Source organism: Eutrigla gurnardus (assembly GCF_963514095.1).
Source record: "Eutrigla gurnardus genome assembly, chromosome: 9".
NCBI lineage: Eukaryota > Metazoa > Chordata > Actinopteri > Perciformes > Triglidae > Eutrigla > Eutrigla gurnardus.
This window is the reverse complement of record NC_139923.1, coordinates 10,266,195-10,338,283: the sequence shown is the minus strand read 5'-3', so window position 1 is coordinate 10,338,283 and position 72,089 is coordinate 10,266,195. Positions and strand designations below refer to the sequence as shown.

The 72,089-nt window shown below is 40.7% G+C and overlaps 4 protein-coding genes across 4 annotated transcripts; 1 reads left to right on the top strand and 3 right to left on the bottom strand.

Moving 5' to 3' along the window:
* Window positions 1-31,086: 31,086 nt before the first annotated feature.
* On the bottom strand, window positions 31,087-32,547 carry cUnh15orf61 (chromosome Un C15orf61 homolog). Its single transcript, XM_084016858.1, has 2 exons — window positions 31,835-32,547; window positions 31,087-31,739 (listed from the first exon to the last, which is right to left on the bottom strand). The coding sequence occupies exons 1-2, from the start codon at window positions 32,175-32,177 to the stop codon at window positions 31,612-31,614; spliced, it is 471 nt and encodes a 156-aa protein (XP_083872984.1). The 5' UTR covers window positions 32,178-32,547; the 3' UTR covers window positions 31,087-31,611.
* Window positions 32,548-33,764: 1,217 nt separating this feature from the next.
* On the bottom strand, window positions 33,765-53,971 carry iqch (IQ motif containing H). Its single transcript, XM_084018113.1, is given in 22 exon segments — window positions 33,765-34,217; window positions 34,219-34,287; window positions 34,472-34,580; window positions 35,043-35,104; window positions 35,558-35,680; window positions 36,927-37,085; window positions 40,202-40,488; window positions 40,725-40,845; window positions 45,048-45,236; window positions 45,380-45,652; window positions 46,570-46,721; window positions 46,833-46,916; window positions 47,796-47,862; window positions 49,407-49,949; window positions 50,076-50,272; window positions 50,528-50,608; window positions 50,922-51,018; window positions 52,709-52,828; window positions 52,940-53,015; window positions 53,177-53,271; window positions 53,409-53,531; window positions 53,800-53,971. Coding segments are annotated over 22 exon segments (3,093 nt in total). The 5' UTR covers window positions 53,851-53,971; the 3' UTR covers window positions 33,765-34,202.
* A 473-nt stretch (window positions 53,972-54,444) lies between these two features.
* On the top strand, window positions 54,445-57,187 carry aagab (alpha and gamma adaptin binding protein). Its single transcript, XM_084018116.1, has 10 exons — window positions 54,445-54,631; window positions 54,916-55,106; window positions 55,201-55,297; window positions 55,386-55,475; window positions 55,588-55,671; window positions 55,770-55,849; window positions 55,973-56,069; window positions 56,214-56,318; window positions 56,460-56,509; window positions 56,668-57,187. Exons 1-10 carry the CDS (start codon window positions 54,538-54,540, stop codon window positions 56,743-56,745), a joined length of 966 nt encoding a protein of 321 aa, XP_083874242.1. The 5' UTR covers window positions 54,445-54,537; the 3' UTR covers window positions 56,746-57,187.
* Window positions 57,188-57,470: 283 nt separating this feature from the next.
* smad3b (SMAD family member 3b) lies at window positions 57,471-68,216 on the bottom strand. Its single transcript, XM_084018115.1, has 9 exons — window positions 67,820-68,216; window positions 64,046-64,239; window positions 63,825-63,959; window positions 63,449-63,523; window positions 63,301-63,351; window positions 61,277-61,489; window positions 61,017-61,154; window positions 60,725-60,869; window positions 57,471-59,263 (listed from the first exon to the last, which is right to left on the bottom strand). Exons 1-9 carry the CDS (start codon window positions 68,020-68,022, stop codon window positions 59,140-59,142), a joined length of 1,278 nt encoding a protein of 425 aa, XP_083874241.1. The 5' UTR covers window positions 68,023-68,216; the 3' UTR covers window positions 57,471-59,139.
* Between the last annotated feature and the right edge of the window lie 3,873 nt (window positions 68,217-72,089).

Below are 72,089 nucleotides of genomic sequence, written 5' to 3'. Positions count from 1 at the left end.
AACAGACGGTGGCTCACTTCAAATTCAAATCTCCTCCATCTGCTCATCTATCGATTATTGAACGGATATGGCTTGTTAAACCGCGATTGCCATCAACACAAACATCTCAAGTAAAAGCTATCACATTGATTCAAAACTGTATTGACAGTATGAACAACTGTAATGAAATAACCCAAAAGTGCAACTAAAGAGACTAAACAGACCCTTAAAATATTAACGCTATGCCTACAGATTTATATGGAATCCATATTTTCAAACTTAAGGTCAAATTCCCTGACTCATTCACTGGGGAAGAGGTGTAATACAAGTATGCAGGACATGAGCAAGTAACCCCAAAAGTCAGTAAGGTCATTATCAGGCTCCTGTTTATTCTACCTTTTTGTGCAAGAGAGAACAGCTCATTTAAAAGTGTGTCTGCATTAATCACAGTACTGCATCAAAGTATGATAATCACCTGAACACTCTATTAAAATAAAAGTCCCAGCCCAGGGGAAATCTTACCTTACTCTTTAATTGTTTTGAGGCCTTGATAGGCTTTTTAATCTAAGATTAATTTATGCATTCTTAAGTAACTCTACATATGATTAATAAGCTTGAAAATTAAAATGAGACTGAAGCAATTATAACAAGTGGTTGGTCATCACCTCATTAGATGGTATTGGAAAGATGCAGTTTGTGAGTGTGTGTGTGTGTGTGTGTGTGTGTATGTGTGTGTGTGTTTGTGTGTGTGTGTGTGTGTGTGTGTGTGTGTGTGTGTGTGTGTGTGTGTGTGTGTGTGTGTGTGTGTGTGTGTGTTTGTGTGTGTGTTTGTGTGTGTGTTTGTGTGAGTGTGTGTGTGTTTGTGTGTGTGTTTGCCTGATTGGGTAACACAAAAATAAACAGTGGAAAGGTAAAAGCAGAGAGAATTGTGGAGGGACTGTTTGATGACAGACACAGGGAAGAGTGCTGCTGGCTAATTATTCAGGATCTTTCTAACATGCTGGACAATTATTTAATAGAACCTTGATATGATACACAAGTTATTGTAATTGAGTTATTGTCTTTATTACAGCGCAGATCCTAAACAGGATCATCTCAGACTGTTCAAATCAAGACGGCAGTGTTGATCCTGACTGGATTCTGAGCTGCAAAGACATACGTTTGAGAAAGATCAGTTGTTTGAGAAGCCAGCGTAGAGATGCAGGGAAACCAGCGAGACTTGCTAAATGGTCGCTAATGTGTAAACAAGACATCACTCCTCTCCTGCTCTGATGTTTATTTGTCTCCTAAAAGCCCACCCCTGGGTCCTGACCCCCACATCCTCCACCGCTAAACGGAACATTTCTTCTCGCAGGAGGTGGCGAGCAATGTGTGTGTGTGTGTGTGTGTGTGTGTGTGTGTGTGTGTGTGTGTGTGTGTGAGGGAGGGGGGAGGATGGGGGAGTTCATCAATGCATCAAATGAGGCTGAGCGCAGGGACCCTTTTGTCACAGACAGGGACTCATCTGCCAATGGTGAGCTGTGAGGTCCTAGGGGAAGGTAGGAACAAAGGTGCTAAAAGGCTGTGTGACAATGAGGGTGCTCTGAGGAGAACCTTCAAGTGCGGGACGCAGGCTGCGCGGGACAAGCTGTGCCAATCACTCCGCAATTACTTTTTTGTGTCAATCCAGAGGCCTTGTGTGGGCATTCATGAAGAGACACAAGGACACGACACGAGCAGCCACACCAAGGTCCGTGTCTCTCCGTGCTTTGCTTCGGCACATAGAGCTGACCCCAAGCTCATCATGGCATATATGTATAGTAAATCACCTGCTCTTCTGTTTGATTGTGGAAAACCTCTGGCAAATTCAGTCACTATAGACTCCATACCCATCAGAGGAGAAGGGGAGCGTTTACACTGGAAGGATTCAAAGGTTTATCTGTCACATATACAATTCATTTGTGTAGTGAAATGCAATGTGGCATATTCCTAAAGTTTTATAGAAAAATTAAAATGATAAAAAATAATTATAAAGGGTAAAAAGTCATGCTAAAAAATATAAATATAACTACACAATTGTATTTCGATTCACACTGCATTAGATCAGACAAACCTCTTCACAAATATCAAATTAAAAACTAATTTTGTTTGTTTGATCCTTGGAAACAGTAGTTAGCACAAAAACTCATGATAAGGTCCACAGGCAATTCATTGCATTATTTAGTGGGAATTATGAATTCGGACAACAGAGTTTTGTAAAAAAAGAAAACAATATATATATATATATATATATAAGCACACAGGCCTCTCGCCTGCTAATTCATAATGACAACTCTTATGCTTGATTGTCGTCATACAGCCGGCCTCACCATGTTTATTTAGGGAGTTTAAGTTTTGTGTATCAACACTGTATCCTACAGTGTAATGAAGAAAGATGCAGGAATTTGTCTATATCCAACCCCAAGCAGTTTCAATGTTGTAATGAGGAGTCAAGTGAGAATGGGAATTATCGTAATGATAACAAAGGTCTATGCACCATGGCTTGGGGCTATATCTAGGGCATTACCATAAAGATGCGATGTGCTTGTATTGCAGGGTTTTTTTTTGTGAGGGAGCAGGCCAAAGAGATAATAACTATTAGTAGATGACAGTGCTTTGTGGGATTCCAGCTGTGGAGCCCAAATTTCCATACAGATAGAATGGCTCTGGGTGGATGATATGCGTATGTGGGGGAAGGGTTGAATGACTCAGTGGACCCATCACACACACACACACACACACACACACACACACACACACACACACACTGCAAGTGGCAAATCTCAGTGTTGGACTCAGTCTTGGTGTCCCCAGCCAGACTTTGGCGTGAGGTGAGAGCCTCCGGTTTGAGTGATCTGCAGGTCTCTGTGGAGGAACTGTCCAGAGTACTGAAACAGTCGAACCGTTCGCTGTGGCTCTGCTGACAGCTTTCAAAGTCAGGAAGTGCAAATGTGTGAACAGAGAACCAGAGATTTCCATCAAGATCACATGCAGGTGAGAGGTTGTGCAAACATACTTGTCAGAAACAGGGATTGGGGGAAACCTTGCCCTACAAACAAGTAAACGCCCCCCCGCCCCCCACCCCCTATAAAAAACTGCCTTTGAAGGTTACAAACTTTCAAAAGTGCACACATCCCAGAAATCAAATCAGTATCCAACAGGTATGGAAGTGTTGATGAAGTTTACCATTTCAAGTAGCCAAACATGAGGATATGTTTATATATATATATATATATATATATATATATATATATATATATATGTTTATACATCAGCGAGATGTTGAGCACACTGGCTGTGTGTTTGACAATGTTGTTTTATTTTAGTGAGTTAATGTTACGAAAAGATATATTTCAGTAGGAATTGATATTTGAAAAGTGATGTTGTTATTTGATGTTTTTATTTCCAGACAGACATTCTGAAGAGAGTTTGAGACTTAATCTGCTGCTATACAGTTTTTTCAGCAGTTTTGTTCTGAGTTTCTTCAACAATAAATCCAGTTACAAGCCAGCAAGACAACTAAAAACAAACCATGTGAACTTGGCCTTGCAGGCTGTAGCTGTAGAGTAGACCACCTGGAAGAAGGGGAAACAGCTTGAGCGGCTCTGTCAAAAGCAAAAAAAAAGGCCTACCAGCACCTTCCATGTTTAAGATCAAAGTGTAAAACTAACACGTAGTGGTTTTACGAGAGTGAAGTAACTCAAGGAAGACAAGAGACTGATATAACTCTTCAAAGCTAAATCTCAACAAAAATTAAATGAATTTCCCAAAATGTCATTTATTCCTTTGAAAGAGTCAAAACTGGAACTGGTTTCACGTAGTAATTAATGAAAGTGTTCCTTTTATGTGAACTTGGAACAGCAGCGTGTGCGAGTGTCATTATGACCCAGAAAGGACACGTACATGAGAGGATTCAGGCTGAGACAGAGAAGAAAAAATGCAAGATTAGAAGGTAACTGTGATGAATTATCTATGGGAAGAGGTTAGGTTAATAATAGAAGTAGATGTGGTGGTGGAGACTTGAAGTCAGCCATCTCCTGAATTCCAGTCAATCCACTGGTGTAAATAAATCCACAATCATCTGTAAACAATGGTGCACATGTTTTCTATTAAACAAACACAGCTGTTTAAAGCAGGGCCCCGGAGATCGAACGGGTAAGAGGGCCGGGATCCCGGGACTTTTTTGGGGGCGATTCTAGTGCCAGACGTGCTGTGTGCGTTTATGTAAGGGCGAGGCTAACAGAGAGGAGACAAAGATAGTGAGAGCAGAGAGCGTGAGGAAACCAATCACCCTGTAATTATCCCCCTGGTGTGTGAACTGCCCAACTCTCCGTCCTTGATAGATTCACCTGACCCAATAACACAACACACAGCCACAATGGACTGGAGGCAGGATAAAGACAACACCATAGATCAGCCAGGGATCAGCAATGAGACAAAGACCTAACATCTGGGAGCTGCAGTGAAATTAAAGAACTGAAAGACTGAACCAATCCTGTTACAGCTTTCCATTAATAGCCTGGGAGCTGCTTGAGAAACGGCATAAGTGTGGTAACGCAGGATTCAATTTCATTTGATATTAAAGAAACACCCCATGGCATCTCTCTCCCTCTCCTTTTCATACTCTCTCCCTCTGCTGCTCACACGTCACTCTGTTACCTTAGAGTGATGTATTAAGCCATTTAAATTAACAATGAAATGACTTATTCTAATACACCCGTCCTGCGGAGAGCCTGGGATGTTTGGTGGAGTGGTACATCAACGCTACCTCTAAACCTCAGGCAAGGCAGCGACGCATGTCGCTCCTTCCACATAGGACAGCCCAAACAATCTGGCCAGCACTCCATCCAAAAGGCAGACTTTCACATGGTCATTATGAAGAGGAGAGGGTGAATAACACCACTGAGCCCGTCGTTACTGGACCTTGAAAACTACATCTCCCAAAGATGAGTAAATACATGCTGTTTCTGTGGTGGAATTGAGAGGAAAAACAATCAGTAAATAAACCAAATTCTGAGGAAGAAAATTACTTCTGGGGGAGTTTGAGGCAGCGAAGCAGAAGTCTTTGTGAACTTTTTAAAAAATATCACATTACTGCTTCTCATAGTCCATGTCTGATAAAGACTAAATCATTCATACAAGGCCTCGGTCAGCTGCATACAAATGAGGATACAGTGGGTGCCCTGTCTGTCCCTCAGGGGGTGTACAGAAATAGATCTAAGAAAAGCACAGCTTGATTGATGCTGCTACACTCTGAATAATGATCGGTTCAGAGGTCAAACTACTTCAGTGGCATGCATTATATCATTAATTACAGACATCAATAAACAATAGGACACTGTCCATATGTTTTGAGTGTGCTTATGCCTCCTCTTTTCCTGACTGGATGATTTCATAATTAGTAACCATTACGCACTGACCTTAGAAACAGACAAAAAGCAGCTACCGATCGCATTCTGGAGAATCACAGTGGAAAACTGCGGTGTAGTAATTACACGTGATGAGAGAAGCACATTTCGATCTCACAGTTACATATGCAATTAAAATATTATTCATTACCTCTTAAATAAAAGCCTGGTTCTGAAATCCCATTAAATTTGGGATAATTGTGTGTGCTTAATTATAAGCCGTGGCGGGAAGGAAGGAAGTTTCGGAGAAAGTAACAGAATGCGCTGTGACCTACATAGCGGAGACATTTTGTTTTAAAAGTGACCTTGCTGTGAAACCTCAGCTCAGAATAGCTCAGATAGTTGAACGTGGCCTCTCGGTGCACGGCGAACAGGTCCATCAGATCCTCACATTGTTTTTGCTGATGAACAGTTTATAATTTTAGTCCGAATATATAACAATGTGATATAATTAGACTGCTTACAGCTTCAGAGACAGTTTTTCTACAGTTTAATGTGCTGTGAAAACAAATGTTGCTTGATTGTTACAGGCAGAACAAGAACTACAGCTGCTGGCCTTTTTCAGTGGTACAATACTTGAGGGATGACTGAGATATTACATAAATACTATTACTTTAATTATTATTAACTTATTATAGGCTACTCTATGACATTTAACTGACAGCTACATTGCAGATGAAAAGAATAATTGAAGATTTTTTCTAATTTCTATCCATTCTGTCCATAAATATTAAGCTACAGCCTGCAGCATGTTAGCTTAGCTTAGCTTAGCATAGAGACTGAAAAGAGCCTGAATCTCTCTGAAGGTAAGAACTCATCATTTCACATTTGGTCCTTGTAAGATTTAAACTAACAAGATAAAACATGCTAATGAGTGAGTTTTGGAGATGCTAGTTTTCTTTAGACCAAGCGAGGCTGTTTCCCCTCCTCTTCATGCTAAGCTAAGCTAATCAACTACTAGCTTCACATTCAGCGCATTGATATGACAGTGATATTGTTTCTTCACATCTATTTGCAAAAAAAAGCAAATAAGTGTGTTCCCCTAAATGTTAACTTATATTTATGATTGAATGCACAAAACCTATGATAAGTTGTAAAAGAAGATGCATTGTTTTATGTGAAAGAATATTATGTAGCTAAAATCTTTCATTGAGCTACAGCATCTAAATATAATAGTCACTCAGAAGGGTTCATCTTTGGTATGATGGAGACTTTTACTTTTTAACTTTAAAGATCTAGTGTGTATTGGCTTTGGCAATCGCACACAACTAAAGCTGAAAACTAAAAGCGGCCATTTATTTTGAAAAGACACTATACATGTAAGGAGTGGAATCTGACACATCCTCTCCCACACATCCAAAACCGAAGCTAGAGGGGTACGTAGAGCGGCTTAGCTGAAATTTATATGTATAATTATATTCTATTTCTGAGAAAAAGTCCCCCTTAATGCTACATATTGTTAATAAAAGTACATTTTCTGCTAATACTTTCACACTTCTTCTTAAGTAAAATGATTCATGCAGGACGTTGAAAGTAACAGATGTGAATACTTCCTCTATGACTGCATATTGCATGTCCACAGATTCGTTGAGGCCCGAGTATGAGTCCATGTGTAAGCTGTGTGCTGCCCCGGCCCCAACATCCCCTGCTGGCTCCCTCGGAGCAGCTTGGCTCGGGCCGGTGGCTTCAACCTGCAGGCAGCCATAGGACAGCCCATGCGGAGCTGTCTGCCACTCTTGTGCTTCATTAGGAAACAAAATATAAGGTTTCCACTCCATTAGGAATGACTTTAGGAGTGAAAGCACATAAGACGCCGACTCACCTCATCAACAATGCATTGCAATAACGGCTGAGGATGAATGAGAGTGAGCACAGAGAAGAGAGAGAAAACAGCATTAGCCTGTATACAATGTCTTTACAGCAAAGTGGAAGGGGGGGGGGGATCATTAATGCAATAAAATGTGGTCAGATTAATCAAACGCCTCAAACTCGTATGAAAATATTACAGGGAGAGAATTTTCTATTACAACTAATGGTATCTAATCTAATACTGGCAGTTAAAGGCTTGGGCATCTATTTATTGTGAAACACAATTTAGGAAGTTTAAAGGGAAGCAGTGAAGCATGCGTGCTACATAGCCGTCAGGAAGATAGGCAGAGATCCTTTATTTTCTTTCCCGCAACTCATAAAAGCTTACCATTAAAGACCGTAGGTTTCTCTGAGTTTATTTTTTATTTTATTTTAAGGGGGGGGATACAGAAAAGAAAGGCAATATGTAATTAGCACGTAATAATCAAAATGACCCATTCGGACACTTTATGATCAGCAAGATAAAATTACTGCACCACTGGTGGCAATCTGTGGGCATGTGTTAACACCATTAACATAATGAAAATACACAAATGTTAATAGCCCGCCTCTTCATACTGGCGAGGAGCTGAAGCACAATGTTAATTTCACAGAGCATTTTCACTAACCTGCAGGTTGTGGGGAAACGGCGGGCTGAGAAAACATACAATCTTTTTGTAAATGGCTTGGAAGAAGAGAAGAAAAGAAAAAAAGTCTCCTTGTCTCTTAAAACAATCTGTGGAAAGTATCATTCCCCTGCTGCAGATCTCCAGTGAGAGCCTCTATGGAAGATCTCATTTTCAATTAAAATCTCATTTGCTTGGAAGTTGAAATGAAATCATGTTGTGAATTAGCACATGAATTTACATACTGGGACGGCTGCCAATGTGCACGGAGACTAATTTACCTTTAAAGATTGATAAAAAAAAAGAAAAAAGAAAAAGGGATCTCAGTGATAGCGTGAGAGCAATGATGCATAAGTGAGGTCTGAGAAAACATTTAACAACATCCAGCAGCAATGAAAAACAATTGTGAGATGTAACTAGTGAGGAAAAGCAAATTCTGTCTCTACTGAAGCACAGTCGAGGAGCTTCTCCTGAGAGGAAAAGAGTTCTCAGAGTTACAAATATAAAAAAAAAACTTCAAACTTTTCTTTCCAAACATACATTAAAAGGATTGTAGGTTAATTATTAAATACAACATCAAAATGGATCACTTGAAAAGGGGAAAGGACATATTTAAAAAGCATTTATGCACATGTGACAAAGAAAGAAACATCCAGTGTTTCGGTCATCGTCTGGTGAAGTATTGACTTCAGTCACTACGCTGATGCTAACCACCCATGGAAGTGTTTGTCCTTGTTGTTTATTAGGTTTTAAGAAACCAACCAGCATCTATAGCTACACTTGATGGCCTAACATCCAGAACACACACCTTCAATCAGCTATCCACCGGGCCTCGATTGTCCACAGTAAATTACTTGCTCATTTCGCAAGGCCTTCTCTGACAAAGGGCTACAGCTGTTATTGATTCAGTCTTTCAATTAAATAAAGCTTTGCTCTCTCCACTCCTTGTAAATACCTAGAGACCCCCTATCCAACACAATATCCATTCTTCTTACACTGCGAACGTTATCAGTCTGCACGCAAAATTAATTCCCCCACTATTGCTGAAATAACTATAATTGCAAACTACGCAGAGAGAGAAATTGGAAAGGGATTTTAATATACATTTCCAGGTGTATCCTCCATTTGTTCAAGTCAATAACATTTTTCATTAACATTTGTAATAAAAAAAATAAAAAAAAGATCAAGTTCTGTCCCCTGCTCATTTCCTTTTTAATTCAGAGATGAATTCACGGCACACTTTCCAAACTGCTATGCGCTACACTTTCTCATTTAATTTGGTTTAAGACATCCAAATGAGATTAATGTTGGCTATCAACTATAAAACATTTTAATTTACATATTTAGCAGTTGAATGGGCCATGACTCACAATAGGTAAGATGTATTAACAAAATTGCGTGTTGATGCAACACTTGAATATAATAAAAAAATCAATGTGTGGATGAAAATGGATAGCAACTGCAATCCTGTGGCATTTTAAATATATATTTAGTTATTTTTTCATGGACTAAGTATTTGTATGGATGCCTTGAAAATTCCATTTGCTACTTCAAAAGCAGAACGCCGTTATGTGAACAGCTACATTCTTTTGAGGAGGGAGGAAGAAAAGCAGGCGGTCAGCGTGCAAGGACAGTCAGGTGTCTCCGCAGACAGGCCAAGAAGAAAAGGATGGAAGAAGAGAGAGAGAAACCCCCCGTCTGTCACCTCGCCTTCATTGTTATCCCGCTGACGATCCTGCAGGTGGCCAGAAATCAGTGCGGCTTGGACTCAGCTGTACTGAGGTCAGCTCTCTGCTCGTCTGTGCTGGAATTATGGGCTAGCCTTTTGCCCGCGGCACACAGATTTAGCCGTGACCCTGAACATGGCCTCCCCCAGAGGTTGACAAATTTTATCACCACATTTTCCCAACTTTGCTCAGAAAACCAACCCAGCCCCATCAGTAGCTTCCCCTAACCTCATATCTCATCTCAGACATAATGGGAAAATCAGACCTCTGTGAGCAGGAATCTTTTAAGATTCATGGGAAATAAGGGCACGTGCTGGGATGACAAGGGAGCGCTCACTAACTATGTTTGGAGAAATGGTACAATCCTTTTGATTTATTTTCACTAATAATTCATTATGGCCTCACATGGTTCTAAAATACTCGAATATACAGCATTTGTCTAAATAATGCACCAAATAATACCAAACAATATGTTGGTGTGCTGATCACAATAGGTGGTAGTGAGATGAATGAAAAACTACAAATGTATCTGAATGTAAATCTAGTCTGGAGAATACAAATCATGACAAATATCTTGAGAGTCTTGGCAGTGTTTGCACCTCCCTTTTCTGCATATCATTTGAAAGCGCATCGTCCCACCCCAAGACAAGGGAGAAGGGGAAAAATGAGCTAACACAAGAGACATAATAAATCAGAACGCGCTTTGCTAGCGGCTGCATGCACATTAGACCACATCTTCAAGATTTTCAGAGCAAACCGTCGAGCAAAACTCCATTACCTCCTGACACAGAATGCAAATGAATCACAACATGGGGTGGGATGGAATTAAAGACCCTTCTCTAATCAATGACAAGCCAGGATGAAACCCTCTCTTCCATGGTTCTGCCATAGGCAAACTTCAAGCCCCCTGAAAACACACTCATGTCCACGCAGGCGAGCTCCGGCTCAAAGACAGCCTGACAGACACACGTGCACGTTTGGCATCAGCGACTTGTTCAAAGTACATGCGAGCATATGAGCCTTTTGCACGGAGGTCTTGTCTTCACCTGCCACCACCGCCTTTGCATATCGCCGTGCCACAGACGCAGCATCTGATTTTTGTCAGGTGGATGGTGTCGGACTCAGGCTGTGAGGTGAAGGGAAGAGCTGTCTCTGTTCTGTTGTGTTCTGTTCTGCTCAGACAGATGCACAGGCCTGTGTAAATGACAGCCTGAGCCCGAGGATGTCTGCTGGCTGCCGCGCGGCCTGCTACAGCCTGCAGGTGAAGTGTCTGTGGCGCCATATGGAGCAGGGAAAATTAACAACGAGAGGAAATTCTCCAGAACAGCGGGGGGCCTCGCTAGTCTCTCCTCCAAACAAAATTTAAAGACGTAGAGAAACAAGAGAGGGGGAGTGATAAAATTAATGGGGTTCAACATTTTAACACAACACCGACGGCAATGTTTGCACAGAAAAACAAGAATTCCCTTTACAGTTTAGTCACATTGCACTCCCGCATTATAAATCAGTGCCTGGCTTAAGTAGTTTGACCCGTTCTATAAATGTACATTAACCCTGCTGATGCTCCCTCCCAGGTTCTATCTGCTCCACAAGCCCAGCACAGTGGCTGTTAGAGCAGGTGAGCTGCCTGCATCCCTGGTGGCTCCTTATGCTTGCTGCCATCATAGCAGAGGAGCCCCCCACAGAGCCTCTCTTGGTTTGGGTCATTGATTACAAAGAGCCTCCTGGTTTTGTCTGACAGATGTGAATCCATGCTATTTAATTTGGAGAGTTACCCTCGAAGGGACCACCATTAGCTATCCAATCTGACCACAAATAGTGTTCCATTAAGCAAAGAGTTTGAGAAGCTCTGGCGGTGCGTCTCCTGACAGCATGCAGGAAGCCTTGGCATATTACACTGAATGTTAAATGCTTGGTTGTTTAAACAAAAGGGAGATCTTACTTTAAAGAACGTCTTTGTTTTAGAGATACATAAAGAGTCCCCTCAGCGGGATTCTTCAGGCATATTAGAGCTGAAACTGTCCTTGTTTAGTGTCTAAAGAGGGTGGGGTTGGTAGTTAAAATGTTAATAAGTGCAATTCAGTTTTAATTTAACAGCCCTCTGCATTCCTAATTACTCCACTAGCTGTGAATAAATGAGGAAGAGAGCTCATCTCTTGCCCTCTGCTTTCAACACACACACACACACACACACACACACACACACACACACACACACACACACACACAACACTTTCTTACCATGTCTGATACGGTGCTGAAGAGGACTGTGAGGAAAGTGATCTCAACTCACCGTCTCTTCATGAACAAAGCAGCATGACTCAGTTGGCGATTCTAGCTATTATTTTCTCAGTAGGCAGATGCCTTCAAATCTTTGAGAGCGCTTTTACGGATTTTGTTGATAGAGCGAGAAGACTAGCGTGGAAAGTACGAGGGAGCAAAAACAGACGAGATTCAAAGACGACGAGACAATAAAACGAATCTGATGATCATAAAATGTTCTTTTTAAAACATTCAACAATAGAAGCACGCATCCCTGTGCAGCCATGGAATAGAACTGTGCATAAATTACTTTATGTAATCATACAATGTAGATTAGCATGATAATGGTGGGTGTTAATAGATGCCAGGAAGCAGGGAGTGACAGCACTTTGAAATGAGACATGCTTGGGGCAGTGGGCTCACACACACTCATGCATACACACAGCATTGGGGAATAGCCAGTGAGGCTCTCGGGCCATTACGACAAATGTGAGTGACGGGGAAGAAAGCCACATCTAGCCAGCTGCCTGAAGGCTGCTACAGTATTTCCACAAGTCTATAGGCTCCTGGTCTCTTGGGGAGCTCTATTAATTGTGAGCAAAATGGTCCACCATTAGATCTAATGCTTTGAAAGACCAGAGGACATCTTCCACAGCCAAGGACCAGATTCAAAAGCTTGCTGAAATAATGCCATCCTAGATGAGCAAAACGTGTGCCTGCAATGTTTTATCTTTTTTTCTCTCCAAGAGCCTGATTAAAGCCTGGTTCTAGACCAAACACAGTGGATTCAGTGGATATTTCCTTTGGATTTCTATTTAAGTCTAGAGAGTCTTCATGAAGAGGGAAGGACATGCAATAACAGTAATTAAAGTGAAGAGGATATGATCAGAACATGTCCTGTATATATCCATCAGTGAGATTTAAACAAATCAGCTGGAACATGTCTAATCTCCTCCTTGAACGCAGGATGAGGAGCAACCTGCATGATGACACTTTGAAGATGGGCGCCACAGTCATCCAAACCCTCATTTCTAAAAACCTTTTATCCATTAGTTAATCAGACTAAATGTAGCTCCAACAGAGACAAAAGAGGGGCAACAAGAAGATAAACCAAATAATTCAAGTTAAGGTCAAGGGCACTTATTTAAAAAGCCCCCTTGAACACAGTTGGCACATTGAACAAAAATAACAAGTCCCACTTCCTGCCATCCTCCAAAGCTCCAGCAGACCACAAAGCCTGGTGGGGGGGGCAGGTGGAAACATAAGGACTATAGATTTACAGACCAAGCGGGTGTGACCACTCCTGTGGATTAATCCAAATCAGAATGGCTTTAAGACAACAGCAATTTGATCAACTCTAATCCGGCTTGTCCACAGGCCGCCCAGATTTGTGCTCATGCAAAGCGAGCGCAATAAACTCCTGACTGTGGAGTCCTAATACGACTTGAGGACGTGACAATACATTACCTCCTTCTAAAGCTTAATAGGTTACTCGTTCTGACAGTTTGTCAATACCTGATACAGCCATGATGAAGACAATTACCATGGCAACTGACCACATACTACTAAACACCACACAAATATGTGATACAAATCCAACTGAAGTGCCATTTCCCTTACTGACCTCTAATCATATACATATTCCACACATGCATCTTGCTGGTTAGGACAATAGTCACAGCCTCCTGAGTCCGGTCTAGAGAAAGGTGCTCCTGTTCAGGGAGCCTGCACTGCTGACCTTGTGACAACTAGGGCTGTGGAGAAAGCTACATTCATGAAGCAGATCTGAGGGTCAACGTCACCGCACAAACACTCTGAGGAGAGCTGACTGAAAATTAATTAAAAACGGTAGCGTGTGCTGAATGACAGGCCGCTTTTGTTGGTCCTCCGTATTGACGGAGGAGGCAGGACGGTCCCGTGTCCCTGGTTGCCAGCGAGCCCCTGGTGGCCTCAGCCATTGTCTCGCTGCCAAGCTCTTGCCTTATCAGCGGCAGCATATCAATGAAGCTGCTGTCGTGGTTTTTTTTTGCAAATGGTAATTACAACATCCACATTTTTGTGCATTAAAACAATCACATCTTAGTCAGGAGCAAACAGCGCCGGAGGAGAATGGTGGACATTTAAACGGACCACGGGGAGGATGTGCTCAGGTAAACAAAGAAACCTCATCTTTGTCCCCAACGATGCATTCAACAAAACACACAGCCACGCGCGTTAGCGACGATTGTTAGCCCACATACCCACCAAATATACAGTTCAAATGACAATCCAAACCATCTCAGAGATAAATCTCCCGCAGCGTGCGGTCTTCCCACAGTGATATAGCGGAAAGGATTTAGAGTGCAAAAGCATTTAAGCAGGATGAAGCTCAGAGTTTAATGTGATCCATCAATCGCGCTCACACAGAGCTGCAGCCTCTACATCTGTCCTGTGAGACCATCAGAGTAGTTTAGTGGCATGTTGCAGTTTAAAGGTGCAACAGAAGAGTCAGGTAACAAGGGACAAAATAGTCTCGCCAACTCTCAGTTTTAACTACCCAGGTTCCCTTTTGCCCACACTCATTAAATGCAGAATGCATTTGTCCTTGTAGCTTTTCACACACACGCGCGCTCACACACTCTCACACATACGCTGTTGTTCACAACTCACCACATTCAAAGGCGATGGCCATTAGGTGTAAATGGATGGTGTTCTGCTCAAGTCTCAGCTGAGCGCGTGTTTCAGGAGCAAAGCAAATGCAAAGGCCAGCGGATCCATTAAACGCCATCCAATAACTCAGGGCACCACAAAGGATCCACTTTGGCAAAATAACACCGATATAGGTTGAGCCAAAATACCTCAAGATGAAGGGAAAACCTTCATCTTGGTTATTATTATTATTATTATTATTATGAACTTCTTTTTTACAAAACACAAAGAGGCACCAGGGCAGAAGTAGTACTACTCGGTGTGGAGACCATAATCACAGCAGAAAATTATTTATTCATGGTAGAGTCAAAATAATTAGTCAATTGACTCAAAATATAACCATTTAAATATGTTTTTACCAAATAAAAATGTCAACTACTTAATTGATTAAATGAAGTGAAATCAGGGTCATCCTCATCTGAATTGTTCTTAATTATATACTTGTTTTTGGAGGTGTATCTCTACCGACTTTTCCCCTTTTGCAGCTCTGTTTCTATGTGCAACGTATATATTTCTATGGACAATACCGACAAAGTAACAGGAGTACGGGAACTGGATTGATGAATTATTAAGCAAGATACTAAACTGTGCGATCAGGCCCTGGAGCCAGGAGAACATGAATATGTTAAGATACAAACAGAGAGTATTTCAGACATTGCAGACGTGCACAGTCTGGACATCTTGTGATAGCCTGTTCAATGGCTATATAATATAGAGCACTATATTCATTCATTGATGCAACAGTTCAACAATATCAAGGACAACGAATCCTTGTACTGCCGACCGCTTTTAAAGAGTTATTCGGATGAAAAAATGAGTAGCGCTTACAGAGCTGTCGCTTAAAGGAACAGTTCACCCAGAAATCTAAAATATATATTTTCCTCTTACCTGTATTAATAGTTATTATTGGCCTTCTATCCAATATAATGGGACTATATGGCTCTCAGTCTCTTCAAAACTAAAGAAGCTTCACCAAATAATGTAGATAAATAGAACTACAGAAAACTGTCCCTTTAAGACCTGTGTAAAAAATAACCAATACATGAAACACTGATATCTGTTGGATGTTATAATAAAAACAGGAGGCAGGAGAGAGCTCTGTTGTTGAATCCAGGGTCGGCGACAGGGTCAACAGAGCTCGATCGCCGTAGTCAAGTGACTCAATTACCACGTTTGCTCTTTGTGCTGACCCCTCAATTAGTGTGGAACTGTAACAATCTGCCCACCAAATACAGTCATTCATCACCAACTGCCCAAACCACCAGCCTGCGTCTCCGAGCCACCTCACTAGAGAAGAGGGCAGGCAGAGGTCAAATTAAAGTCTGGCCTTTGTAACTAGCCCCCTTAATATCCTCTGTTCAACAGGATAAGCTCCGATAGCTCCACATTCATTACACATGCAGTACAACAAGCCACTAGGCATTAGAGTAACATAGAGGAGACATGACTGCAAGACTCTGGGAAAAGCACTGTGTTTGGGAGGCTGGGGGATTTACCATCGTTCACTATCTGATGGCAATATAAAGGCTTATATAGGTTTAAGAGTGTGATGGTAATCTTCAGGTTAATAACTATATTTGCACTCTCCCTCTCAAAGGTAATGAACAATGTATAAAAGGAGTGCGGTAAGTAAGGCTAATGTATGAGTAACTAAGAGAGCGATAGCACACATATCCAGATAAGATCTTAGCGGGTGTTAGGTGGGAGGCTGCTGCCCCAGCAGCTCCTGCCATGCTAGACCATTCAGAGAGGCTCTCAGGTCGCGGCTCCACTGTCAACACCGGCCAGCAGAGCCGCGCTCCTCTTACCCCTCTCCTGCTGTGGTTAGGGTTGCAGGCACGGTAAAAGCGAAGAACTGATGATTTAATTATGATACTGGTTCATTCAGTCACCGAGGTTAGGTTTCCAGTCAAGGGTGAACTGATATGAGCTAAGTTTGGTTTATGTTTACAGGAGCACATGTTGGATCCCGAGCCGATAACATTTAATCTCCCAGGAAGGCCAGCCAGAGGCTGTGGGGTCTGCGGGGGGAAACGGCCCATCCTAGATCTGTGTAGCTAGACTCCTGTGGCTCCTCTCTCAGAGGCCTAGTTTATTCATGATATATAACTATCCTCTGTCTTGCTACCTGCACCGGTTCATCTCCTGCCCAGCAAAGTCAGTGACGCACCTCACTCTGGGGGATTCGGTTACTCCAAAAAAACTAAAAGAAAAAATGCTTCTCAGGTTCCTGACTTACTCCTTTGATTAATGGCCAACGTCTGCACCTGAGTGGTAACTATCATTGATAATCAACTGAACCCTGACGGCTACAGCGCATACTTAACCTCTCCCGTCTTCTTATGGAAGACACAGCAACGTATCCCGACGGTGGTTGCCTCTCTTTTGTCTCTCAGAGCAAATCCCTCCCCACACAACTGTTCAGTCTGTTATGACTCCAGGGTCCTCTCTTCACTTTTGAGTTTGATGGCTCGCTCTTCCTTTAAACCACAATCAATACCTTTTAAGCAAAAATTGCATTTCTTAATTAAAGCAAGGGGGAGATATCAATCTGGAGTCATTATGCACCAGGCCTTATGGTGTCTGACATTTAGTTGTGATTACACCAGTGCCTGTATACTGTCATGGAAGTCATTAGACTGCTGTCAACTCAACATGTTTTCCTGGCCTCATTAACACTGCTTTCATAGTGTAATGTGACTGCTACCTATAAGCTCAAACTTGGAGAAGTGGTTACTTTTTTCATTAGCATTTTTACTGCCCGGCGAGTATTCCATAGATTGCAATAGAAATTGCTGAAGACATTCACGGTCTCCAGAGGATGCATCTTACTGACTTTGGTGACCCCATAATCTATCATCCAGTCAAAATCTCACTATTAGACTACTTTGAGCTTACGACCAAAATGCCTGCAAAGCTAACAACATTCCCAGCATGCTTCATCTGTAGGGCGTGTTTGGTGATCATTTCTCAGAGCCGCTAGCATGGATCTTAGTGGACTTATAGCAGCCGTTTGCCCCGAAATCAGCTTGTATCATGTTGCTACGGACACCAGTGAGACCTGAAATTTGATCGAGGAAGTTTCTGTTTCTGTAGTTTTTTCTGTGACAGATCGGCTTCTCAAACGGGAAGACACTGCAGATTGGTTTATAATAATATGAGACAGGATTTCACACCTCAAAGTTATTATGGCAGCAATCATGTATTGACATTTAACGACAACAAGGTAAAAGTAATGCAACTTTCACGTTAAAAAGTAACGTGTGAATGTGTGCATGTATGTGCCTTGTCGGACGGCGTCGCATTGCAGCAAAAGTTGATGCTGGTTCAACTTTTTTGTCCCACCCTGCATTTGTTTTGCAAGTCTTCATTCCAATGAATGAGAGTGCTGCTGTTTTTTTCCATGCAGGTCTGGATGCAGCCGTCTGGTTTCTCTAGGGCGTACGGAAAAGGTGCAAATGACAAAGTCACGTAAAACGTGTGGTGAGCCTGACCCTTGAAATGCTGTCCCAGTCACCTGCATCTTATTTACATTCAAGTCTGGGCTGCGGCGAACGCTCTGACATCAACTATTCATGCTTTGTAAAGCACCCATCGGAGGACAGTCGTAACCCCAGTGAGAAGGCGCTGTGTTACAAACAGTCACGTCCCAGATCAACGCCACCGCGAACACAATCGTATTTGAATTTTTTTTTTTTTTTGCTTTATATGGCCACGGTTTTCAGCTTTCTTTCGCAGAGCCCTTTGAGGCATGCTTTGCAATATTGGGCTATAAATAAATAAAACCTGACTTGTCTTTAGTTGAGATGAACACCATCTGCTGAGCATTTAAAGACCACCTCCCTAAAAGCTGTCGTCTCACACTAACCTGTGATGGAGAAAACAAACAATATGGCTTCCATCAAGAGCTTGACACGAGTGCTAGACTGGGAAATTATTTTTAAGTGGCAGAGTGGTTCCTGAATGATTGAATTTACGTTAACACTGATAAAATGTTGGGTTGAAACTAGCTTGTAAAATAACATTTCTTTCATCATCTGAGGTGCAGCCTGCAAACACTACATACTCCTTTGCAAGCACAAGTACTCCCTTAGCTGTTTTTGTTGTTGTTTTAATTAAAAAGACAGATGGGTGAGTAAAAAAACAAAAAAAACAACAACAAAAAAAACAGGGTTTATTTGTGTGTATTCAAACAGTTCTCGTTCTCTGTGTAACTGCACGCGATCCTGCCTGACAGATACACGGAGAAAAGCCCAATAGACCACCTGGCAGAATTATTTTCTGGGAAAGCAATCTAATGTAATATCCCCTATGACCTGCTGCACACAAATAACCCAGGCGTAGCGGTCAGCCCGGTTGGGTTTTTACAGGAGCCGCTGCATGTACATGAGGTGGAGCACAAAACAAACGATGAAGCAGGCAAATGGCCACAAGGCTCGGCCTCGCATACCACGCTGAACCAAGTGTTGCACGCCGGCTGCACGAGGACGCATCCCACGCAGCGGAGGCCGCTGGAAGCTAAATGATATCGCCGTTGTTAATAATCAATTCCGTGGGATTAGTTAAAAGTGGAAGACACAACAGCAACAAATCAGGTGGCCTCTTCTGAAACAGCACCATAAAGACGGCAGAGCATATGGATTTTCCACGGGGCTCAATTGTGTGAGAAGTTGTTGGGCTTGCATTATTGACTTTCTCAGTATGGTGGAACCGTGGTAGTTAGGTGCCTTTCCTCAACTCTAATTATGGTGTCATAAACAGGAGAGACCATTAATGAAACCCACTCATGGCTTTAAAACTGCAGATAGGATTTGGAAAGGAGAGAGGAGGGGGGGCTAAAAGCAGTCTTAGAGGAGTCATGGTATCAATCACACAAACTACTCCTCTGTTGAGTAACGAGCATGAGAGCTGGTCAATAAGTCAGCCGGAGAGCCAACAGCTTGTAATAGAGACATAGCAGAGGACGGGAGACAGAGGTATTTGACCTGAGACTGCCTGTCATGTTCACAAGGCCGCAGTCGTGCATCATCTGGGAGAGAAAGTCAGTGTGCCATGTCTGCTAAAATCAATACCATACAATCAGACCGCGTGTCATGTGTTTCCTCCAACATCGTCATCAGAGGGAAAAAAAGTCTCAGAACGATCTGCTTTTTAGTTTTATTTTGCCGTGTAAAGTATTGAGAAATCAGCCCCTTTTCTCTCCATCACTGTTCACAGTAACCATCAAAGGGAATTTGTAAAGGTCGTGCTGCATGATTGAAATACCAGGGTCTTCTTTTTTCCTCCTCTAAACATCCGAGCAACAAAGCGGGTCATCTCAAGTTCAGCTGCAACAAAAAAAGGGAAGATCAATAGAACATTTGCTGTACAATAAAACCATAAGACCAGGGAGATTAGCCTGATGGACTATCTTGTGACAAATTTGTTTGGTTCGAGTTGTTTCATCTAATTTTGATAAACTTCTGCCACACAGAGTTTTTACAAACAAAGCCCCTGTACTGGCTTTATGGGACAAGAAGGGACCCTTTCACTTTACTAGACACAGGGGGTATCACTAAAGAAAAGGTGTCTAGTTTTCAGTCTCTGGTCAAACACCTCTGGTTAAAAGCTGTTTTATAAGAAAGAGCAACCACTCTATTGGCTGTTGACAACAAAAAGCAGTGGCAGTTATGTACTTTTCCACATATAAAGGAAGATAAAATGAGCAACAATAAAACATTTAAACCATTCCATAGATGCATTTGCACGACTTATGAAATCACAAGAAAAATACATAATAAAAAGTGTAAATATAAGTGCATTTGCCCAAATTCTGTACTTAAAGTATGCCTGCTAATGTTTTTTTTTAAACTTAAATCCTATTGTAATGAATGACAACACTGGTACAGCACATTGAGCTATAAGTAAATTAAAAGCAGGACTAATACATGTATTAACTGTAGTAACGACTAACAGGGGTTTGATTCCTCCTCCACTAATAGTGAAACACGTATCACGTCCACCTGCATTTACAATATCATAGTGGCAGTAAAGCCATTTTGATTTTCTAGAGTGAGAGGCAATAAAATGTAATTACAACATGTTTTACTATTGACTTCAAGACGGAGTCGCAACAGCCGAAGCAATTTCATGGTGCCTGTAAAAACAGTATCCAACGAGAGGCAAAGGCAGAGTCATGGTTGAGTGGCAGAGGAGAGAGAGCGAGGCATTGATGGCCCTCTGTGGGCGAACAGAGCCCAGACCAGACACACGCACCGCATACCTAAACTAGACAAATCTATTTCAGACACATATTAGATAAATATTTATATACCATAAACTGTATCAATAAATCCCTTGGGGATGGGAGCTATTCCACCGCATGTCAATAACTGATTTCACCAGCAGATAATCATTTTTCTCTCAATGGCGGCGCTTGATATGACGTCGATACGTGCTGTCAGGGTTCATTTTGGCGGCAGCAGTTAGAGCGAGCGTCGCTGAGAGGATATGGCACCCTTCTATTCAGGCTCATTGATTGGGAGGCAGCGTGTTCGCGGGGGGAGAAGAGCTGGCTGTCATGTCTCATGTTGCGCGCCGTATTGAGCTGCAGAGAGACTACGGCCGCGTGGAAGGTCTGCAGCTCCACCGCCGTGATGCAGGGCACACAGGGGAGTCGGGCCTTTTAATTGTCTCATTGAGACCAGGCTGCATAGGAGTAGCCGTGATGCACAGGAGGGAGGGGGGGGGAGTCCGTGTGTGTCTGAAATGGCAAACGCACAACGCCACTCTGATAAGATGAACATATACAATCAGTCAGGATAAAGATCTCACCCTTGGCGGCATGAAAGGGGGAAGTGAGGAGAAGAAAATCAATACGGAACCGCTCATTTTGGAGGGACATGTGTGTCACAGTCAATAGGAGTTAATAGGCTGGGTTGTTCAGTGAAGACAGGCGGCTTGGGAGAGCAGCCCACTCTGACAGCTTAATACATACTGAATGGCAAGCTGGTTGCATGTAACAGTCACTACGGACACATCAAGTGTGGAATGGAGCCTGATGGGTGCAGGAAAAAGTTAATTATAGAATAGAGCTGAAGGTCTTACGCACAGAGGTACCGACTAACCCATCCAGTAATCAGAACAGACTCGTGCAGCTGACCCGCAGTAGACACACTCAAGTTTACTCTCCATTATTAACAATGACTCGAACACACACTGTGGAAGCAAGTATGTTTAAAGCTGCCCTTCTGATCGACGCTTCAAAGCATGACCTGCTTCCTACTGCGTGGATGACTCTACATGAACAGTTCACTGTGCGCGCTCTCAACACGAGGGAAGAAAGGCGGCAGACAACAGCTAAATACCACCTCGTGCTCACCTGAGGGCTTCCCTGCAGCATGTGTGTGCAGATCCCTTCCCTGCTCTAATAAATCAGGGCTGCACCAACAGGCTCATCGCGGGTTAATTGGCTCAGAGGACCGGTGAGGGCAAACAAACAGACGCACGTTTTCATAGGGTTTCAGAACATGTTTTGCCTTCAACTGAAGGAGAATCCAGATCAGCCAAACAGAGGGAAACGGCTAATAATAACTTCATTAATTGGGGTCTGCGGGTCATGCTGTTTGCTTCCATAAAGAAGGATTCTCCTCTTAATTAGCACCCATTAAGACCTAATTTGGATTATCATCATCTCTTCATTTTATCCAGCTAATTAATAATTAATTACTATTTCCGTGTACAGTAAGTTTAAATGATCTACTATGTTTGTATTTGACAAATGACAGGGAAACTGCAAGTCATGGATTCTTTCACAGAAACATTAAAGAAGCTATTTTAAACCATTAAGCTCCTGATAAATAATCTCAGAAAGAACAATAATCACAAGAATAATACTGTTTTGGATTAGATATTATATTATGAAAGTGTCGTTTTATACTTGTAGTGATGGTCTGGACTCAGACAGGGAAGGAAAGGTGATACTGGACTCAGACAGAGTGAGAAGAGAAGTAAAAGGGTCTTGGCTCCAATTGACATTTCAATAAGTGGAACAGAGCGTTAGCAATCCATTCCCAACTTTTCTGAAACAATTATTGAGATGGTACCTCCAGGCGATGTATGTTCCTGGTCCCCGGAGTCCTGCTGGCTGAAACAGTAATTGACTAAATTGTAGAACACATCGGGGCCATTTACAAATTTGCCAAAAATGAATCGTTTAAAATGAAATGAGGGTGGCTCTCAAATTAGCAAGGAGTATGATTGAGATGTGGCTCTGGGAATTAGGAAACATGATTTAGAGCTCTGCAGGAAGGAGCATCTGTGAATAGTCCAGCATTACTCACCACCCTGCTCTGACTCGTATTTAAATATCACCGTGCTTTAACAAATGTTCAGTAAAACACAGCAATTCATATTTAAATGTTTGACGATTCATATTGAAATGTTGAATAGTTGGTGTAACGGTGGTGTGGTGGTTAGGGGGGGCTGGAAAACGGGTTCAAGGAGGACCTCCATGTGTGGTGTTGTTGCCCGTACGTTAAAAATAATAAGAATAATTATCCAATTAATAAGCATTATTCTGAATTAATAATGAATCAAATAAACCCACAAACATATCTAACTTCTCATGCATGTCTTTTGTATATTTAATTGTTTCTTGACCTGCTGAGCTATTAACACTAAGCTACACCACTGCACAGACATTCCTTCGGCCAATCAGTAAGAGGAAGTGACTTCAGGGTTGAGTGGAGTAATATGAGCTGAAACAGTTCTTTAGCTAAAAATAATCTCTTTTTTTCTATGAGCACTGTGATAAATCATGTGACACGAATCTCATTGGTTTAAAAGTATTGTGCTGCAAGGTGTTTGGGAAAGTGATCTTAGCTACATTTTACAAGGTGTACCCATTTCTGAAAAACACCAGCAAATTACTCTGACTGTTAAGGGCCTGACAGCTTTGATTGATTGTTGTGCAGACACTGTGTTGATTGTTGCCTGTTGTGCCGTTCCTGTGGCTCCCAGCAGCCACTGCTTTCATCTCACCCGGGCTAAACTCTCCCAACCAGTGATAAGTAATTACTAAGTTCATTAGCCACACTAGTGGCCAAGAGATTTATTAAAACAAGATTTGTCATCGACTCCCTCCACTGCTTTTGAATCTCCTGACTGCCTCAGTCACGTAAGCAATTAGCTTCTCCATACGATAGATCATTTTTACAGGTGAAGCTGACATAATGGGAAGATGGAAAGGGTTGAACTATAAATACTCTGAGTGTCAAGTGTCAGAGGTCTCAGTCTTTTGTCTCTTCACACAAAGGGAAGCGCAAAAAAAAGGTCACCAAATAAACAACCCTTTAAAAATATGTTATTAGGACAACTCATTGTTAAATGTAGGCAACCCCACTGAACTGGCATTCAAACGTTGGTCTGCTCAAGACCGATTTAATCATGCTATGTAGAGTTTTCAATCATTTTCTCTCCTTCATGATACACCTTATATTTCATGACAAACATGAACAGATGCATATAGACAGTCAACTGCAATCAGATGAGGATTTTCTTCAGTAAAGAATGTATGTACAGTGCATGTGACAGTGAAAGAATTCAGGAGAAGCATAAAATCCACCTCCTCATGTTCACAGACCAGCTGCAGCCCGCTGCACCAGACCAAAACACTGTGCTTTGTCTGACTTCAAATCAACAGTATACAACCAGGTACAATCATTTGAATAAACACCATGGAATCCAAGTTCAAGGTTCTCCCTGCTGTTAGGATCGGGAGTGTGGGGTTCAGAACCACCATCACCTCTTTTCAGTTAAAGTTATTGCCAAATACAAAAATGGAAGAAAAGAAAATCTCAGTAAAGACAAATTAAAAAAAAAAAAAAAAAACATCCTCCAACAAGAGCCCTTTCCTCCTTAGCCGGCGTGGAGTGAAATAGCCACAAGCTATCTTCTGTGATGTCCAAGTCATTTTTCTTTAATAGGAAAATTGTTAGTTATCGATCAGCACTTTGTAAAGCCTTTCAGCAACGCTCCAACCACCGCAGCTGTCAATACACACTTTGGAATTTGATGGCACTCTAATTCTCATTACTGGCACGTCTCCAACGTTAATTACCTTCAACGGAGCATCGTATCCCTCGAAAGAGTTTGGTACGGGGCACTGGTGTCCCGACAGCGGGGGGTAGAATAAAAAAAGTAAGAGTGATGGTGGTGAAGGTGGAGATACCATGCTCTGCTTATCTAGAGCTTGTGTTGAATCCTTGCACCACTGAGTCTGGCCATTAGGCTGCATGATGGGCTTTTCCTTTCCAGACCATTTCCCATGGCCAAAATAGCATAAAAACACCATTTTACTTCAATAGCAAAGACTTCAACTGAATAATCACAAGGGTGAAACTGTAACTATTACAGAGGCACCTCTGGGATAACCATACATAACAGGGGTGTCAAAAACACTGTCGCTTTTCTGGAGGGCAAAGTGTTTAAAGTGTATGCTTTTGGCTCTTGCTCCGACATCTGCTTTTAATTACTCAATTAGTGCAATCATTTAGTCTCCTTGACATTCATCCAAATGGCAAATCATAGCCGGAAGTTGTTCTGTTCAAACAGAGCGTTAAGAAGAGTCATGAAAAATGCATGCGCGGTAATGTATATGGATACTTAACTAATTGAACCAATTAAAGGGAGGGAACCGGTTCGAGTGAGAACAGCGGCGGCGTTGCCTTCCGGGAAGAAGCTTTGACACCTCTGATCTACAGCCTCCCCTCTCCACATTCACAGACCTGGGCCTGAGGTCATGTTTCCGCAGACAAAAGGTTTATGACTTCAGTCACAACAAAAATTAAAAGCCATGCAGGTTGAAGCCTGCGTAGACTATTAGACAAGCTATTATACTAAGAAGTTATAGCATATCCAGATTATTCAAAAAACGTACACGATAGTTAGAAAACTGTCCAAGTGGAGAGAAAAACATCCGTAATGCATAAACATCTCATTCTGTCTTCATCCACACAGAAAGCAATGCCACGTTCCCACCACTAGCGAGATGACATTCACATTGAAGCATAATCATTCCTTATTTTGTACTTGAGGACTTTTGATTGTGCTTTAAGTATCATAGCGAGTCTCTCTCGGATGTGAATATATGTATATTCCAGCACAGACATACCAACAGATCAACCTGAGGGTTAAATGAATATCTGCTCAGTCTAAGACGAGCTCACTTACCCCCCATCCCAAAGTTACCCCCATCACCATCACCCAAAAAAAGAATGATTGTACCCCTGCGGTGGTGATTTCCTGCATGCTATGGATGCATAAATAAACATAGGCATAAATACACAGAGGACACTGACTGGGACTAGCTGGCCAAGTGGGGCAGCTGTTATTAAAAGGGCTATTTATCACTGTCACCCCTCTCAGGTTCCATCCCTCTCTGCCCTCCAGCGATGTCACTAGGCCGCACAGGAACAATGTGGCTCATCCACCCAAACCTACCGCCTCTATCACACACACACACACACACACACACACACACACACACACACACACACACACACACACACACACACACACACACACACACACAGCTCCACGTAAGTAAACATGCATAGCTTTATCCGCTCGCATATGTATAATGTGTGACTGGAATCGACTTCTCGCTTGATGACTTGGCTGAAACAAACACAAAAAACAAGAGCGCCGCTCCTTTCCATTTCTGTCAGATATCTCCAACACAGCTACGCTGCGCACACCGTTCATTTTCCGCTCTGTTACTTTATTGATTGTGGCCACAATTATCCACTTTTCTGAAGCACTGCATTAAGTGAATTCCCCGTTTGTTGGACAATAAGTACAGAAGGTTGGCTAAGTCATGCTATTCCTCAGCCTAAGGGGACAGTCTACTTCTCCAGCACCCTCATCATCATTAGCAAGCCCAGATAAAAAAACACACCTCAATTAGTCCACCTCTGCTGGGGGAGCCACATCAAGCGAGGCAGACGCTTCAAACTGACCCATGCAATAACTTCACTTACAGCAGCTCTCGCCGTGCGCAGACTTGGGGCATGAAGATACTTACATTATTGAACGGACACATATTGCTGAGCTTAGGTATCAGCATTTAGAGGGAGCTTCTCATACCATTTTTAGCCTGTGTCTTGCAGTTACAGTTGGAAAATGGCGTATGTATAAAAAAGACCCTGAGGTACAGAACTGTAGCCTTGGACATTACCCACAATGCAATATCAGCATATTATACTAGATGTGCAGTCGATGAGGGACTGAAGGACTTTGAAAGAACATCTTACAGCATTTTACTTTCACATAGCACACCAAAGTTACACTTGAAAAGACTAAAACACATTTACCATGTGATACATTATATCAAGACTGCAACTAACAGCTAGTTTGATTATTGAGCAACCTGGCATGTTTTTTGGAATAATCGATGAATCCTTTTGAAATGTGATCTTCAAATGTTTTGTGTGACAACAAAACCCAGAATAAAACAACTATTTACTTTATAATGATTAGATGACAAAGAGAAGCAGTAAATATAGTTCAGATGCTGGACATTGAGAGATTCTCCTCACTATTTTAGTTGCCAAAAGACTCAATAATCAATAATGTATCAAAAATAGCTGCAAATTATTTTTCTGTGAATTGACTTATCAGTAAATCGACTAATTGCTTCTGCACTACACGCTGTGGTTTATTTGGGAGCTCTTGTCTACATCCACTGAGCACCAACCAGCTTTTTAATTCAGAACTCCCTCCTTTCTTTCATCTAAGCACTATACCACCTATAAACCTCTCACACACGGCAATCCACTCACGATTAATGAAGTGCTTACTTAACCAATTTAAACCCTTAATTCCTATTAATTCAACATAATAGCCACCCTCTCGCCAGAATGAACAACACTCGAGCAGGAACGTACAAATCTCTGAGGCCAGAAAGAGTCGACCCAGCAAATTCCGTATTCTTTGATAAATATGTAACAGTATGTATATCACTGTTAAAATGCATAACCCTCATGTAAGACCCCTATCAAGTCTGCTTTACACCTGTATTACATTTCTCCCTCAATCAGCAGCTTTTCTGAGACACCCACCTCCCACGAGGAGCAGAAACCATTACAAGGCGCTGCAGCTCATTTGCAGAAAGATTGGAGATCACGCTGCATCAAAAAGTATGTGAAGCATTTCTGGGAACAAAATTGATTTATTCCATTTCTATGTTTGTATGCAGCATCAGTATCAGTGTATTTAATGTAAATCCCCATTCTGGCATCGAGCCGCCGTGTGGGCTGCTGCTTATTGTGCAAGTAAGAAGCCGAGCAGTCAAATAACATAAGGGGCCTGCTCCGGCGCTACATTTACATAGATGCAATATCTTTGATATAAGATATTTCATCTTGAACTGAATGATAAAACATGTATGCAATATAACAAATTATATCAATCAAACAAAACCGTGCAGTATGCCCGTCCTCTGATCCACTGAGGCCGCTTGTTTAAGCGACAAAGACATTAGTCGATCTTCAGTGGAATAAAAAGGCTTAAGCACATAAATAAATATTTCTGGATATCAATTCAGGAATATTTTGACTTAGGCAAAACAGATCAAGCAGAGCCTGTGGCTAGAGGAGCCCGTGTGCATGCTGGTGGGGGGTTAAAGACAGCCTGGGGGATGTGAAGGGCGTCTGTTTTTTAATGAGCTGAAACTTTAAATACTGCATAATATATAATAAAAATGGATAGTTCATTTAACTCTCCCGATAAGTCGTAGAAAAACCATTAAAATCCATTAGTGTCTTAATGTCAACAGAGTAAGCATTGAGTATGGATAAAGTGAACATGATGCCACATCATCAACAAGAAAGAAAAACAAAACAATAATCAACTTGAACTGGGAGAGAAAAAAAAAAACAGATCTGGGCATGAAGTTAAGTGCACAAGCTTCAGGGCATCGACTAAACACAGTAAAAGCAATGACAGTGACATATTGAACTATATAAATGTGTATCCACTCCAAGAATACACAATTAGCATGTTCATCAACGTTAGATGTGAAGCAGAATATAAGTCAAAATTGTCCAGATTTTTTTTTATTTACTGCAATTTAAGCCTAATTTCCGCTGGGAGTGGTCTCGAACCAGAAATAAAAACACAGAAAAGATGAGTGACAGACTTCTCAGCCACCCACTGACTGTAGCTTTGGCAACGCTGATTGGCACAGCAGGCATGGTGTTTCAATTCTTCCTCCTCTCTCTCTCACACACACACACACACACACACATCCAACATGTCATAAAGAATAGAGGGGGGATGTAAAGAAAAGAATGATGCTGCCCCTTGTCATCCCTTGGGTGATGAAATACACCATAATAGATTTTTAACTGCTTCAGTGCCTCCAAAAGCAAAATAAAAGGTAGTGATTCAACCTTCAATGAAAAAAGGTCAGCAATTATTAACTACTGAAAGCCATCTTTTTAACAATAATAAAACCAAAAAAGGTGAATGTGTCTCACTCTGCTTAACTTGTTCAGAGCTGATCAACGAGTGCGTATACGTCTGCAACCGGAGAGGCCTCTCGTTGAAAAGTAATGAGCTTTCCTTTCCATTGTCACATTGTAATTCAAAAAGTGCCATTACACCGTGAATATTGTGACGGTGTTGGCTGACACCTCTGCATTGAGATGTAATTCCAGGGTCCTTAAAGTGCTGTGAGTGATGGCTCTGTCCCCCCGCTGCTCATGGAGCAAGCGTGGAGACGGAGCTGGTGGCCAGATCCAGAGGCTTAATAATGATAACCTCGCCAGTGTTAGCTGCAGGGGTTGTTCACACAATAATTGTTTCTGCCAAGCCATATATCTATATGACAGAGAGAAAAAAACCTGCTGTGACTTTTCTGCTAAATAATTGATTCAACAATCGGCCGCATCAACTCTTTCAAGAAGATAAACATGGGTTTGTGCTTTTTTTTTTTTTTTTGCGCTGAAGAAACTTATTAGCTAATTAGAAGATAATTACAAGTCTGTAAATTGATTAGCAATTTCACCGCTGAACATTAACAATTTACAGCAACACTACACTCAATTTCAGCACTTGTTTTGCTTTACTTACCTAAATTCTAAACAGTAGTATTTAAAGATTTCACCTTGACAAAACTTATTACCAGCTCCAGCGTGCAATTAAACGTGCCAAACAGGCATTCATTCTTTGTTCATTACGAGATTAGATGTGCGTTTGGTAATTTAGACACTTCCAATACAGGGCCAGACTACCGCGGCTATTAAAAGGCATCAATCTCACGACAAATGCTGATATATTTTGTTCATTTACAGCAGCTCATTTGCAGTCCAGATACCCTAGACCTGCTGGTGACGGAGGTTGGATGTGTAATGCTGAGCCTCTGCCGGAGCTGAAGGGGTGGCCTCCCCAGCAGTTTAGAGTGACTCAAAGGTGAAGCCCTGAAAAAGAAGACAATGTACTCACATGCTCCACAGTTTAGATTTCACCGACTCACATCATCCTGTAAAAGCACGCGCACAAAGGTGCAGTCAGTTGCAACCCCCTTCAATTGTGTCTGGCTGTACGGCGGTATCAATGCAGCTCGTGGGTCAAAGGGTCAATGAGTAATTAAGACATGGTTGCCTGAGCATTCCCCATGCACACTTTCAGTCCCGATGAAAGGCTGGAAATGAAAGGAGGGGGATTTAAGTGCAGCCTGATACCGTGGATCAGATCTCCATAAGTGTGTCTAAATGTTCCTTGTTCAAGGCAATTAGTATGATTAAGGGACATTGTGGCGTCATCACTGTTTCAGAGGGTTTTCTGCACATGAATTCTTCATGAGGGTTAGACTCTTTTTTTTTTACACAACAAAAGTTATATTGCTTAGAATAAAAAATGCTAATTCCTGTAAACCCAGGGACCTTACATATGGATTTAATATCTCATTCAGTAATTAGTGAGCTTGTTGCATCAAAGCAAAGCTCATGTTCTTTCTTTATTGGGGGGGAAAGAAGTGACAGCAGTGCTAGTGTAAGCGTTGGTTAGGTAAAAAAATATATATGCATCTATAAATTAAATTACCCTCTTAAATGCTCTTGTGTAAGACGACTTTTTTACCAAACAGGACACTCATGAAGAGGCGCTACATCACAAACAGCATGCAGGCTGATAATGAGCCTTCCAGTGCAAAGAAGGTCAGAAGGTGCATTGATTTACATGTACAACAAGAAATTATTCGTTCGCTTTCATTGTTGCAAAAAATGAAGAGGCCAAGGACAGAAAATTGAGGTCGCCGATAAACGCCATTTGTAGGAGATGCTGAGGAGTGAAGAAATCAATATGGCAGTTTGTCACCCGGCCTCTCAGAGGGAGCAGGGCTCCGTAGCAGAGGTAAGTGTGCCCTGTCAGCAAAGCACATTACCAGAAATCAAAGCCAGTGAAGGCCCGGAGGAAAGCATGCAGACGCCTCCATACAAAGGCCACACTTTGGTAATTAAAACCTATTTTATCAGACCTGTCTTGTCACTGGTGTTTCCTCTAACACTATCGACTATCTGTTGCATGCCGGCTGATCACTAATTTACCTTTAAATAAATGAACCACGGTTATTTAAAATCCTGGACTTGTTACACAAATTGAAGCAAAAGACGTGGCAGTGTCAAATAAATTATCACACTTGCCGTCACTTATGTAAATAATCATTTTTAAGACTTGGGCTTTAAAGGAAATGTCTTATTTACCATTAAAAAAATGTTTTCTAGAGTTCATCTTGAGATGCTGGCTGACCCTTATGACCCCACTCAGCTGTAAATCATTTCAGTCATTGCACACTTGTAAAAAATATACTTTTATGATATATTGACTCTGAAGACATATGTACAGGAGGCTGACAGGAGCATGGCTTGAAAACATTGAAGAAAAGTGTCAAGAAATCCTAAGCTTTCCATTAGTAGGGTATGAGAACAAACTCACTATTGTATGCTAGTGTAATAACTGAGTGCTCTGGTGCAACATATGAACCTTAACTCAAGACAGAGTTTAATTCATGGTCTAGTACTGTGCGCCCTCGTCTTCTTTGTAGGCGAAATAGACTGTGACAGGTCCAGCACTGGTCTGCACGGTTTCTGCAGCTCCCACCACCATCCAGCAGCCAATGCCATAGGCCAAACAAGGGACGCCTGCAATGAAAGGACGCAGTGATTAGGTGGTGTTTGAAAACAAAATACATCTGTGTCTCACAGGAATAAGGAAGTCATTAAACATAGTTACTGACCCAGATTAAGGGCTTTCAACACGGTGAAAAATGTGTTCTCAAAGTCCAGGTTCTGCGGCGGCGCTTTAGTACAGTGGTATTTAATGAAGGGGAAGCAGCCCGTTCTCAGTATTTGGTAGTTGGATCCGTGGACGCTCCAGTTAAAGTTGGACAGTCCGAACTGGTCGTTGTGGACGGCGCTGTAGCGGACACAGAACGAGGTCCACGGCGGGAGGTTGCGCTGCAGCAGGTGGCGGGTCAGCACCTCCGAGGCAGCCGGCCGCCGGCCCGTCCTGCCAAACGTGCTGGGGAACAGGACCATCTTCAGAAAGGCGCCGTGCAGCTTCCTCAAAAACCCCCTCATGACTTGCGAGCATCGGGATGACTCGCCTCTGCTGCCGTTTGTTTTATCGCCTGGACTGCATGGAGATTGCCCCGCAGACACGACGCTGCCTAGATTAAATGTACCGCCATTTTTACAGCAGCTGATTTAACAGCAGCGAAACATGCTGCGCCTACTCGTCCGTCAAAGCGGTGGGGGAAAGGACACGGGGCACTTTACACGAGCTGCTAGCGTGAGCTAGTTAGCAAACAAGACAGTTTGTTAGCCGAGATATATGCTAACAGAGGGACACATGCGGACACACCTGCTGAACATACAAACTATCTTAACCAGCTAAAACGTGTACTCCAAGTCTGCTTACTGTGCTCCTGTTTGCTCTCTGTTCTGGTGCTCCTGTTGAAGTCGTCCGGTTGGAAACTCAACGCTGCACAATCGTTCCTCTTCAACAGAGTTAGGGACTAGAATCTGCATTTTAGTTTTATGTACTCACATGTTAACCGAGTATTAGTCACGTGTCTTCATACCAAACTCACACCAGACCGAGTATTAGTCACGTGTCTTCACACCAAACACACCAGACCACAACAACAAAGTCAAAATCCAGATTAGTGTCTATACTTTAACATTTTAGTAATTAGTAATGAATGCGTGTGAATGTAATTAATTATATGTTACAGCTGAAAAAACTCCCCTTTTCCACCTTTTGTAAGTTTCCCATCTGTTCCCTTCTTTTTTTTAATAATTGCCATACAAGCAAACTAAAAATGATGAACTAGGTTATGAGCCAGTCACCATAACCAAATAAACCTTTTGTAACTTTTCCCACCACTGAGCCCGGTTGTGATGACCACCAGCACATCCTCCATTAGTACAAACTACATCCACTCAAAGACACTGAAACACTTGCTGAAGTATTTCTGCTGTAGATCAGCACCATGGACAGCATTCCACAACCCACAACAACTCAAGTCATAAGAAGCATGCTTAAATATATATAATTAATTTTTAGTTTAAAAGTAAAAGACACGTGTGTATATATGCACACTGTCACCCATAAAGTTGGAATATTTTGTTTTCAGATACAATCCTCTGTTTATTCCTATTTAAATGCATCCCTTTTGACCAGGTGCAATGATTACACTATGTGTCACCCTGGTGAAATGACCTATAAAATAAAAGACGAGACATTTGTAAATGATCCCAACTTTTGGGCGACCATACATACAGGCATAGAGATAATTTGGTAGTAACTGTACAGAAAATTGTTTATGGATGTTTTACAATTCACAAATTTACTCCTGAAATGAACATGTATTTGGATATGAAAACATTTATTACATGATTAGTTCCTGGAGAAAAGTCACTTAAGGTTTCTCTGGATGTAGAGGTGCAGGAGAAGCAGTGAAATCCAGGCAAAGTTGGACCATGTCACCTCATCAGATCTTAAATAAAAAACACATACATCCTTGCTGCAAATGTGTATATTTATTTTGAAATATCTCTATATATACACTGCATTTCTGAATATACTATATTTTCAGAAACACAATATATTCTATTATAAAGAAATACATATTACCAATGTACAGAAAGTGTCATGTCACTTGCAAAACAATATAATCAATATACTCACACTCTATTTTCTATATATCTGGGCAAAAGTCAAGGTACTATGCAATGCATACACACTATATATTAATTTGATTGCACACTATTTTAAGAGTAATCTACATTTTCCAACATAAAATAAAACAGTTTTTTATCATTTGAATATTTAATAAATTCAGGAATGAAGCCTGTTTCTTCCCCAGTGGAATTACCTTATGAATACTTTGCTTTTGTATTTAATAGCTGACATTGTCCGTTTTTTAATTATAGTCAATAAGTTAAAACAGATTCCAAAACCATTCATGAAAAGCTTCACAACAGATTCATTTTTTCAGGAATGTACTTAGCTAACCGTGTTTGATCAATATTGATTCATCTGCAGGGTTCATGTATTCACAGTGTGGTTTGACATTAAAGCTGTCTTAGTGAGGCAGCTGTCTAAGCAGCAGGTTTAATCCTCCACCGCTTGCATCTTGTTCTGAACAATCCTCTGCAGTACATCTTCTATGTTCTTGATCAGCTCCTCCAAAAACAAAAGATAAAATAAGTTAAATTACCACCCATTATTTTTCCATACAAGAACAGACTTTCATTTGAATATATTTTATATTTACTTCAGCAAGATCATTCCAGCAGACAAGAGCTTGAGTAAAGATGCACGTTTCTCATATAGATGAGGAGGGATCGTTAAGTCATTAACACGGTACCTTAAAATTGGTTTCTCCTTGCATCTTAGAGGGCGAAATTTCCTGATGAATGACCGACAGATTCCGAGCAAAGGTCACCAGAGCTCCCTGGAGATCCTGTGAGACTGTTCTATTAATGACATCCCAAACAAACGGGTTTACTAATGTTCCCCATGTTGCCAGCTAAGAAACAATCACCTTGTGCATCTGATGGTGGTGGTTAAATGAAACTTTCAACAGACGACATCTGCAGTCTTTAGGGGATGAGCACAGCTTGATTTAACTGTTACAGCACTGCGTAAGCTAAAGGATTTGAGTGATAAATATGTTAAATAACCCTCTGCTTAACAACTTCTAGTTTGTAACAACATTTACAAAGCCAGAGGTGGCATCCTAATCCTCTAAAAGAATTGTCTTCACTCTGGAGAAGTCTTTCATGCCCCTAATCCTCTAATGGTTCATGTGCGTGTCGATTTGGACAGAAAGAGGTAAAGTAAACCTTAATGTGCTCAGAATGATTTCTCCTGGCAACCGACCCTACATTTAATTAATACTGTATGTATATAGTTATGATGCAATAACAAATACTTACATCATTCCAATGGTGCACCGTTCACTGCTGTCGTAAATCGCAACAACACTGCCTTGCTTCCTCTGAAAATGAAGAGCCACAAACACAGAATCAAAGAAGAGCTCCACCATCACACAGTGTAGATTAAAAGAGTAACCCATTCAGCATTGCACTCTTAATGTTACAGTTTAGATACAAATCAATGGTGCAGAACCAACGCCCAGATATCACATTGTTTTATCCCATACATTATTCTTCCTGGTCAAAATCTGGCACCTACGGTACTTTGCAATGCAACCCAGTGCCGTCTGTTCATTCTGAAATGTGGGTGTGTTATGCTAGCAGCAGCTAATGTAGCCTTGATCTGCTAGTATCAAGCAGAGATGAGGAACCAGAGAAGGAAGTCTGGTAAACTCACTTCTCTCCCACTCGAGAAATCGGTGGAGCTCCCCTTTAAATCGATCATAAACTAAGCTGCGGAATGAACAAGATGTAAGGATGATATGAAAGCAAACGGGTGAGTTTAGAGTTTTTACCTCCACATTAAATCCTATACCATGAGCCTTGCACACCATAAAGAACACATTATGGTACAACGTGGAGAGGTTGGAGTGAAACAAGTGGCTCCCAATAACTGCATAATGGTTAACCACGGGAGGCTGTAAAAAAAAAAGTAAGAACACAAGAAAGAGACATAGAATGTAACTGTATGGTGGTTGGCATTCATTGTTCTGAATCTAAATCCAGACAAATAATTTGACGTAATTATATTTGGATTTAGGGTATAATCAGTGGTGGTGTGTGTAAAATGGGTGGAGATGGCTGAACCCCAAAACATGTCCTTAGGGTCACTGTTGACTTTGGGGAGTGTGTGTGATTAGTAAGCATGACGACTGTGGGGCACATGTGGTAAACTGTTAGGCCTTTCTTAATTAACTACAGGGAGGAACAATTAATGTTTAGAAGACATGCCAAATACAAGATGAGCTTAATTGTACCATGATATCAAAGAAACCACAGTTTTGGGACTGCAAATGTTTGCATTCAATTTGAGACAAAAGCACTAAGAAATGCACAAAAGATCTCCTCAACTCACAATACATATCACTATAATAGAGGGGTTGTGAGCATGCGAGTGTCATAAGTACGCTAGAGAGGTTGATTACTTCAAAGTGGCAGGGCTCAAGAGGATAAAATGGTTCCTGTTTCCCCGGCACCATTGGGAGGTGAAGAGAGCGGGCCTAAGCCTCTGTGAGCTCAGGAGATAGTCCATAACTCGCCGTGATAGGTGTGTGCTTGCAGTTGTCAAACACAGGACGCTCACACCACAATAAAAGTGTCCAGCAGGGATTTTATTGTGTTTGTAATATGCAGGCCCCTAATGATGGCCACTGTGAAAGCCATTAACTACTGCGGTGGCTCAACTGCTGTACTGAAGCACCAGGCCACCGACTAAATGAATGTTTGATAAAATAATACATGTTGCGGATTAACAAGCGTAAACTCAGGCATACTGCTAATAAAAGGACTCTATTGTTTAAGGCCTGGCACCAGGTTGATGAGGTGTTCAAGCATGCATACACATGCATAATGAAAATGGCATGAATTATTAATGTGTTGATTATTTAGGCTCATCTATCAAAATGATAATGAATTCAGCACCTAAACACCAATTGAGCTCGGTGCGTAATTACAGTATTTAGTTGTATTTAACCAAAATGAAGAGGAAAACATTGATCTATCTTTGTAATTACTGCAGTGGTGTAATAATATCATCTAAATCTCAGCTTCAGAACGCAGTAAAAGTATACAACTTCAAATGTAACATTAAAAACCCACCTCCTCATATTTACAAAAAGCGTAACATTAACAAAACTTTCTTTATAAGGAAATATAAAATGGTACTTTGGCTGCAATCTGGTGCTTGCAGTATTTTTCTTGGATTGGCATCGGCACTTCTAAACAGCCTGTGTGGAAATTCAGCGTTCCTCCCGTCATCATCAGAAGCATCTGGGTCATGGCAAGCTGGTCGCTGTATTGGAGGTCCAGATCAATAGCCCACACCTGCAAACAAGACGTCGTGAACTCTGTGTCACAGCAGAGAAAAACACACTATAACCTTAAATTCCAATTTAATCACAAGAAATGGAACAAGTATTTCACTCGCCCATCCTTATAAAGAGAGGGGTTGGTACCTTTTAATCCTTCCAATGTTATCAATGTTAAGAGGCAGTTCAAATGAAAACATGGTTAATGGTGTGTGGGCTCAACAGATTTAGGTAATTCGGTTGCGGAGTCACACATGCGCAAAGTAGATCCTTTGCTGCGTATTTGTATTCAGTCTGCCTTGGGCTAGTTTGTTTGGCCCGGGTCTGAGAAGCAGAGTTCAGATATGTATAGTAAATGGCATCATTATAAGTATATTAAGGGGTCAGGTATGATCGTAGCCTTCTGCTTAAAGAGGGCTAATTTCCCAATAATAACCTAATAGCTATGCCCTCTCTTCAAAAGTGGCAAATAAATCACCAGTGAAGGACTTGTTAATAACTAAGTGGCAGTCGGCTGCCTACCTTTGCTGTTCCTATTTGTCAAAGTAAACGCTCCTGCCACTGAATGCAAATCGCTGCCTGTCTCTGTAACCTGAGCACTTTATCTCCACTAACACATGGATATCTGACCATATACAGTAATTCTCTTATAGGTCACATTTGATTTTTTATCAAATTCAAATAAATTGTCAAACATTATGGTTATAGTATAGGGCTGCAACTAATTTTTATTTTCACTATCATTAATCAATTAGTTCCTCTATTAATGATTTTTCAATGAAAGGTCCAAAAAATAGTGGAAAATGCTCATCACTTTGTGACATCTTGTTCTGTCCAACCAGCAGTTACACAAAACCAAACGATATGCAGATTACAATGATATAAAATAAAATCAGCAAATCTTCTTATTTGAGAAGCTGGAATTGGACAAATTTGCCATTTTGGTCCGAAAAAATAATGAAAATTATTAATCAGTTATTGAATTTGTTGCTGAATTGTTTTTTGTCACTTGAATAATTGATTATCTCATTATTTCAGAACATCAAGTTCAAAACAAACATTTATTTAAAAGGGCTGCACAATACAAAACATATTCCAATGAACACTTCCAATGAGAGTTGAAATATGGTGACAAAAATGCTCTCCTTTATGTTATAATTATTTTACGCAACATGAACTACAATGTTGTAGTTGTTAATATGGAACAAAAAAACATACGATTTGTAATTGCAAGAGTAATATTGTAACATCTACATTGCTTTAAACTGCATAATGACATAAAAGAGAATACACAGACTATACATCAAGTGTGACGTAAATATACGTAAAAACAATTGCAAGCTGTGTACATTCAGGTTTAGCAAAGTTCAGCGGTGTGTACCGCACTCAGCCACTTTTAGCTACCACTAGATAGACGCTCGTCTCTGCATCAGGTTGATACCTCGGCCTGAGTGATGGACACACTCCACCGTGCCATTCATGCGACTCACTAAAATCTTACTCCAATGTCTCATTGTCCCTCTTAACAAAGCCGTGGGAAATATAAGACTGGATTGTACCTGTTTTCTATTGCCTTTCATTTTCATTAAAAAGCCTGATGGTGCAGCTGGGGCCCCACCGTTCCACAATGTGAGGAAAGACTGCAAGGGCAAACATATGTGACCCACTTCTTCCTATCAAATAAAGTAGGCAGCATTTAGCAACAGGTTTGAATCTAAATTGATGTTTAAATCCAGACAGGTTTGCCCATGTGGCTCTCCTCTGTCTGCTCTGTGCATGGGGAGACGGTTTAGAGTCTGGCTTTCATGTTCCTGCCTCTATTGCAGCACATTGTGTTTATAGCACTGTCCTTAATTATTCTGTCAGTGAATCCCATTCAATTTTGGGTCAACATTGAAACTGAAAATTCATTTTAAGGTTGTCATTATATCCAGTTAAAGAAAAATCACAGCTTCAGCTCCTATGATGCATTTGAGAAATTACTTATTTTTTTATTAAGTGTTACTAAAATTATAATTTAGTAACTAAATGAAATCCTGAAATTTAAGAGATACGGTGAGATAGATTTTTCTTTCCTAAAGAAGGACAAATACAATTTGATCAAATACACAGTTCATGTAAAGATTACTAAGTCTTTATGGGAACCAATAACACTAATGCAGGAAGATAAAATATTTAAACGTTAAGATACAAATTGCATTATCAGTATTATTATTATTATGAACACTGCTTTGCTGTATGTGTTAATATCTAATCCATAAGAGGCTACCCACGCAAGCCCTTAGTTAGTGTCAACGCCAAATCCATTTCTCAACACTAAGAATACATTGTGAATGCAAACACTAATAAAGCTTCAACAATAAAGAGGGGGAAAGAAGACATTCATTGAAATGCCATGAATAAAAGGAAGTTACATTAGTATCCGATGGATTTTTAATGAAAGGAAACATATCTGAACACATTCATGTCCTTTTGTAAAACTATAGCTCTGCTTTCTCCACTGTCTTGCAGGTTTAGTATTTTATAGAGCATATTATAAACAAAGCATTTCATTTTACAGCTCTGGATCAATAAGCAGTCAATGCAGCCACATGTTCGAAGCAAAGGTTAACCATCATAAACCAGCCCATTTCCAATACCATAAACCAAAAGGCTTCAGCAAAACTTAATCCCGACAAATGAGATAAGGCTTTGACGGTGCCTCGCTATAATATATCGAGACAACTTTCATCAGACCACTGCTGGTAAGCAGCTAGAGGTTAAACACTAACAGGGCATCCCTGTGAAACTGCCAAATCACTTTAGAATGACCTATTGTCTGAAAGATAGGTGCCTCTGAATTTCTCGGCACTGTGAGGTTAAAGGGCAAGCCTTAAATGGTGGAATCAGTGTATCGACACGATAAGACCTGACAGTTTATTAGATGGTCTCGTGACACATTTGGTCCCTGTGCCCACTGTTTGCCTTTCCAAATCCCAGGGGAGCAGTAGGGTAGACACCTATCTGCCGCTATAGATCTCTGATCCAGCCAAAAATGGATTTCTTTCACCAACATGGGGAAATAGAGAGCCTTGACACTTACATGATGCAACAGACCAAACCAGATTTTTTTTTGTGGTAGCATGCGCTCACCTTTTGCTCCATGGTGTTGCGGTTCAGAAAGGTTGCCAGGTCCACAGAGACGTAACCTACAATAAGGTGCTGCAGACAGGCCTGGCCCACACGCATGCAGATGGATTGCAAGGTCTCTGGGTGTACAGAGGTCTGAGGAACAGTGGAGCCTATAGCTTCCAGTTGACAGGAGCCCTGAAGCTGGTCTCCACAGGACAGCATTGTCACCTCACCCCCGGGCTGCAGGAGTAGATCTACTGTCAGACAGGTGACACTATCTGAAGGGGGATAGGCCTCCACCACACCGCCTGGACACACAGTGAGAGCAGAGGAATGGCTACGGTGAAAACAACAAAAAGCGACCAATGATACAGCATCTGGAACTCTCATTTGTTTAACATTTAACAAGAGAGTGCATTTATTAAACGTATAAGGTCAAATACATCTAGCATCTAGAAAGGACATAGGAAATGAGTGTTAGTATATTCCAAAAGGTGGTATTTGCAGGAGAAAAGCATTCAGTGCTTGACAATAGGTAGCTGACCTTGCCTGAGGAAGGTCTTCAGGAAGCAGGCCCAGTTGGCATAGCAGGAGGTTTTAACAGGCTGCGCATAATGGGCGAGCCACTTTGGGATTTCATCTAAATATCTAAGCAGTACAGACTCCTGCAGAAAGAAATGTACATTAGTTCTCTAATTAAAATGAGTTGGTGACAGATCTGAGAACATTATGTTTGTCAAACACAAGTAACTAACCAGTTATGGCTACTTTATTTTGTCCCATTAGCAAAGCTTTCTCGGTGGTGACTACATTATTGGAAATGCCCTCGTGTTATCCGGATGACTCGAGTGACTGCTTGTTATCCTGGAGACCTGCTTCAATTTCTGTGCAAGAGTCTGATGGATGCTGTGGGAGGGGTTATCTGTGATTGACAGCCTATTATCAGAAGGCCTCGGGAGTCTAATGGCGTTAACTCACAGCCACAGAGACGGCACCTGCCCTCAATAACAACTCTCTCCACTGGGCAGCTGATGAATGCCTAAGCTAACCCCATCCATCTGGGGATCAATCAGGGCTTTACTGGGATCGATAGCGCTCTTGTTTCTGTAACTAGAAAATGCCATAATGGTTTCACCACTTAATTACGCTGTTAATTTCTAACTTTTGGTTTAGGTGTGTCTCTTAAATAGTTTGGCAACTCAAGTGCGCTGTTTCCCATGACAATGCTGTGATATAGTCAAAGTAACAACAACTCTACTCACCCTTTTGCTGTCATTTTATACTGTATGTATATAGATTGTGTTATAAACTACAATTGAACGCTTTATATTGACTCTGAGAGTCTGAATGTTCTTTCAACGTTCTATCCGGAACGTTACTTTGTTTTGAGTATGCGCTGTCTGGCTTCAGTGGAGACAGGACCGTAGATTACGCTGTTGATATTCCAGTCATGTAACAGCCATCATTATATTCAAGTACTGTAAGAGGCGAGGTCAAATGCTACTCAGTGATTCACCCTATACAAACCATAAAGCACACAATGGTGCGGCAAAAAGTGTAAGGGAACGGTTGTCATTTTCAACGGAAGAGCAAGCTCACCCCAGGACTTTGCCTATGCAGTTCACAGAAACAGCAGGACGGGAAGGAAAGAAAGGGAGGCATTTTGCAATAAATTATTTGGACTTAAACTGCGTACAGTACCCTGTGATAGGATTCAGGCTTTGCTTGGTGTCCACATAAAGCCAAGCAGTCGGTTTGGTCATAAATAAAATAGATGTTGCCGTGCCTCTTTCATTGCCATTTCTCCGTTACACAGTGAAACAACTGAGAAGCTACAGTAAATATAATCTGACTAGTCATACATTTTATATGAATATTCATTTTCTGTAGCACTGTGCCACAGAAGCTTCAACCTCAATCTACTAGAGGCCACCAATAATTTCATGTGTATTATAAATGAAACATGAATTACTCTCTTACAAGGGCGCTACAAAAGCAGCAACATTTCCTCCGCTTAAAAATTGCACAAAAAAAAAAACATTAATGACCTTCAATGAAATGAAAGAAAACGTTAAATCAAACACTTATCAAACATTGGGCCACAGAAACTGTTTTAACATCTTATCAAGGTAAACTCGGGTTAATTATGTGAAGGCAGAATGTTATATATTTAAACTCCTCCATGCACAGACTGCACAATATTTAGACAGAAAACATCTGTACAAAATGTCCCTGTACCTCTTCAGTGGTAGTGATTATCAAATGGCCCATTTCGTTGACAAACTTAACCTAAATAAGGTGTTGCTCAAGATCTGTTTGTACACAGCGTGACAAAAAGAAATACTCCATCTGTTGACACTATTAGGTGTAATTTTTACCCTCTTGTGCCTAATGATCCATATACAAGCTGTGTGAGCGCTTAAGTGTGTGTGTGGCCCCCTTCAGGCATTGCATCGGTGACGATCTACATGTCTTTAACCTCTCTCTGTGTAAATGCTGAAAGAGGCCTCAGGGCTTTCTGCAGGCTGAAACATTGTGCTGGAGGCCGCACAATATTCAGAGAAACACACCATCTCCTAGACCTCTGAGGAACCTCCCTTGTTGTTTTGAGGCTCTTTTACATAGCCAGAAGGGATCTGATTGTTGGTATTATTCTGAAAGACCACATGGTATTCTTGTGAGTCAGGCTTTTTCATGCTGAGCCCTTTAGAACAAGCAATAATTACAAAAAAAGAATATGCACACAGTCTGCGTAGACTGAGGCCGAGTATACAATATAAAATAAAAAATATAGAAATAACTAATCCCCTCTCTAGTTTTTCAGTATTTATAAGGGGTATGAGACATTCCACTGAATTGTAAAAAAAAAAAAAAAAAAACACTTGCTCATTGCTTTTAGTTTTTTGGCATGCAGTGATTTTGTGTTATTCTTGGTAATTATGAATGAATATTTAAAATGCTTCATTTGATAATTTGTGTTTCATTAATAATGAATTAAATTGCTACTATTTTCATAAACATAGCTTTAAACATCTATTGCTTAAACGCTTGCAAATATTCCGTATCCATCCTATTCACCAGCTGTCACTGCCCATGCAATTAGGCCTCCTTCTCTTCAGCAAAGTACTACGTTAATGACGTTATATCTCAAAATATACTGCCATGTTTAAACATCCATCTACAGTTTCTGCTGTGAGGAGAGGTTGCAAGGAGATACACTGATATAAAATATTCATATGTTTCTATCTGCAACATTGTCCTGTAATCTTTCAGCATATAGACCCAAATTGCTATCTCTAATATACACAAGCACAACAGCAGAAGGACTATGTTATATATTTAAGGGGCTAATACATTTTAGGGGAAAACATTGTCATCAGAAAAAAATCATGCAATGAGAAGCACAGGATGTGGGCTTTGCTTTGATTAAAAGAGCAAGGTGTAGAATAAAGGCCAGTTAAAGTGTTGTGTCCATATGGCCCAGAAGCCCTGAGGCTGTCGGCCTACACTGGGGGCCTCGGCACTCTTCCCTCTCCATGGGACCCCAGCTGGTGAAACAAACCCCATTTACTTTCCTGTGCTGCTTCAGCCACCATTATGGACCTTGGCTGTGGCTCAGCCACTCTCTGCCATAATTAACAGCACCAATGCCACAACAATTACAGCCCCGCACTGCACATACACTATGAATCAAAGAACAAGCTAATAGGAACAAAACAGAGTGAGCCATAAGAAGCTTGAGATGACTGCTGTTCTTTCAAATGGAATAAAAAGTGAAATGGTTGTGCTCCAAGCTCACAATCATTAGCCTGTAATTAGTTTACATAAAGCTCCCAGTTAAATGGCAAAATACAGTAATTAACACATGACAGAAAATCAAAGGCTACTTTGTAAGCATATGAGAAGTAAGAGCCAGAGGCTCGGAAGCCGTGTACAGATTGCATCTGTACTAAATAAATGGTTTATCAATTATTCACTGCAGTCTATTTGTTTTGAAAAGGTCTGACATTCATTCTGAAGTTATTTTTTGAGGGTAAACCAAATGTTTATGTTTTATGTAAAAAACTACGATACACGTTCAAGGCATTTGTGAGACACATGTCTTCCGCTGTGAATCTCTGTGACAACAAATGCTCAAAAGCTCTGTTGACCAGAATGTTTCTACTGTGACTTAATTGTCACAGCCAAGTGAGTTAAAGCATTAATACCGTTGGACAGGCTTCTGTTCTCCCCAACACATCGACACTAGTTAATGTGTGTGCCTCAGAGAATGGATAATGGCTGTGTGTACAAACAGATATTTTATATATTGATTTAACGTTCTGTGGCTCTGGGGATGATGCTCAAAATACTGTACTACAGGGACCAGCATCCTGACTGTTACAATAAGACCCCACTCCGGGTTAAATGATGGCATCTCTCTGACCCCGCTGTGACCTATGCTTTTGTTCACCAATGATAGAAATGACTCCAACTCTTTTGTGAGCTGTCTCATCTCAACAAGCAGCACAATCCCTATTACAATATCTATCTGTTACTGTAATGTGATCTGTTAAGTATCTAGTTGTTTCCATGTTCACTTTAAATGGCCGATCTCTCATTGGTATGAGTGTCATAATTATAGCAATAAAGTTTATTAGTATTGCACTTTCCTAATACCAGTCCTTTGGAGGGAGCAATGAAAACAAGACATAATCGTAAAGATCAATTTAGTGAGAAATAATAAGGGAAATAAATAAAACTAAATTCAAGCAAATTCAATAAAACAGTGCATAAAAGTGAATAAAGTGTCCTTTAAGATGTGGTCTATCGTTTATGACAGAGAGGGAATGATTTAATCCTCTCATCGTCACATCTTGTTCTGTACCTGAATCCCTTCTGTTTTCCATAGTTCAGGACCACGGCGACGGCATTCCTGCAGGGCCCAGTTATAGCAGCTAAGATGGCGCACATCACAGTATGCTGTGCCATGGCCACCGTGCTCAGAATCCATCTTGAAGAGCCAGCGCTGCACATCAGTGTTTTGAGCCATGAGCCTAGCCAGTGTTTCATGAAGCTAAACCAAGTAAGTGACATGTGAATTACAAACTAAATAATATAATTAACTACAAACAATACACAATAGTGAAATCAGACAGTGATGACATACCTCACGCTGTAATGTAGTCTGCGTATGCATTTGTGTTCTTGATCACTGACCTGGTTTAGTGTGGCGATGTCTCCTTGACCAGGGGGGACATCAACCTCTGCCCCAGCGAAGACCCTCCTCCCTCCAGACTTGGTGCTGTAGAGCTGTGCAACCGCCGGTTCTGGAGCAAGGACCGGCACTCCCAGATCATCAGCCACCGCCAGGTCATCCACGTGGGCCACTCCACCCACGATATAGGCCTGCTTCCCCTGGATCAAGCTCTTGAGGCGCTTCAGGGTGCGTGGACTGTACTTGAGCAGCGTGGACAGGCACATGTTGTGGGTCTGCAAGAGGACGGAAAGGATTTCTGTTGCAGCCAAGAATTCTAAGTGTGTCTACCAAGGGTTGTTTCTTGACCTGATTTATCACCGTGTACACACAACAGATCTATTATTGTAATAGCCAACAGGGTTTTAACCTCTCCTGTATTGCAGCAGGTTGAATTGATAAAAGCTGCCTGTGGGAGGCTTCCCCTATCCTTCACATCTTTAATGTGGGCTAGCAATGAGCTCCTTGGGAATATAACTAATTACTTCACATCTGTATTTATTTGATCCACATGGAATTATCCCTTCTGTCACTGGCAGAATGCGCTGCCAGCCATGGGTAGCAGTGATTCATCTCAGCAACACGTCTGGCACAGTTTAACAACAAAACAGCAGGAAAATCAATAGAAAGAAATGAAGAAGACCATGTCATGTTGCACATTCAGTCCCGTACAAAAGGATATAAAAAGATGGATAGAATGGCTGGATGTAAAAGAGACAATATAATAAAACACATTCATTTTATCGTATTGAGGTAATCAAAACAATTTAAACTGCTTGAAAATGCAGCAGTTAGATGAAATAAACAGTTAATCAAACTAACTAATATGTAATTGAGTTATTTACTGAATACCAGCTAGAAACCATTACAGGTATTTTAATCAAGTATAACTTAATATAGCTCTGTTTACTTTGAAATAACATATGTTTACATTTAAAAAGTAAAACGGAATGAAAAATATTAAACACACTGTATAATAAAAATCTCCTCTAGTACCCCCTAGAGGAGAATTTACAAACTACAGATGCTTGGAGCATCTACAGTACAATACAATCGATTCCTTTGCAGTAAATAATGCTGAAAAATAGAATGCGTTGTCAGTTATTTTTCCGCTAAAGTTTATGTTTGTGCACAATATGCAAACCGACCGTACCGGGAAATAATCTACAGCCTCTGGTGTGAGGATGATGAAGCGTCTGGCCTCCTCTTCTGTGGCTCCATCAGACCTGAGGAGGCTGTTGTAATAGTCCAAAATGTCATCACCCAGATGCCGTGGACATACGTAGATGACCTGCACATTTTCATCTTAAAATAAATAAATATACAAAGAGAAAGAGGATATTACTTATTGACAGTAAAGCATACAGAGGAAGTTCATGTGTGTGTACCGGTGGTAAAGTCGTGAAAAGCTCCTACCTCTAATATCGCACAGTCTGCTTATTTGGATGTTCTGTAGGATTTCAAATCCCCTCAAATTCATACGCTGGCTCTTAGAGTATCCTGTCAGGACAAGGGCACAAAAGCATACACAAGATTAATATAATTTCTAACAGGCTTTATTAAAAATCTGTAGCTCTGTACAACCCTCAGATGTGCGTGCTACACTTGGGGGACGAGTAGTTAAGTCTAATCACACAGTAGTGCAATCTGATGATTAATTTAGCCTAATAACTAGCATGTGTAGGCATCCTGTTGCACCATGTCCATCTACCACTGAGCTACATCCAGTGCCTCCACAATTTGACTCTATGTCTGTCTGGATTCCTGCCTGAGAGAGAATCCTCAACTGAATCAAGGTAATTAAATGATTGGATTCATGCTAATTAACAACAATGGGGTTCAACTTTCTAATTATCCTTGCTCACACAGCACTCTCTGTAGCCACCCCAAGTGCAAATAAAGCATTCCATCTGCTAGTAATTAGGCTTAATAATTTTAGACAATCGCTCAGTGATTTACAATGCGCATGCCTGATTACAGTCTAAATGTGAATGCCATGGTGAAATGAGAGCAAGTAGGAATCATAGCTTCCTCTCTATGTCTAGTGCAAAAACACAGAACCCTCTTCCTCCTTTGTGTGCACGTGTGTATATGCGTTTGTTTGAGTGTGCATGCATGTTTGCACAGCAATAAAGTAAGACCTCTTGCAAATATTCAATAAAATGGCTTTTCATTTGCTTAATCTGCAAATTAGAGACTAAATTGTTCGGTTCCCTGGCATGGGGAATGTCATCATCCTGTGAGTGCTTTCCTGCAGAGAGTCATTTGAACGAGACAGAGTGCCTCCACCAGGGCCACAGACCGGGGCAGCAGAGTGGTGAGACAGGGGATGACTGCTGCTAGATCAGATGTGTGTGTGCAGCCGGCAGAGAAAGCTACCTAATGAAGGGATGTGGATAATGGTCCTTTTGGAGGACTGGATGTGTTTCCAGTTGGCTGCCAGATGCTGGAGATGGAGAAAGGGAGTGATCAGAGAGGGGACTGCTTGGATAGATAGACACACACGCACACACACACACACACACACAAATCATCACTGCATAGCTAAAACACATCAAGCCAATCTCTCTCTGGGCTAACAGAAGCAAACCAAGCATAAAATACCACCTTAATTAAATTAAGCGTTTACTTTACAAACATCTTCTCGCAATTAATTCAATCAGCAAGGTACATGATGCTACTGCCAGGGGAAGATTAGCAGGCTTAATTAACAGGGTATGAATGTTTAAAGAGTGAGAACATACATTTAGTGCATGTATACACACACGGCAATGTTCAAACTAATTGAACTTGTAGGCACTAATTAATATTGTGTCAGCACTCTAAAAGATGTTCAGCCCAGATGACAGCACGGACATGACATCTATGCTGAATGGGAGAAAATGTACAGAACATTATGCATCGAAGAAAATTGTGCTGTCATACCGGTCTTGAAGAGCTAAAGAGAAGCAGATCTTTATTTCTTGAGTTTAGGATTGCAAGCTTCTGCTATCAGAAAGCTGTTAGAAATAGTAATGTAATGAAGTAAATTGGTCTTTACAGGCTAAAACCCCCAGTAAATCAAAAAATGTCTCATGAACATTTAATTGCATTTAATTAAATCAGTTTTGGTATGGTACAAGAATTTTTCCGTTACAATCTGTTCTCATTTTAAAACTTAATATCACCAAAAAACATTATTAAATTCAAACTTTGGAACCATCTATAATATTTACAGCATGTCATTATATAGTCAGCTAATATTACATCTACTGTAATTGACCATTGGAATGCATTGGGTACCTGTTTGGCTCTTCATCTAATCCACGTTATCACTATTTCTCCATTTGTGCTATCAATATGGCTGCAGTTTTTAATTCTTGTCTCACTTTATTGCTGCTGTTCTCTACTGTTCATCCCTCTCACTCTTTATTTCTGCTGTTCCCCTCCGTTCACCTAACTCCTCCGATGTTTTATGTTCATCTCGCTCCTTTCTTTAATCTGTCTCACTGCTCCCCTCTGCTGTTCTGTGTGTCTGTTACTTGAACCAGAAGTACTACAGTAGCACATTTTAGTTTAAGTCACATACAATGATTTATGTTCCGTGCATATTGACATACAATTGCCCCATTGCTCATTTACTCAGCGTTGTAGTGACTCTTAGCAGCTCTGAAAAGGATGCTCAAACACAGATTTTAGTTTTTGGAATAGAATTTAACAAGAACAAGCTGAAATGCAGAGATGTCATTTTCTTTTTAGCCCAAACAATATTTTAAAACAAACCTGTTTTTGTTTATAGAGTGAAGATTATATTTGAATATTAAAACATTCAAATATTATAATTTAATTTAGATAATAAATGATAATACCTCAGAGGGAACCCTGTATATACACATTTAGGATTTGTCTAATTTCATTTGACTCTAAAGTGAGCGTTGAAAAGGTGATAGAGGAATATTAAGTAAGATAGAGTGAGAGAAAGGAAGCACACTTGGATATAAGCAACATTACCTGGGCTCTCCTGCGGAAATTCTCCAGTTGTCTGAAGCAGCGGGCCTGCAGGGCCTTCCTGACATGACGGATCCGAGTGTGCATGAACCATGAGAAAGAGATGATGCCTGCCGCCCGCTTGCGTTGGCGGTGGTGCAAGAAGGCTGTCCGGGCTAAGTAGCGCCTCCAGCAGGACTGGATGTGGATGGCAGCAGCCTCAATGCCTCCCTCTCCCTTGTAGCGCTGACCTGGGCGTAAGACTAGACCCGATACCTCCTCTCGGTTTTCAAGCACTGAAAGGAGGATCACTGGAGGAGCCTTTCTCCAACCATTAGCCCAATCATGGCTCAAGTCCACTAGACGTTCCCCGCTCACTTTGGCTAGAGGCACTGCAAAGTCCCTGAGCAGCTTTTCCACAGCATCCAGGGCATCAACCACACCGCTCCAGCACAAGCTAAAGCTCTGCTTGAAGTGACAGAAATCTGTAGCCATTGGGTTTGTCTGTCCATTTTTGATGGTAAAGGGGTATTTGCTGATGTTAACTGGAACTTGAACAGGTAGATTCTACAGAAAACAGGGAAAAAAGTGAGTGACAACCAACCTAGACTTTAATAAATCTTCTCCTTTGATCACCTTCTCTTTTGTTGATGAAATTTAGCATCTCTTTAAAAAAAATGAGTATTTTCTCACCCGAGGGCTTCCAAGGAAAAGACCGGAGGTGCCTTGCACAATATCCCTGTGGTCCGTGCTCTTTGAGGTTGTGGAATGAGGTGGTGTCTTGGTGGTCCAGAGGGGTGTACCTTCTCTGCATATTCCTTTACAAGTGGATTCAGATGCTGTTTCCCATTTCAGCTGCTTGTGACACCTAGACTTCGAGCCTAACAGACCTAAAGTCACAAACAGACAGGATCAACTCTACTCTATCAGTGGCAAACAGTCATAAATAGCAAGCCAAGTGGCAGCTGTCCCTTCTACACAGGAGTCACTGAGGGGTTTAAACGAAAAGACAACCAAAACAAAGCGACAGAGAAATGGCAAGAGAGCATAACAGAAACCAAAAGCATATAAAAGCCCTCACAAAATATTGGATTGCCACTGTGGCATAATTTTTGGGAGTGTAAATATGTCCAAGGGCAACAGACCTCTCTTAGAAGAATATGAATCCCCTCTGGGATGATGAGGTGCAGCCTTCTGCTGGATCGACATACAAAGTAAACTTTTATCTGGAACAGATGACAACATAAAAATAAAATTAAACTTTCAAAACATGGTGCTTGTCCTTGTTCATAAAAGTTTGAGAATAGTCAAAAACATACAACAATAATATGAAAAACAGAAAGCTATTATTACAAAATCGAATGATTTTAATGTTACAAATATAAATTATTGTTATTAGTTTACCATTTAACATAAGAAGTGGCCTGATCAAAATTACACAAACACTGAACAAACACCAACATGCACACTCAATGAGCGTTTGTCTAGAGTGTAACAGAGGTGAGATGTTGGTGATGAGTTGGTAAAATATCTGTTTACCTGTCCCCATGTCTTCTTCCGGTACGGCCAGGCTATGATGACCCTTTGAGGTTGGAAGACTCAACACAGGGCCATTGATTATTCTGCGATGTTTTGCCTTTACAGAACATTTTTTTATAAGATCAGAGGTTATAAATCATATATGACAAAAATCAAAGCAATGCCAGATCCTGGTCTGGTCCTTAATAGTTCCCAATCGTTTATTCAACTAAATGCAACAATTACAAATTGAGAGCTTGAGCATGTTTGCTTAAATGTTTTTTTTTTCTTTGACAGCTTTCTTTCTTTTCTAGAGATATTGTTGTGAGTATAGGAGGTAACCAACCATTAATCTGACTCTAGATGGTGATGTTAGAAAATAACTTTCTAGCAGAATAAGTATAAAGGATAGGCCTGGAATGACAACATGATTACAAACAATAGATTTTCTATATTCATTAAAAATGTAGGAGAGCTATAATGCTGGCACTGGTTAAATTGTAAAGGGTCATTGAACCCATCTAACCCTATATCAATTAATCACAAAATAGCCAAGATTATCTATATCTATATTGTATTTTATTATATTATTTTATCTTATATCTGCATTATAGGTCAACACAGCAATTCTGTTATCATAAACTTAAATAGTTTTGATACACAGTACCGTCTCACAATAAAATTAAAAGTTGCTTCGATGGCCTTGTTTAATATAAACAGATTAAAATGTGTCATTACTCCTAAAACTCAAAGTTTGTGCAGCTGATCCTAATGTCACCTAATGTTCTCTCCTCCGTTCTCCTCAGACCACTGAGCTCTCTGACAGACCACAGGTAATAGCCAGGTGCTGGGAGAATCTCCCCTCAAAGGCACACATCTGTTTCAGATAGGGTTGGGAAAAGGTGGCACCTTTTTGTAAAATTGCTAAAATGCAAAAGCTAATTTCCTGGCATGGGTATGAAGTGGAGAAGAGCTGGCCTGAGTTGCAGGAGGAGGCAGCAGGCAGAGAGCCAGTGGTTAGCAGTTGGGGAAGCTACGGCTGTCTTATTGGCATGCTGGACCAGGTACCCACTTCTGTCCTGAGACAGCTGTAAACCAGTAGCCCATAGCACAGCAATCAGGCGCCTGTTTCTTTAGAAGAATGCTGATGTGCTGCAATCTGCTGCTTTCCGCTTTCTGCAGCCAGCACTTCCATCTCTCCTATATCAGAGTGACAGTCTTGGCCATTATTTCTCATGTCAGGTCTAGATTACTAAAAACATATTGAAAAAGAAAGTGTGTAAAATATATCTAAAACTAATGTCGACCTTTGCAAAGATTAATTTGTTGCTGGCTGTCATCAATGAGCCAAGTGACCTTTATGTCACAGTCTGTCTGAGCATGATGCACGAAGCATCTAATGCAGACCTGTACCATCACTCTTTACTCCAGCATTAAGTGTCTGTTCTTAGGATTAAGGGAGTAAGCATCAGGCAAAGAAGCAATGATATTCAATAGTTGTAGAAGAAGCTCTGGTAATGCTTCCTAATTAAATCTTTCCTGGACATGTTCTGTATGTTATAATTAATATCAACAAAGAATCAGGACACAGGAATCAATTCTGCCTCGGACTTTACATCAAAATGAAAAAAACATTTTTAGTATCAACAATTTACTCATCATTCTACTGATGCCCCCAAAACTATACTATATTTTGAAATCAAACATCTTGCTAAAGTATAATTGCTATGGAAAACGTGCATGGCATGCAAAATGGAATACTCCCAGCAAAAGTTACATTCATTTAGACGTATAGTCAAATTTCTTACTACACTTGAGCTCCTTTTGTGGACATCGGGGAGTGATATCACACATTTCTGCTGCATAATAGCTCTGTTGTTTGGGTGAGCAGGATTACTCAACAAATGCATAGTAACAGCTGGCTTTTGCTGGACAAGACAGAAACGTATAGAATTAGTAAATATTGTAACTTGTAGTCTAAATGAAGTGGTAATGATTTACATTCTGATTTTCATTTCTAAACGTGAATAATAATCTACCTTTTCCCCAGGTGAGGCCCCTGGAAGGTCTTCCTTTTGCAGACACACATCTGGGATGTTCTCCAGAGCAGGTGTCCTGCATGACGTCTTTATCTTAGACTCACAGTAACCATCACCAAAATGTATGCAATTCTGAAGAGATTTCTTAATAGTTCCAAAAATGAAATGGTGCAGGAAAGTGTCCCCATTGAAGACAATTATAAAGCGATCAACACATGTAAGCTTTTCCTTACTTACCATTTTGGAATCTGTTTATTTTTTTGGAAGTCTTCAATTCTTGGAAGAACCAGCAGCTGCTTAGTCACTGTTTTCAGATAATCGTCTGCATGCTTCTATTTTCAATTAACATAAAGAACATAAAAGTTGTCTGTTAAGTGTGTGTGTGTGTGTGTGTGTGTGTGTGTGTGTGTGTGTGTGTGTGTGTGTGTGTGTGTGTGTGTGTGTCTTATTTTGCATGAAGCATCCTCACCCTGATGCTACTCTCTGTCTTGCTAATGGCAGCGTCCAAGGCTTGAAAGTCCAGTGTTTTCCCCAACTCATTGATAGTGATATTGTCAATACTACATTTGAGCTGTCTCAAATCCTCTTGAACCTGTAAAACACGCTTCTGTTAGTTAAAGACTGTGGATATCGGGCCTAAAACCTAAAACCGACAAGTTTGACACTTGTTCTTTCGGATTGATAGGTTAGCAAAATAAAAAATTTCAAAAAATAAAGTGAAGTCTATGAAACATTTAACGTTAGTTATTTTCTGCACTGTGGTCATAGTTTAGCGGGCTAACCGCAATAACATGCTAGCTTGTTAACGTTATTTTCTCCAAAGTACCGCTAAGTTATTTAGCAGAGGTAGACAGCATTACCTGAAATAAAACTGCTCCCACCGTATCTTCGTTTTTAAGTGTGTCGGACATTTCGTATTATTTATTTGTCATTATTATATCATTCTTAAATGACTCAAAAATGTGTCATGATACATATCTGTAATTGCTAACTAAAGTTACCTACTGTAACCAAACCAGTTAGCTAGCTACTCAGAAGTCAGAAATCTTCAAACAGAATTCGTAAACATGACAACGAGAAGGAAAGAAGGGTTTAATTTTCCCCCGAGTTCGGACTGTCAGACAGTACGCCCAAACCTGTGGTCCAACCCCCGAGCCAACGTTCGTTACAATAGGCAGATGAAAAAAAATCCCACCTTGTCCAATCTTCCTCCGCCCATTAATGTAAATATATATTAATAATTTATTGGTGGGACTTTTGGGCAGCTTCTTTGCCATTTGCCTGAAAGCCAAATTCAGGGCTACTCTAAAATACTTAAGTAGAGGAAGCGCATTTAATGTCAACGTTGACGTAGACACAAATAGCATTTTTAGTATCTATAATATGTAAATAAATTACTTAAAAGCGACGCAAATTAATGTATCGAAATGCGTAACTAAGATAAGTTCTGAGCCCTGTTCTTCAGAATGATACAGAGCTTCGGAGTCGCCAAACTAACGCTGCACCGGAAGAGGCTGCCGCAGCGAGTCAGAGTTGAAAGGTTGTCAACATCACTTGAGGCTAGCAGCTGAAGAAGCTTGCCCTTATTATTATATAAAATGTCGAATACGGAAGAAGACATGGAGATGCCTAATCCCTGCGTGCTCATCACTAGCTGTGACGGTGGTTTTAAAGAAGAAGAGCTGATCAAACGTACGTTTACAAAGCTTAACATGAATGGTTTAGCAAACAGGCTAACGCTAAACAAAGCTATATTACTGTTAGCACAACAGGTGAGGTTTGGTTGCGCATGTATGTTGTTAATACAGGTCAATAACCAATTCGTCTAAGGTTGTGAAGCTAGTTAGTGATTTATTTTGTGCGTGGCCGGTAGGAAAACGGCAAAGGTAAGGCTAGGTTACGTGCATTTTATTCCAGCAGCTAGCCGATGTCTCTCTCTATATGTGTGATCTGTAACAAACGTGTTCTTCCCTCAGAGATCCTCAGTTCGAATACTTTGCCCGAGCCGATCAAGCGAGAAGAAACAGTAGCCTGGTATCCATGGACCATCAACAACAAATATTATACAGCGGATGTCAGGCTATGTGTTGTGCCAAGCACCTTTCAAATGTCATCGGAGATCGCCCAATCCATGCAAGCTTTCATCGCCTATTTTGACAGTACTGTGGTACGTGACTTAAGAATGAGGCATAGTTTGACTGTATCAACAGTGTATCCAGTGATGATGTAACACTCATGGCGTGTGCACATTGTATTTGCAGAAGGATGGTCTGGAAAAGCTACTCCCGTGGATATCGGTGGTGGAAGATCTTGCTCCAGAGGTGCTCATTCTGGTGTGTGACAGAGTCTGTGAAAATGGTAAGTTCTCCAGCCATTTGTGCTGTCTGTACTAGAATAAAGTACTGCAGGGTACTATGTGGTATTTGAAATTGAATTTGTATCCAAGGGGTCACCAGACAAGACGCGCAGCAGTGGTGTTTGGCTCATGCCTTTGAGCTGGTGGAGCTCAATCCACAGGAGTTACCAGATGAGGATGGTGAGTTTTACAGACGGCATACATTTCAATGACACTGCATACATTTATATTTTAATTATTTAAAATATGCATTGTTTTTGTACTCATTTACACAGTTTTTTTGCCTTATCAGATGACTTTCCAGAGTCCACAGGAGTCAAGAGAATTGTACAGGCTCTCAATGCCAATGTGTGGACCAGTGTGGAGATGAAGGACGGTGAGAAGATATCACCAGTACTGTTGCACTTTCCCCTGACTATTTAATTAATCTCTGTCTATGTATGGTATGTGACAGTGTATACCTCTATCTGATAGGGCACAATCAGGGCTTCGGCCTGATGAGTAGTTTGGTTGCTGCCAGACACAACAACCCACACAGCTGTCCAGATCCACAGGTCAGTGGCAATTTTGTTGTAACCCTTTTTCGATATGTTTTTACTACTTTCTCGTACATCATGAATCCATTTTGATTTATCACTAAGTGAGGCACGCTAACCCTAGCTCCGTCTCTATGGCAGTCTTCCAGCTTACCAACAGAGGACTCACTCGTTAGTGAGGAAAGTCACCAGACTGAAACTGTTGCAAACACAGACACACAGCAAGACCCAGTAGTTGGTAAGTTGACGACTCCTGAAGTTTTTGTGAAGTTTTTCCCCAAAACTGGTGTTATCTTGCTGGTACATTTTCAAGGATATGCTGATGATTGGAGCTGAAATATAATGTTCAGTAATTAATATTTACTTGTGTTGATTATCTCAGATGCAATGACTGATTTGGACATTCAGGAACTTGCTAATCTCACGGCTGGCGATCCAGATATGGATAACTTTGAACGACTCTTTACCAAACTAAAAGAGATGAAAGGTAATTGGTTGATTGAAAAGGGAATGCATGGCAAAAGCTGTTGGTCAAAATGTTCACGATGTGTGTTTGTACCTGGATTTATTTGTTGGTGTGGTGATGCCATTTATGATGATTTGGTTTTCTATGACTTCCAATCTGCAGACAAAGCTTCTTCATTACCTCATGAGCAAAGAAAGGTTCATGCAGAGAAGGTAAGCAATTGTATTACCTCAGAAAGCCAAAATGTACCCTGGGTATGTTGAACTCGCTTCACAGGCCTCTGCAGTTTGTCTCCGTAATTTATTGAAAGCATGAACAAACAATTGCGTTAACTCTTGTATCGAGTATTTATACAAAATGTACTTTCCAGGTAGCAAAAGCATTTTGGACGGCCATCGGCGGTGATGATGATGAGATTGACGGGTTATCATCAGGAGAGGAAAGCTAAAACCATCTACCTGTGGCTCACTCTTTTTTTCCTGATCCTCCCACAAGATCCAGCGCCCTTGAACTTGCTTTATGCACCTGGAAAGTGGAGATGCTTACAGATAGTACTGTATGCATAGTAATGTTTAGAAAGAATGAAGTTTTTTGATTTTTATTCGACACATCTAATGATCTCAATACTGGTGTATAATGAGAAGCAGTTGAATATCTTGATTATGGAGAGAAGTGATCCCCTGGGTCCGTCGCTATGCTATAAGCCTCAACACATGATGGTGTTGCAGGTGGAAAAACAGAGCAAAACGATGCAGGCTTTAATTTATGTCCCTAAGGTACAGTTGTCGCATATATTTGCAAGTGACATAATGTGCCTTAACCATAGAGTTGTAAGACATTTAATGCACATTGTGTTGAATAAACATAAAGACTTGTGATTTTAAATTTTTGGGCCCATTTGTGTGAGAGTGGTGTTTGTATGAAAACTGTTGCACTACATGGGTGCATACAGCTCTAAAGGAAAAAATGCAGACGAGAAAAATAGAAACATCTGTTTGCTGCAACGAATTACCTTTGCTATAAATAAAATGTTGATTCGCGCTGCTGTATTGGACTCCATTATACTGAAGAATGTTTGAAATAGTTTCTCTCCTTTCCATCTGTGGAGAAGAAATGTGAAAAAAGAAAAAAGCTAATAATATGCCACCCAACAAAATATCACAACTCCAGTACTAGGTTTGACCAACACCGTTTTACAATGGTAGCGTTTATTACAGAACAGAAATATTGGAATGCATTCATGTACAGGGGTTTCTATTTTTCTTGTCACTGAGTATTAACAAGCTGTGGTTTTAAAAATGACTTGCAATGCAATTTTTTTTCATTTTCACAGATAAATCAATAGTTATTTCAGAACAAATAAAAGGCTACATGAGGGAAAAAACATGTACAAATCACAAGTACTGATACAGAGCTAGCAATTACCTAACGCACTGTAGTACACAGTATTTCAGTTAGCACCGTGTAACTCTTCACTAGATTACATGGTGACTCAGTGCTATGCAAGTGCAGGATAAACAAGGTGGCTTCATAGACGATGACCAAGGACAGGGAGCATATTACACATGCCTTATACTGTAGCAATGTACATGTAATATACAGTATTTACGGGACAAGCAATTACCACTAGAACTAAAGCGTTAACACTAATCAACACAGTAGATTGGAAGTGCATCATTTACCCACAAGGAGCAGAGTGTAATATTGGCCAACAGTTGGAAATACATGAAAAGATGTGCATGTATGCTTTTACCCTACATGCCATCGATGGATGATCCACTGCCATAGTCGCTGCCAGTAGGTAGCCTTCACACAGGTGCCTACAGCTGCAGTAACAGCTGGTACAGTAATCCTTTGTTGCCAGGTAAGAAAAGACCCAAGTTTTGGATCATTAAAGCAAAGTCAATTTGTGAATCTACACATGCCAGAGGTCGGTCAGGTTCACTGTTTCAAGCACTGCATGACTACGAGAAATCACAAGCTATAAATATTTATGTACAATCATATTGAGGCAATAAAAAAAATATATTCCCATGCAGGACAGTATGCAAAAATAACTTATAAAATGTCTCTTTCACTGAGCAAAATAGTTTTCATACAAGGGTTATTTTCAAGAAACAATGGTTCTAATGTCTATATTTAGTTTAAAATAGATAAAATGCCAATTACATGATCAGATAATTGACACTTTAATTAATATAGATAAATCAGTATGGGCAAAGTACCTTGTACTTAAGATATTAATCAAATATATTCTAGTCACTACGCAGAATGACATTTTTCATATTAATTTATGGTTAAATTGATAAATAAGCCTCTTAATTCAGTGATTACAAAGAGTGGTACTGGCACACTGAAACACCAGTGGTGATAGCGTATTTTAGCTAATTCATAGAATCAAAAACGTTTTGAAACATGTAAAAGGTGACCAAGTTGAAACTACCATAACTTCAACTTGGGAAACAACCATTTCGATCTCCTTTGTAAAAAAAAGTACAACACTGAGCACAGACATGACATCTGAATGAATAATGAAGAAAATGTGGTTAGTCTTTTGAAACCTATTGCAAATACCCTGTGGCTGCCCGGTGAACACATGAATACAAAAAAATGTACAAGTCCTAAAATAAATATCAAATGGAGACACTAAATGGTAAAAGGGAAAGTGCTATAGATGTGAGGTGAAATGTTAGGGACAGCGAGGGGGGAGTGAGTTGCTGATTTGATGAATGGCGTCTCTTATTATCACTGAGAGGCGTTTGAGTTTTCCAATGTGTTTTGTGGATATGTGTTTGTGTTTATGTGGATGGGAAGGAGGGTTTCAAGGAAGCCTGTGCTGCTCCTAGGACACACTGGAGCAGTGGATGCTGGGAGAGCCCATCTGTGTGAGGACCTTGTCCAGCCATTGCAAAGGACCATTGAGATGCAGTTCTATCCAGCAGGGGGTGCTGGTCACTGTCTGACGTCTGCAGTGTACAGAGAAAAAAAAAGAGGGGCAGCACAGTTTGTCAAACTACACCATAGTACCACACATAACAATCTGTGTCATTATTAATTTAACTTCATTTAATTGCACCAATTTCATTGGGGTCAAATGTCCCTTTTCCTAAAAATGATCATCCATTAATACAGGCTGGTAAGACTGTATAAAACAAGTTCCAGCTTATACTTTTCTGGATTCAGTGCAGTGGTGACGTGCTCATACAAACTGAGGAGGCAGGTGTCAGCAATACGTCCTAAGCCTCCTCATTCTCTTCATAAACCAAATATTACATTAGTGTTGACGAATGGAAATTATTGTAAATGATGCCTCTCCATCTCAAAGTCCCATGCTGAATTTTAATTCCACTACATCCCTGTAGGTCAGTCCCCCCACAGTCCGAGTGAGGATTTTGTCATTGATTATAGAACGCTACAGTCTACTCAGTATTGCTCGTCTTAGTTGAATAAGTACCGATGCTGAAGTCAACTCTACAGGCTATTTATGAAGTCATTCAAGTTTCTATCGAGATGTTTTCCTCCATGGTGTTTGGTGCCAGAAATATAACACGCACCGCTCATGGTCCAGTGGGAATCCCCCTTTGCAGATGATGACTGAAATGTGTTGACCTCCCACTCCATGTCCCCCTCACGAATGCATGCCTGCAGCATTCTTCCTCCGTTACTCAACCCTCCCTCGCCGACTCACAGCAGCACCCTCCCCCATCATCCTTTTTCCTTTCCAAGTCTGCTACCGTCTGTCCACAACATTCATTCATTTTTTTCATCCTTAAAATTGAAATTAATTATCCTGACCATAATCATCAAAGCTCTCTCCCCTTGTCATTTTAAATTATGGGCACACAAATGTAAGTAATGAAACTTCTGTGTAATAAATGTGTCCAGTGGAACAGACTCAAAGAAAACAAGAAGAGTGCTGAAGCCAAATGTTTACCAATAACTTTAAACACACTGGGACAAAGGCAATGGCACAACCTTGAAAGCTGAAATAAGAACCGCTAATTGAACACTTAACTATGGATGGGCTTTTTACACAAGTAACAAACAACTATAAATGAGAAGGTGAAGTGTAGTTGTGAGAAGGGAAAGGTACACAACGTGCCTCATCTTGGATGTAAACAGCTTTATGTGCTGTTGTGTCTGTAGCTTGATGTCTTCTACAAAGAGAACAGCCCTGAGCACAGAAGGACAGGTCTGCAGAGGGCCCACTTAAGACCCCATTAAATTCTCTGTTTCCCTCCCACACTGGGGATTACTCAGACCTGACAGCCTCTCTCAACATTCAAGTGTTCAGCAAAGTACATAGTACCATAAGAGAGATGAACATGGGAAGAATGCATGCGACAAAACAAAGCTGTAATCAGTCGTTATTTGAGCATTTTGGCCACATTGACAAGTCAAGCTCCTGTCAGTCAAACCTTATTTACCTGTACTCTGCTCCCCAGCCCTTGACGAAACTCATGCGAATAGTGCACATCCTGGTGAGCTGGTAGACAGCCTCAAAGCCTTGGTTGACGGACTGGGCAAGCAGCCCAGCAAACTCCTGGTTGTTGAAGATCTTCAGGTTGCAGCCTTCAAAAATATTATTCATTTTATTATTAATAGCACGGAGAACAAAACGATTTCAGTGACAACAGGGATTTAGAACTCAAATTATGCTCTGGGTATTACCCCCACCCCGATAGCTTCATTTGTTTGTGTGTAGCCTCTCATGCTAACCTGGAGGTATTTTGCAGACAGTTGCAGGATGCCAGCCGTAGCGCTGGTTGCAGTTTGGACTCTGAACAAAGATGGCACTGTCACTGAGACACTCTGCAAACACCTCTCCTCCGATGTAGTACAACCTCACACCCCGTCCTAGAAAGGCAAAAGAGAAGATTCTCATGCAGCACACGGCTACCTGCTGATGATGCAAAGTGCAAATGTAAAAGGCGAGTTAGATCAGAGCTTATCCTGCGCCTGTGACGTAAGATGAGTACCTATGTGTCTGCGTGTGAGCTCTACAGCTGAGTTGCGGTTGACGTTGGACAGCAAACCCAAACAGAAGCGTTCGGAGTTGGATGGGTCTGTGAATCCATCCACTGTGAGGGAGGGTTGGGAGGCATGGAAGGTCTCTCCTACTCGTTGGTTCAGCTCATAGTAGGAGATAGAGCACCAGAAGGCAGACTCGCAGTATGTCACAGGTTGTAAATCTGTGTGAGCAGAGGGGGGGGGGGTTAGACGGAGAGATATTAGCTGAGATATAAGCACCAGTTAGGTCCATGAGAAAAGGGTTAAGAAATTCATGAGAACAGGTACTGCTTTGTGGTCAAACATCCATTTGATTGTGAAGATGCACACAACTGATAAAGTTTCCCTTTGATTTCTCTTCAGAAGTCCTTTCCCACGACCTCCAGGCCCCAGCCAGGAATGGCTAAGACATGACGCACGTATTTATTTTTTTAACAATGACCTCCTGGTGGCTTTCCACATAGATAGAATAACCTGGCAACCGGATATTATTATTATTGCATTACCTTGAGCTGTCTGTTGCTGGCCTTTCCACACACAAGGACGGACCAAAGACAAAGACTCCATTCATACCACACTTACTCTGTTACTGCCCTGAGGCGAAGCCTCCCAGACGTTGTCCACTGCTCCAGTATATTGCTCAACCGTCTCCCTCTCTCTCTCTCTCTCTCTCTCACACACACTCACACACACACACACACACACACACACACACACACACACACACACGCTCACCCCTACAAAGACACTCTGAACTGATAGTCTGTGGACTTCATACAAACAATAAGGCATCAGTAACTTTTGGTTTACTAACTTGTTCATGTCCATGAGCAAAGTCAGAAGGGGGAATTTAGATAAATAACATAATTATACAGTGCTGCCTTAGATTAAAGCTATCCTCCTATAGTATTTTTTTTCTAGAGAGAACGGGTACTACTTTTTTTTTTTACCTAGGGACCCACTTTTTAAAAAATGACAAAACATTGCACCCCAATACACAATGCGCCTCAACTATAAATCATCAGAAGAGCTCAAATTACATTATCTTGAATAGGTAAACCAGTCATTTAAAAAAGATAATTAATTGACAAGTCACAATTTAATTTTATGCATTTGTTACTGAGAACACAAACATTAAATACTTCATAAATGAGACCAAATATATTCATTCAAGACAAGTTAACAGGCTATCTTATCCTTTTCATGTCGTCTCATCAGTTAAACGATATACATTTACGTCATCAGTTAAAGAAACACAGTGTACACTAGGCTTTCTTATTAGATTCAATGGTATCCCAATTATCTGATACGAACATTCAGGCTTCCTCTGTGGCTCAAATGTGTACTGTACATTTAAAAAATAAATTAATTTGACAACCCTAATCAAATCTCCTTGTGGGTCCCAGTCTGTAGTCGAGTAAGGTGGGGATGGATCTATTGTTGCAGGAGGATTCAGATTGAAATATCTATAGTACCAAGTCAATACAGTACAGTGCAGTGTACTACCATTTGTAGACCAATCATTTCCAGTAGTAAGACAACATAATTAGACTACTCTGACAGATGTTTAATTTGTATGATTGCTCCAGCATTTAACTGTAGGCGATGTCAGTAAATTTAGACTTCAATGGATTAGTTATTAAAATGCTTGGACTTTGTGTCGTTAAGCCGATACAAAATGACAGCATAATGAGAACTGTGCTAATTGCGTTCCAAACCTGTTAGATACTTAAAAAACCGGACAGAAAATTGAAACGATTTAATTTTTCTGCTCACTATTGAATCAACAAGTGAGTATCTATTAGATGGCCAGAGAATGAGCAAACATTAATAACATAGTAATGACCGCAACATGTCATTTGATTATTGTTGGGAAAAGGCCATGCTATAAGCAGTATTATACCTTACAAAATGTCATTGCTACCAACCACATATGAGCACATGATAATTGATATGCTCTGTAATTAAAGCTGATGCCTTTGGTTCTGCTTACCAAGATTACTGCTTGTGGGTGACACAGGATTGGGCGACAGGCTGGGGGAACCTGAAATAGAGCAGTAATAGAAGTTTGGTTCATGATCCAGATAAGGCATAATTAGAACAGTGTGAGCTCTAATTGTGTATACTTTCATATGACTCACCTGTGTCCATGCTGTGGTTGAGCTGGTGATCATTTGTCTCACCATCCTCACTCAGATACCCTGGTGGGGGAGTTTCTATAACATACAAACAGACAAAGATTAAAGACACACTCCTGGTTTGACATGTTTTCAACTGCCGATACAAGCTTTTGTAACATAATGAATGCTTTGCATTCATTTTTTTATGTGTACGTTTTAGGCACATCTTGAAGATTAGAGGCTAAAACATCAATGCAACAAGCATTTACCAAAAGGGGTTTCTTACAAATAAGTTCCCAGTTGCTACAAAAACCAGATGGGTTCCTCCAAATTAAGCACACACTATATAATCAACAAGAATTTCTGTGTTCAAAAATAATGGCACTGTTTTTCTCACCAGGAATATAGTTACTCCGGGGCTCAATGCCAGCAGGAAAGTTGGTGTTCTCAGGGATGGATGGGCTGTAGTCATCCAGCGGTGGAAACTCTGCAGGGATATCTGTGTGTCGTGGTACTAGGACAGGAGGCAAAACTGGAGACATACAAATACTTAATTGAGGACCAATTCAGTTCTGTGTACACTATAATTTGGATCCTGTAGCAATTAACTGCACTCACTTGGTGTCTCCACCCTCTGGTAATGGTAGGGGTTGACGCAGACTTCATCCTTCTTGGTGTGGAAGGCAAATTCACAGTGGTCGACAGCCCTCAACTCATGGTGGGACTGTAGGTCCGGCCAGCGCCACAAGCGACAGTAGATCACATGAGGAAGGCCTTTTCTGTGGGAGACCTGGAGACGCCCATCTAAAGATCTGAACGACATCACCAAAAAGACTGTTGTGGTACATGCAGATGAAAAGTAATCAATCAATGTGTTGCTGAAATCAGGTTTTTGAATTATAAGATAAACCTTTAACACATTTGCTAGTTCCATATCGATCAACCTTAACTGAGGGGAGAACACCAAAACATTTGACTTCAGACTATTTCTACTCGATGATGCTCACATGGTGTACTTTATAATGTTTTTCCTTTACTATATTAAAATAATATAAGCATGAAATAACATTTTATGCAAACCCTTTTATGCCTACCATTACCATTCCCCACAGCAGCACCGGTCAGGGAAATATTGGCGTCACTGAACCATCTTAAAATGACCCCAAATGCCAAGAAATCATTTTGGAATACAAACAAATGGTTAGTTGCAAATTCTACAGAAATTGGTCTTTGTAATGATCAAATGCATAAGTTGTCTATTTTAAAACAAACATTGACAATGTGGGTTTATAATTATGATGTGATAATAAGTTCATATTGCCATGAAAATGGCAATTCACAAATTCAAGTGTGGTGAGGACTTTTTTTCTACTGAACTCAAAAAGAGTTGAGCTCATTGTTAAGTTGTCATACAAGAATCAAACGGTTCTCGTTCTTTACCATGGCTTAGCCTCCTGTGATGTATGTAAGAGAGGACTTGGGGTTCAAACAAACTTGGTGCTAGTTTCAAGGTGAAAACATACTTTAAAAAAAAACATAATTATTTCTAATAGTTATATACAGCTGATGATGTCTAGAAATCTCAAGGCAACATTAGAATTAGACTTATTTATTATTTTAGTCTGAGACAGAAGAAATGGCCAGTGACCCTGTCACAGCTGTGATAAACTATAGAGCTAAATAAGCCATAGATTTTTGGTCATAATCAAATAAGGTGCCATGTTTTACTATTCAAATTGGCCATCGTCTATTCACAACATGAAATTATCGGATGTGCCAAGATGAATCACATGTTTAAAGCTCAAAATATATATTTTATTTTAGATTGGTGGTCTGGATGTCCATTCGCTGCAATTAAAATTATATTCCACCATTTTGTAGTTTCAAGCATTACAATCAACAACTAAATCAAGCAACCTCTTAACTTTTAAATACTCTACGATTTAAATGAAAAAGGCTATGACACAGTTTATCAGAATTTTAAAAAAGGCATCATCTACCTCAAACATGCAAAGAAGTTAAATGGGGCTGAGAAAGGACACAGTCCCATTGCAATCTGAGCGGTGGGATACCTAAATAGTTGGAAACATCTTCCAAACACCCACCACCATCAGTGACCACCGCAAAAGAGATTTCAGAGGGTTCAGACTCATCATCCACCACTGCCTCTCGCAAAGAGGGTGTCTCCTTTTTTGGGTCAGCTGAGGTCAGCCTTCCCTTGCCTCTGCTGAAATTGGCCTTGGCTCTGTCCAGTCTGCCAGATTTGCCACTCTGACATGATGACCGCTTGAACACCCAGCTGCAGGCAACCCTCTTATCCACCAAGCATAACAACTACTGTACAACAGCCAGCTGGGGCTTCACAGGCATCTCAGCAGCAAAGCAATACCTCTTATCCTGTCACAATCAAGAGAGAAACCACTTTCTGTTGAAGAGTTTGGCCTCAAAGCCAACATCAAGGCATTACACAACAAAAGTGTTTCTTCAAATGCAAGCACTGGGCAGTACACACAGTTTGACTATGCATACCACACAGACTGAATTTCTGTATACTCAGCAGATAGCAAAACAACTGTAATTCTGTAAACCTACAGTTCTGGACCCACTGAGATTGAAGAACAATTCAATGGCCTCAAACCCTCCTGAGAGCCTGGAGCACATTCACAACTACTGAGAAACGTTTCTTAATGTAAGACCCATGCACTAACTTCTATACACACTATGATGAGGAACTCCATTTTTTATTTGATGATATAACATTCCTTAGGAGAGAAATCTTTGAAGGACGCTTAACAATTAAAGAAGTCACCGAAGATGTATTCTCACTTTTCCTATGCTGCCCATAAGCAGCAGGGCCAAGAAATGTAGCTGCCTTTATCAATGCATGAATAAAGGATAGGGAGACGAAAAAGAATTTTAAAGAAAATGGAGAGAGTTTTTCTGCAAACACTAGCAGTAGTTCACATTGAAGAAAGTACCGGTATGCAATGTATTTGCAGTCAACTCTATGTTATTATGTATTTTATCTGAGTTATCACTGAAGTCACTGCTAACCATTTTCATTTTATTTAAGGCCACATTTTCACATCTGGACAGGACAACAGACGAAAAGAGGTCATGGCTAACACTGACTCAACTAGAAAAGCAATTTCAGTAGAAACTGCAGTGTGAATGCAAGATGCTGAAAAGCTGAGGCTATGCTGAATTGGTTTAATGCGCAAGAAAGTGAAGTATTAGAAATAGGTGAAAAATTGGGAATGGGTTTAATAGTATGAATGTCATTGAATATTTTAATAATATCCCATACATATTGATGTTTGAATGATGTTTCTATGTTAAAAAATGTGGAAGAAGGAATAATAATAAAGACGTAGAACAACATAGGTTGTTAATGCTTCCAACATTCACACCAATTACAGTGTTACTGGTGGTTGAAGACAAGCGTCCAACAAGTAAAACGTCCCTGAATACATGGATGGATATATCAAACCACGTTAATACATTTCATTGACATTTGGGGGACCCGTTCACCCCACTCAGAATATGTGTGCACAGTCTTGCATCACACTAATGCTGTCTATCCCATATGTGGGAATCCCAAACCAAGCCTTAATTCCAACTCTCCCAGAGTACACACTCCAGTCTAAACATCCTCGATGAGTCAGAATTGCTTCAGCAAACCAGCTCTTCTCCTATTCTCTTCACACGTGTGAACGTGGACATACTTGTTTACAGATGTACCACCTGCAGTTACTATGTCAGCAGGTCATACGTGCTAAGACATTTTTTAAAAGTTGTTCAGGCATTTTGAAATAACACTAATTACTATGTACGTCACACTGTTAGGTTGCTTAACTTGTACTTACCGGTCTGTCAGTCATGCCAAATAACGATACTGACTACATATGAATGTGTAGCTGAAGCAGAAGCGTTTACTGACATTCACAACACTAACTCAAATACACAGACGTAACAGTTTGCAATGTAACGTTATCGATACGCCAGACTGATAAAATGCCAATTGGCTATCAGCCGTTTACACAAAAAAATTAAAATGTAAGCTGAAAAGCAGGTCGGCTTTACTTGTTAATATTAGCTCCACTATGTTTTGTTGTTTTTGCTGTAGCAGCTAAAGCTAACTACCAATGAAATCCAAAGCCACTGCATAACATCACACTTTATCTCTTCATCAATGCATTTGGTAAATAACCTGTCAAAGTTAACGTTAACTAGTTCACAAGGGAAATTGCTTCACTAACAAAAGCACGAGGTGTCTAATATTAGCTCAAGCTAACCAGCAACCTACTTAGCTAGCGTTAGCTGCATCGACAGTAGCTTGCCAGTTTCAGCTAGCTAACTACGAGGCGGCTAGTTAGGTGTGTGTGTTGTTACCTGGGTATGGTTATGCATTTCGTGTTGACATTCTGCGTCGTGATAGCTTTTTCCAACTCGTCCAACTGCCCCGTCTTTTTCAACTTCTTCACGAGACTTTTGACAGCCTTTTCGCACCATTTCTCCTCTTGCCCGTTCTGCTCTCCCTTCTTCCAGCCAAGAAGCCTCTTCACGATTGGAGGAGTGAACGGCAATATAGACATTTTAAAATGCAACTTACCGTGGAACAATTAGTTACGGTACTCTGGTTTGATTTCCAGATGTGCTACCATCACAGTTAGTCGTTCCTATAACAATGACTAAGTTAGCTAGTTAGCTGAGATGGCTAAATTCCCGGACAGACGATTGGCTGGTCGCTGCCGGGGGACTCAGCAGCGGTTGCGGCTTGCGTCGCAGGTTCACTCTGATCGTGGGAGTGGAGCAGCTCCTCCGCCTGTCTGTCTGTCTGCCTGTCTCTCTGCTCCTCCTCCTGCTTCTCAATCAGCTGCTCTGTCCTCCACCTGCACCAACCAAGTGTGTCAAGATGACAGCTTGACTCTATTTTCCTACATTAAACATTGTTAAATTGGGGGGAATCCAACAGCTAATTTAAATAAAATCAAGTCCCTTAGGCTTTTTAATTCAGCATCTTTAACGATTAATGCATTCTCTCTGATAAAGTAGATTTAGATTGCGTTTATCACCACAATTCAGATGCAGTAGGGCTTTGTTGACATTTTGTGAAAGACTGCATCCTCTCAATTCAGTTTTTAATTCATGGGTTCTCAGTGATTTGAACCTTGCTGCATGCATCTTTCAACATAAGCTAAATTAAAGAGGCAATACATGGAATCAGAGATATGCCAACACTGAAAAGTGATCCAACTTTTGCATTTCTGTGTCTATGTATAGAAGACCCTAAGAAGTAATCCCTTTCATCCCCTCATAAAAGTGATTTGATTTCACCACAGATGCATTTTTCCAGAAATGGACGAGGGAGGTGACTGTGCATTCAGTGGTAGCCTATTTAGGGTTTATGGTGTTATTGATAAGTGCACCCCATGGTTGTTGCCTCCAGTAAACAGCAGTGTGCTTGTGCTATAAATATACCAGCGGAAGACCCAGCCCCCTTTCCTTTCTCTATTTATAACCTCCATCAATGACTACTGCCTATTTTTAAGTAAGTATTTGGCAAGGCCTCTTACTTCCTCCTTAACTAAATATTATAGCTATATTGGCAGTGGCATCTGATAACTAATATTAAAGGACTTTTCATGACTCTCTGTAGAACATTCACTTGCTACATGTATCTAAAAGTATTCCCCTGATAAACAACGCAGGGTTTACAAGTATGATCTCAACTAGTATTATTTCCATTATGGATTCATCTAATCATTTCTTTTCTCGATCAAACAATGAATCCGTGTGGTCTGTAGAATGTCAGAGCATATAAAAACTCTCAAATCAGTTTCTCAAAGCCAAAGGGTGGAATCTTCAGTCAGACATAATTTTATTGACATAAAAAACCCTGAAATGTAATATATCAATCTTGCTTTTTCAGGATACAATAGTGCTGACACATATTGATATATAAAAACGCAGTGTTTGTCAATCTGCTGACAGTGGAGGATCCAAGTTGTTGCATATGGTATCCAGATTCTTCACAAAACTGTGTGAGTCAGAAGTTTGGTTAACCATGGGTTTATCTTGATCGTGCTGGTAAAATAATATTGACGGCGCTGAGATGGCAACTCAGATGATGTTCTTCAGGGTCGGCAACCTTTTACTGCTGGAGGACATGAGCTGGACAGCTGCCGTGCAGTTTGTGTGTCTCTGTGTGTATGTGGGAGAGAGAGAGGGGGGCTCATATGTGTGGGTGGTGTGTGTGTGTGTGGGGGGGGGGGGGGTCTTAGGGAAAGAGTGAAGAATGATTTTGGACAAAAGGCATGACGGCTGGGTGAATATGTAATGACTGCAGACAATCTGATTGATAACAATGGCATTGTGATGGAGCACTCGTGAGGCTACGTGGGAAACAGGCAGGATGTGGAGCAGGGGCCTGATCAGCTGGGCTGCTGTCACAACAATTCTAAGACAAGGATGGAATAGCAATCAGAGCCTGTGTGTCTTTTGTGTGTCCATATGGGGGAATTGTGGTGACGTTTTAAGTGTTATAAAAACCAATGAATTCTTGTATAAAGCTTCAAAATGACTTAACATTTTAAGGCAACGATCCATCCAGTTGCAATCAGAGTTTTACTATAAACACCAATTCTGCAGGATAAATGTGAGCTTCCAGCATTGTATGATTAAAAAACAAATTCAGATAATCTCACATACCCTGCATAACCCTGTAATTGCCTCAGCAGCTAATTGCAGTGAGACTCATACGTGGCTGTTCAGCACAGCCCCAAACGGGCGGGATCCAGTTCTCCCTGCAATCTCCGTCTCCGTTTTTAATCTCACTTCACACTGCAAGCTGTTATCTGTTGCTCGCAGCCATCAATCTCAGTGGCTCCTCCAAATCTGGCAGAGTGGTGACCCCCCCTCTCTCTGGCCTGAACCAAAGCACCCGATAACCCTCCTGTTGCCCTCACATCTTTTAACATCTGTTATCCTTCGGGTTGATTCGACCCCAGCAATTTAAACATCCAGAAAATGATTATAATCAAAATTGTACCCCAGGTTTATGCTTCAGGTACTAAATAAGACATTACATAACCCCCTCCCACCCTTTGTACATCCAGAATATAGTGTGAAAAATAGGCAAATCACGAAGAATCCCTTTGATAAACACCAACCAAATTAAGTTCACGTCTTTCCAACTTACTCCACACAACCTGGCAACCCAAAACTCTTTCTTAGAATTGGTTTCTAAAGGATCTATAACGAATTAGTCCATTATTTATCAACCAACAACCATGGCATTAGTTGTGATTTAAGCCTTCTATGAAGGGGCCTTTTTAGATGGTACAGACCTTTACCATTTACATTTAGTTCTGCACTGATTTCACATTGGCCTTTTACAGAGAATATATCGTTTTGCAAAGTTGAAAGTAAATCCGTAGCAAAAAGGTTTGATTCATCACATACAGACATTCACAAGTTGGGACTGAAATACGAGCATAGAGAACACATTACCACCTAGTGGCTAAAAGCTATGATGACATCGTTTCATGTTGAACATACCAAGACACCAAGCTGGATTGTGTGGACTTTTGTGGTCAATTCTTACCATCCTAATGAAAGGAAAGTTCTCTTCTATAGTTTTTCTCCCCCAGAAGACAATTTGAAATGTCACAGTAGAAAATCACTGATGTAAAGGTTCAGTTTCAGGGTCCTGCTGCTTTACTGTCACACTGGCTTTACTGCAGGGGTGGAAGAAGTCGTCAGATCATTTATTTAAGTGAAAGTAGTAGAAGCATGGGGTAGTACAAGTACCAGAAGTAAAATTATTCATTATACAGAATAAATATTTCAGAATAATGTAAGCTTATGCTATCTGATTGAATTCTAGTTAGTGATGCATCAAGTGTACATAACTTTAATGCAGCTGGTAAAGAAGGTGATAATTTCATTACATTAAATGACCAATATATCATATTTTATTTGTTGATTATTTATATTTTCATGATGTATCTAAATCTGCAAAGAAACAAGCACTACGGTGCGTAAAATAATAAGTCTATACATTTAATACATAGTCTTCTGAAATGTAGTAAAGTGTAAATACTCTGAGTACAACTCTACAGTACAAGTAGCTCAAAATTGTACTCACAGTACATACAGTGCATGAGCAGATATACGTTGCTGGTTTATTGGGACATAGAACAGAGATATCATTAATGTTATAAGTAACACCTTTTCTATGACAAGGCAACATGTAGGGAAAAAGGCTTATTAATGAAAACATATTTTCTTAGTGGAGTTATGTGCAAAACAATATGTGTGTGTGTGTGTGTGTGTGTGTGTGTGTGTGTGTGTGTGTGTGCGTGTGTGTGCGTGTGTGTTTGTACACTGTGATTATAATTTATTTGTGAATCAGTGCCATTGATTTATATGCTATTCCATAAAGTCAATTTACATGTTTATTGTGAACAATGGCCCATAACAGCATTAAGTTGATTCAGAGGCTTTGCAAAATATCTTCTCATCTTACATATGGATGGAATGCAGCACTTGGCCATGATTCATTAATTTCACCTCCAGGCTAAAATGGCTTTCTGTTTGGCCTGCACCTCCAGCATTTGGTCCTGCATTTACCAAGGACTCTCCCCCCTCCACACACACA

Coding starts and splice junctions, on each gene's coding strand:
- aagab (XM_084018116.1), top strand. CDS start 54,538: ATGTCGAATACGGAAGAAGACATGGAGATGCCTAATCCCTGCGTGCTC. Junction 55,476..55,587: donor GGAGTTACCAGATGAGGATG/GTGAGTTTTACA, acceptor TTGCCTTATCAG/ATGACTTTCCAGAGTCCACA. Junction 56,070..56,213: donor ACAGCAAGACCCAGTAGTTG/GTAAGTTGACGA, acceptor TGATTATCTCAG/ATGCAATGACTGATTTGGAC.
- smad3b (XM_084018115.1), bottom strand. CDS start 68,022: ATGTCTATATTGCCGTTCACTCCTCCAATCGTGAAGAGGCTTCTTGGC. Junction 64,240..67,819: donor AAATGCATAACCATACCCAG/GTAACAACACAC, acceptor GATGTCGTTCAG/ATCTTTAGATGGGCGTCTCC. Junction 63,352..63,448: donor CAACCACAGCATGGACACAG/GTGAGTCATATG, acceptor GCTCTATTTCAG/GTTCCCCCAGCCTGTCGCCC.
- cUnh15orf61 (XM_084016858.1), bottom strand. CDS start 32,177: ATGAGGGGGTTTTTGAGGAAGCTGCACGGCGCCTTTCTGAAGATGGTC. Junction 31,740..31,834: donor GTTGAAAGCCCTTAATCTGG/GTCAGTAACTAT, acceptor CTTTCATTGCAG/GCGTCCCTTGTTTGGCCTAT.